This window comes from Coregonus lavaretus (assembly GCF_964263955.1).
Source record: "Coregonus lavaretus genome assembly, chromosome: 23".
NCBI classification, from domain to species: Eukaryota; Metazoa; Chordata; class Actinopteri; order Salmoniformes; family Salmonidae; genus Coregonus; species Coregonus lavaretus.
The window spans coordinates 37,054,297-37,126,385 of record NC_140010.1 but is presented as its reverse complement, the minus strand read 5'-3'; the positions used below and the strand labels follow the sequence as shown (position 1 = coordinate 37,126,385).

The following is a 72,089-nucleotide window of genomic DNA, read 5'->3' as shown; positions in this document are numbered from 1 at the left end:
CAGTCAAGTGTAATTGTGTAGCGGTGAAGGTAAAATGCTCTGTTATATAATTGGGATGTGAACTGGACCAACACATGACAAGTGAACTCATGGCTCTGAAGGTAATTGGGAAGGTTCACTCCGTGACAAAGTTCCTGGCAAGGGTAGCTGAGTTCCTGCATACAGAGAGGACCCTGGCAACATCTCAGATACAGTGCCTCTATGACTATGCTTGTATCTCATGGTTTAGTGGCATAACAAAAAATCTGAAGGACAAACAGCCCAAAACAAACTAATGAATAAGAATTATACTCAAGCTCAGCCCTAGGACACACATTGGTTCTAATCATTTCAGAGAACTGAACTGGCTTCCAGTTGATCTCCGGGTGGTGCAGATCAAACTGTTGATGATTTTTAAAGTTATACATGACATTGCCCCCAGTTACCTGTCTGGTTATTTTAATTTCATTAGAGACTCTCATAACCATCACACCAGAGCCAGTTCTGCCAATATCAGAATGGATTTTTTTAAAATCTCTTTCCTTAACACTGGTGCAGAGGAATTTAATGGTGTAAAATCCATCCCTAAGCTAGGGAGTTTTAAGATAAATCTTACGAAATGGTTTATGGGCAAAATGCTTTAAAACTGCACAGGCTTAAATAAAGTATAGTTGTTTCAATGAACGCTACTTGGTAATCTATGTTATTCCTTTGTCTGTTTCCTCCCTATTGATGAGATGTATTTGAGATGTATTTTGTTTTCATGTTATAATCTTGTGTATATTTGTTTTTATATCTTTTCATGAGGACTACAATGGAAATAGGTTTTAAAACTTTTTTGTGTCACCCTCGATGATTTTAATGGCATTGTACTGCATCCACATCTGTGGTTGTAATGTGTTTAAAATGGTCAAATAAATCAAATCAACCCCCCAAAAAATGCTATATTTCAAAATCACTTAGAAAAACCCCATGAGCTTAGTTAAACTGTCAACCTATCATAGCCCAAAATATAAGGTTGGTTTACTCCATTGTTGGTAAACAATGCCTTTGTCCAATTATGGAGTGTGCCTTTAAAAAAGCTATGGTTCAGGTCTGAGACATGTAATTCATTAACGCGCTGACTTACTCATCGGGACATGTCCCAGTAATGCACTCATACATAAGTGAGCCTTTCTTAAGGCACTTGACTCATACATACAGATACAGGAGAAGAAAAACCTGCTCACTCTGACCCCATTATGAAACATATAGAGAGCATTTGACCTGCAGAAATTGATCCCTGTTTTTCTGCCTCAAACTGTATTGATAAGGAGACAGAATCCCACTTCTGTGATGTGGGATCTGTCAACAACAGACAATCAGAAGCCAGAGACAACACTGGTGATTAAATAAGGCATGAGAAGTTGATGTTCAGAGTGATGTTATCTATTCAGGCCATCTGTCATTTCTTCATTTTCTGCTTGCGTCTTGCCCAGCGGGCATAATATGACATGGGATGTCATAAAGACACAATTTTCTGGTTGAACTGTACCTTCCTTGTCAGATAACCAAATTACAACCAGGTAAAGACGTTTTTTTCAGGACTACAAAAAGTCGTATAAACAATGTTTTCAATCACTTCAGTCTGATATCTTTTCAACCAATATTACCAATGTGACATGACCAAGAAAAACTCTAGTCGGAGCCGGAGCCACAAGTGAACGAGGCAAACGAGGCGAAACTCAGCAGAAAGTGCAAGGCTAAGTTTATCTAAATTCCCCTTCCTCCTGCTCCATAATGGAAAAACACTCTGAGATGTCATTTCAAATAGACCCCAATGTAATCCGCAGCCCTACGAGGCCCACTTAATCAATGCTATGGACATGTGCATAGAAGAGGAACAGTCTCCAAATGGAAAAGGAGTTCTGAGTCAGCTCACAGGAGATTAAAAAGAGGGGGATGAATAATGGAGGAGGGGAATGGTGGGAAAAATGCCCGAATGTGGTGAATCATCAATAACAGACAGAGGGTGGGAATACTTTGGAGTAAAAAAGACTACTGCTGAAAATGAAATATCACTACCCCGAGTTGTTTTTAATTAGTTTCACTGTAATTGTTTTCATCGTGTAGACTCATTATGCAAGTAGGCTGAGAGAGAGTTTGGCGTACTCAGAAACACTGGGCACAATGGTCGTGGTAAACCCACAAACAACAGCTGTCTCCCATGGCAACCAGTTGAATAGTAGTAGTCAGGTGTCATTGGATGGTTTGACATATTTGAGTAGCCTACTCATACAATCTTACCAGGTTGACACTGACAGGTTCATAAATAATCCCGGTTCAGGATCTATTTTCAAAGAGCCCAACACATTGAAGGTGCGTGAGCATTGATTCATATTTCATCAGGTTGTTGTGCACCACTCACATGGTGAAAAAAGTAACCCTCCACCTCCACAGTCTTGGAGCCCTTAGGCACCAACTAGTTCTTTCTCCACACAAATCCTTAGTGTCTTGCAGTGAATGAAGCTCCACTCCAAAATCCCACTGACTTCTCATTTCATTGGCACGAAAGTGGAGCGAATGACAGTCTTGTTGGGCCTTGTTAGCTGAGAAATTAATAGAAAAGTTTCATACAGTTTCACACTATTATACGCCAATAATGAAATACAGGACAAATGTCTTTTTTAGTAGTGTATGACAGCGTGTTTGACTTTTGGTATTACTTTTTCAAGTTTATTATTCATCAGTGTGTCTCCGGTTCCTATTCTATGGCCTTCATAGCTGTAAGTCTTACCTCAGTCTTGAAATATAGATATCATTTAGAACCAAGACACACAGACTTCCTATATTGTCCAGAGAGCTTTACTCACCTTTGTTTTATGCCCTGGCCTTCAATAATAAACTATAGCTGTCCTGGTAGCCCTATACCTCTACTCTAGTGTCCACACATACACGCACAGACGCATACACACACACACACACACACACACACACACACACTAACAACCCCCCACCCCCACCCCCACCCACACACACACACCCCGTCCACACATACGGTAGCAGAGTCAGACTGACTCCATAATTCGCAGGAGAGCTCAGGCTCTGAGATGATCTGTCATCCTCTCCTGTCAGCTTAGCGCCACTGTGCCTCCCCTTTCAGACGCTGTTTCGCAGCTGATACCTCTAGTGCAATTCTCTATTCCCAGGCTTATCCTTGCTTGCATCCCAAATGGCACTCTATTCCCTACATAGTGCACTACTTTTGACCAGAGCCCTATGGGGCCTGGTCAAAAGTAGTGCACTACATAGGGAATAGGGTGCCATTTGGAAAGTAGCCCTTGACTTGTGTCGTCTCGCTTCAACGTCTCTTCGGCATTCTCTGTGAAATATATTTTTCCCGCACCTCATCCCAAGGACTCATTTGTGGACTGCGGCGGGATCACAAAAGGTTCTCTCCACAATGATTCTTCATAACACACATGTCACCACCACAGTAAAACCCAGAAGTTTGTATTCTCAGTCCATGGTCAAAAGCTAAGGTATACAGTATGTGGTGGACTTGACTACCTGTGTTAGGATCTGAATGAATAGATAGATAGATAGATAGATAGATAGATAGATAGATAGATAGATAGATAGATAGATAGATAGATAGATAGATAGATAGATAGATAGATAGATAGATAGATAGATAGATAGATAGATAGATAGATAGATAGATAGATAGATAGATAGATAGATAGATAGATAGATAGATAGATAGATAGATAGATAGATAGATAGATAGATAGATAGATAGATAGATAGATAGATAGATAGATAGATAGATAGATAGATAGATAGATAGATAGATAGATAGATAGATAGATAGATAGATAGATAGATAGATAGATAGATAGATAGATAGATAGATAGATAGACATTTTTACAAAGTAATTTAAAAAATTGAAAGTTTAAATGTCTTCAGTCAATAATTATTCAACCACTTTTGTTATGGTCAGATAATAAGTTGCATTGACTTACTCTGTTTGCAATAATGGTGTTTAACATGATTTTTGAATGACTACCCCATCTCTGTATCCCACGCATACAATTACCTGTAAGATCCCTCAGTCGAGCAGTGAATTTCAAGAACAGATTGAACGACAAAGACCAGGGAGGTTTTCCAATGCCTTGCAAAGAAGGGAACCTATTGGTAGATGGGTAAAAAAAATAAACAAAAGCAGACATTGAATATCCATTTGAGCATGGGGAAGTTATTAATTACACTTTGGATGGTGTATCAATACACCCAGTCACTACAAAGATACAGGCGTCCTTCCTAACTCAGTTGCCGGAGAGGAAGAAAACTTCCTAACTCAGTTGCCGGAGAGGAAGAAAACCACTCATAGATTTCACCACGAAGCCAATGGGTATTTTAAAATAGTTACAGATTTAAATGGCTGAGGATGGATCGACAACATTGTAGTTACTCCACAATACTAACCTAAATGACAGAGTGAAAAGAAGGAAGCTTGTAGAGAATAAAAATATTCCAAAACACGCATCTGTTTGCAATAAGGCACTAAAGTTTGCAATAAGGCACCTTATTGGTGTCCTGTGTAGCTCAGTTGGTAGAGCATGGCACTTGTAATGTCAGGGTTGTGGGTTTCATTTCCACGGGGGACCAGTATGAACATTTATGCACTCAAAAATGTAAGTTGCTCTGGATAAGAGTGTCTGCTAACTGACTAAAATGTCAAGTAGTACTGTAAAAAATGTGGCTAAGAAATGAAGTTTTTGGCAAAATGTGTAGAAATGCAGGTAATTAGCTTTCTCTCTGCTGTCAGGAGGGGGGCGACTAAAGTGTTTTTTCCGTGAGGTAGGGGGCACCCATCCAAATCTCACTTAGGGCCTGTCATGCCAAATAGTGTCCCCCTGCCAGCTAGCTAGCCAAATAGTTTTATTTAGCTAAAGTTGGCTAGCTAGCTGGCTAGCTACTGTAACTGTTATTGTAGCGTTTGTCCTGAATACCAACATCACTGAGTACCACTCTTCATATTTTCAAGCATGGTGGTGGCTGCAACATGTTCTGGGTATGCTTGTCATCGGCAAGGACTAGGGAGTTTTTTGGATAAAAATAAACGGAAAAGAGCTAAGCACAGGCAAAGTCAAAGAGGAAAATCTGGTTCAGTCTGCTTTCCAACAGACACTGGGAGACAAATCCACTTTTCAGCAGGACAATAACCTAAAGGCCAATTATACAGTTCCTTACCAAGTTTTGACTGAAATCGTCTTGAAAATCTGTGGCAAGACTTGAAAATGGCTGTTTAGGAATGATCAACAGCCAACTTGACAGAGCTTGAAGAATGTTAAAAAGAATGATGGGCAAATGTTGTACAATCCAGGCTTGCAAAGCTCTTAGACTTACCCAGAAAGACCCACAGCTGTAATCACTGCCAAATGTGATTCTAACATGTATTGACTCAGAGGGTTGAATACTTATCTAATGAAAATGTATTTGTGAGTCCACTTTGACATTACAGAGAATTTTGTGTAGATCGTTGACAAAAAAAGACAAATGCATTTTTAATCCCGCTTTGTAACACAGCAAAATTTGGAAAAAGTCAAGGGGTGTGAATACTTTCTGACGGCACTGTAGATAGATAGATAGATGGATGTGCCCTTGAGCAAGGCACTTAACCCTAATAGCTCCTGTATGTCACTATGGATAAGAGCGTCTGCTAAATGACTAAAATGTAGATAGATAGATACAGTAGATAGTTGGGAGGATAAATGAATGAAGAGCGCTATAGATAGGTTTCTCTAAAAAGGCATAATTCTACACAAACTTGCGCAACAGTAAGAGACAAAACTCATCTTTATTGATGGGTGACTCAATATCAGTATTGAAACTTTACGAAGGCCTTCAAAACATATGTACTTATGGATCATCCAGTATGCGTACAAGTTACAGCTGTAATTTACCTGACCTCTAATTAATATACAAAAGACTATAGAGCATTCTCTCAGGCCTCAACCTTCTGGAAACAACAGACAGAATCATGGTGGTGTTGATGATAATGTGTTGATGGCAACGTGTTAATGATTGTGTGTAGATGATACTGTTGACTAACACGTTCCTAGGAAGAGGAAGTCACAGAATGAGTGAGAGGTTTAGATTTCACACCCGCATAGATGCTGGCAACACTCTTCAGAGTCCTTCCTCTCTTCAGAAGCCCCTCTGTTGTTGACTTCCTGCTATAAGTGGTGGTCTAAAATGCAGTGTTTGCCCTATAACCCACCTAACGCCTTTCATATTTCCCCCCTTCCATTTGGGAAACACTGGTCCTTTGTTAAATGACAGAAATCGATCCTCTGTCTCTCTCGCACTTTTTTCTCTCTCTCTCTTTCTCTCTCTTTCCAACACATAGGTATCCAATACACATAGGAAGGAGAGTGATAATGTTACCACCCCTACACACAAATTAAAGTATTTGACCCCCCCCCCCCCCCCTCCCCCACACACTTTACTATGATGTCACTGATTCTATGAAGAAGCCAGGCAGCAGCGTCATATTTTTGGTTCAGTGTCAATGTAGTGAGATGTGGTTTAAACAGCCCTCCTGTCCATCACTGTTTCAATGGAGGGGCAGACCCAAGCCTGCTGGGAACTGAACTGTAGATAATAAAACCACAAAGACGGGGTACAAAACAAAAAGAGTCGGGAGCTAGGGAGCTAGTTTGTGTGAGTGGGTGGGTTTGGGGGGGGGGGGGGGGGGAGTGGAGTTGATGGGGTGGGAGGTGTCACATGAGGGCTTGGGGGAGCTGGTCATGGGGGGATCAAGCTGGTGAGGGGGCAAAGGGGGGGGGGGTCTTGAGCAGGGGAGAGAGGAGAGAGACAGATTAATTAGCAGTGTTAAAGGGGAGCCTTGTTTGAACACAACATGGGATTAATGAGTGCCATGCCCAGCTGCCTACACACACCACTGGGGGGAGAGACAAATGAGAAGAGGTCTAGTGTAGTGGAGTTTTAATCCTTAAGAGTCTAAGTAACATAACAACAAAAATCCCATCAAAATCTGTCAATTTAAGCTAGAGATATCAAGTATTTTGCATGGGCAGCACTCCAATCCACTGCATCCGCTACAGCAGTATTTGTCAGACCATGAGACATCCTGAAAATCGGACTTTTCACAAAAACGTCTGTAGCGTCCACTCTGTGGAAAGGAGACACTCTCACGAACATGATGGTGTTCTCTGTTTTGCTCTATGACCCCCACAAGGTAACCCATACAAACGAATTGAAGTATGGAAGTACAGTGGCTTGCGAAAGTATTCACCCCCCTTGGCATTTTTCCTATTTTGTTGCCTTACAACCTGGAATTTAAATAGATTTTTTGAGGGTTTGTATCATTTGATTTACACAACATGCCTACCAATTTGAAGATGCAAAATATTGCTTTGGTGAAACAAACAAGAAATAAGAAAGAAAAACAGAAAACTTGAGCGTGCATAACTATTTACCCCCCCCAAAGTCAATACTTTGTAGAGCCACCTTTTGCAGCAATTACAGCTGCAAGTCTCTTGGGGTATGTCTCTATAAGCTTGGCACATCTAGCCACTGGGATTTTTGCCCATTCTTCAAGGCAAAACTGCTCCAGCTCCTTCAAGTTGGATGGGTTCCGCTGGTGTACAGCAATCTTTAAGTCATACCACAGATTCTCAATTGGATTGAGGTCTGGGCTTTGACTAGGCCAGGGGTGTCAAACTCATTTTAGCTCAGGGGCCACATGGAGGAAAATCTATTCCCAAGTGGGCCGGACCGGAAAAATCATGGTATATATAACTTAAAAACAACAACTTCAGATTGTTTTCTTTGTTTTAATACGATCAACATACAACATAAAGCTGGAGCCTGAGGACAGTGTGTCCAAAATTGTACAAGCACAACATCACTATTAATCATAAAACACGTCAAGTTTATTTGAAAATTCTAAAGAAAAAGAACACACAAACACACAATGCCTCAGTGATTAACAGAACTGTTTCACAGATCACAGAACTATATCAGGGTGTCATTTCTCAGGCAGAAATGTAGATAAAAATAATGAAATTCTGTTCCCCAAACAAGTGCAAGAACCACAGAGTCAAGAATAGGTTAAATATACAAAGAAAATATAATCAATTAAAAACAATAGCACATCAACATAAAAACATATAAACATAAAGCTGGAGCCTGAGGACAGTGTCCAAAAGCACAACATCACTATTAATCATAAAACACCTCAAGTTATTTGAATGTTCTGAGGACAAAGAACACACAAACACACAATGCCTCAGTGATTCACAGAAGTATATCACAGATCACAGAACTATATCAGGGTGTCATTTCTCAGGCAGAAATTTAGATAAAAATAATGAAATCCTGTTCCCCAAACAAGTGCAAGAACCACAGAGTCAAGAATAGGTTAAATATACAAATAAAATCAATTAAAAACAATAGCACATCAACATAAAAACATAAACATAAATCTGAAAGCGTTGCTCAAACTCCCGTAACAGTCCCGTTATTTTATCTTTGAACCGCTTCATGTCTGCCACATGTTGGGTCGCGCACACATTTTTCAGACAGGGGAAGTGAGCTGCATCACCACCGGCAAGTTGCGTCTCCCACAATGACAGCTTCAACTTGAAAGAATTTATGCTGTCATAATACTGCGTGACAACTTTGTTGCGCCCTTGCAGCTGTTTGTTCAAGTTATTCAGGTGCTCTGTAACATCCACCATAAATGCAAGGTCCTGCATCCATTCTGCGGAATGAAATTCTAACACTGGTTTGCCCTTTTCTTCCATGAACTGTTCAATTTCTTCTCGTAAATCAAAGAAACGCCTCAGCACAGCACCTCGGCTTAACCATCTTACCTCAGTGTGGTATGGCAGGCCATAGATGTGGTCTTTCTCTCTGAGAAGGCTGTCAAACTGACGGTGATTCAGGCTTCTGGATCGGAAGAAATTAACAGTTTGGATGACCACCTTCATGACGTTATCCATCTTTAATGACTTGCAACACAAAGCCTCCTGGTGCAAAATACAGTGAAAAGTCAAAAAATCACGTCCTCCATTTGCAGATTGCACTTTCTCTCTGAACTTTGTCACAACGCCTGCTTTTTTCCCGATCATTGAGGGCGCACCATCTGTAGCCAGGCTGACAGCGCGGGACCAGTCCACTCCGACCCTGTCCAGCGCGCCGACGAGTGCGGTAAAAATATCAGCTGCTGTCGTTGTATCTGTCATCGGCACCAACTCCACGAACTCCTCTGTGACGGTCAATGTGTCATCAACTCCGCGGATGAAAATGGCCAGTTGTGCAACATCTGTAATGTCCGTGCTTTCATCAATTGCAACCGAAAACGCAATAAATGACTTTACTTTTTGCTTCAACTGGCTGTCCAAATCCACTGAAAGATCGGAAATCCTGTCTGCAACTGTGTTTCTTGTCAGGCTGATATTTGCAAAAGCCTGCCGCTTTTCAGGGCACACAATCTCCGCTGCCTTCATCATGCATGTTTTTACAAATTCACCCTCACTAAATGGTTTTGAAGCCACTGCGATTTCATTAGCAATGAGGTAGCTAGCTTTCACTGCAGCGTCACTGATGTCTCGGCTGTGAGTAAACACAGACTGCTGTTTCTTCAGACCCGCCAACAGTTCATTCACCTTCTCTCATCTTCGCTGTCCTTGAAAGTTGTCAAATTTGTCGGCATGAAGACTCACATAGTGGCGACGAAGGTTATATTCTTTCAGCACTGCAACATGCTCTGAACACACCAAACATACAGCTTTCCCATTCAATTCCGTGAATAAATAGGATGACCATTTTTCTTGGAACACTCTGCACTCTGCGTCCACTTTTCTCTTTTTTGACAGAGACATATTGGGGCAATGAGGGTGCCAAAGCACATAATGTTAAAAGTAGAAGCCGTAATAAATATCGCGGGCAAAACAAAGTAGCTCATTGGCTGCACGTGCTTGACCTACTTGCTCTGCCCCGGTATAAACAGTTTGCTTGCTTAACACAATTGCGCCATCCAGTGGACGCAATTGGAACAGCAGTTTATTTTATTGAAAAATTGCAGCTCATTTTTATACTTTACAAAAAAAAAAATATATATGTTTTTAATTATTTTTTTTAATCATCTCGCGGGCCGGATTAAACCCGTTTGCGGGCCTGATCCGGCCCGCGGGCCGTACGTTTGACACCCCTGGACTAGGCCATTCCAAACCATTTCAATGTTTCCCCTTAAACCACTCGAGTGTTGCTTTAGCAGTATGCTTTGGGTCATTGTGCTGCTGGAAGGTGAACCTCCGTCCCAGTCTCAAATCTCTGGAAGACTGAAACAGGTTTCCCTGAAGAATTTTCCTGTATTTAGCGCCATCCATCATTCCTTCAATTCTGACCAGTTTCCCAGTCCCTGCCGATGAAAAACATCCCCACAGCATGATGCTGCCACCACCATGCTTCACTGTGGGGATGGTGTTCTCGGGGTGATGAGAGGTGTTGGGTTTGTGCCAGACATTTTCCTTGATGGCCAAAAAGCTCAATTTTAGTCTCATCTGACCAGAGTACCTTCTTCCATATATTTGGGGAGTCTCCCACATGCCTTTTGGTGAACACCAAACGTGTTTGCTTATTTTTTTCTTTAAGCAATGGCTTTTTTCTGGCCACTCTTCCGTAAAGCCCAGCTCTGTGGAGTGTACGGCTTAAAGTGGTCCTATGGACAGATACTCCAATCTCCGCTGTGGAGCTTTGCAGCTCCTTCAGGGTTATCTTTGGTCTCTTTGTTGCCTCTCTGATTAATGCCCTCCTTGCCTGGTCCGTGTGTTTTGGTGGGCGGCCCTCTCTTGGCAGGTTTGTTGTGGTGCCATATTCTTTCCATTTTTTAATAATGGATTTAATGGTGCTCTGTGGGATGTTCAAAGTCTCTGATATTTTTTTATAACCCAACCCTGTACTTCTCCACAACTTTGTCCCTGACCTGTTTGGAGAGCTCCTTGGTCTTCATGGTGCCGCTTGCTTGGTGGTGCCCCTTGCTTAATGGTGTTGCAGACTCTGGGGCCTTTCAGAACAGGTGTATATATACTGAGATCATGTGACACTTAGATTGCACACAGGTGGACTTTATTTAACTAATTATGTGACTTCTGAGGGTAATTGGTTGCACCAGATCTTATTTAGGGGCTTCATAGCAAAGGGGGTGAATACATATGCATGCACCACCTTTCCGTTATTTATTCTTTAGAATTTTGTAAAACAAGTTATTTTTTTCATTTCACTTCACCAATCCAAATAAAAATCAATTTAAATTACAGGTTGTAATGCAACAAAATAGGAAAAACGCCAAGTTTTGTGCCAACATAAATAAGGGGTTAAATGTGTCCAAAAAAACAAAAATATTTCCTGAGCTTTCTTACATCTCCTAGATATAGGACAGACATTTCAAAACCTTATTCCTTATGATTTTGACTGTCTTTTTTGCCGTTCAAGAATGTGTTATTCAATGTGTTTCTATGGGCTATGGTATTAAAGGCTATAGTAGCCATCAAGTTTGCTGACGGAACGACGGTGGTAGAACTGATCACCGATGACGATGAGGCGGCCTATAGGCAGTGTTGTGCCAGGACAACAACCTCTCCCTCAATGTCCGTAAGACAAAGGAGCTGATTGTGGACTACAGGAAATGGAGGGGTGAGCACGCTCCCATCCACATCGATGGGGTTGTAGTGGAGCGGGTCGAGAGCTTCAAGATCCTCAGTGTCCACATCACTAAGTAATTAACATGGTCCACACACACTCACACAGTCGTGAAGAGGGTACGACAGCGCCATTTCCCCTTAGGAGTCTGAAAAGATTTGGCATGGCCCCTCAGATCCTCAAAAAGTTATACAGCTGCACCACTGAGAGCATCTTGACTGACTGCATCACCACTTGGTACGGCAACTGCAAGGCACCCGACCACAAGACGGTACAGAGGGTGGTGAGTACGGGCCTTCCATCCAGGACCTCTATACCAGGCGGTGTCAGAGGAAGGCCCTAAAAATTGTCAAACACTCCAGCCACCCAAGCCATAGACTGTTCTTTCTGCTACTGCACGGCAAGCAGTACCACTGCACCAAGTCTGGAACCAACAGGACCCTGAACAGCTTCTACCCCCCCAAGCCATAAGACTGCTAAACAAGACCGCTAAATAGCTAATCAAATGGCTACCCGGACCTGCATTGACCCATTTTTGCACTAACTCTCTTGCCCTGACTCTATGTCCTCACACTGGACTCTACCCGCACACTCAAACATACTTACACTGACACCCCAACACACAAATACACACACTACATATGCCCACACATAATATGCCCACACATGCATACTGACGCCACACACACACTTTCACACTCACCATATACACGTCTGCTACTGTCTACTATGTTGTTGCCTGGTCACTTTACTCCTACCTTTATGTGCATATCTACCTCAATTACCTTGTACCCCTTCACACGGACTCTGTACTGGTAGTCCCTGTATATAGCCATGTTATTTTACTCATTATTATTATTCGTTATTCACTGTGTATTATTCATGTTGTCACTATTTCTATTTATTTTTCATTTTGATCTTTAACTCTGCATTGTTGGAAAAGGACCTGTAAGTAAGCATTTCACTGTTAGTCTACACCTGTTTGCAAAGCATGTGACAAATAAAATATGATTTGACACTCAATAACCCTCGGGAGGAGCTATCTATCCATTTCAAAACAAGGCGTAGATATTGACATTCGTCACCTATCCACAGTTCGTTTTGTATCGAAAATTGATTGATTCAGACAGGTTAGGATTTGAATTAACACAACCTCCACATAACCAAGGCTTTTCTCTTATCTCGGATGCTGGTCCCCAAAGTTCACGACATTCTCTCTGCGTCTCGGGAGGGGTGTGACTCGCAGAGCAAGGCAGCTGCTCCACAGCAGACAATTCCCCGCCTTCCACCCCTTCACCCATACGCCCCAGCCCCCCTCTGTCTCGGCAGTCCCAATTGCCATTCCAACGAACACTCCCTGAGGAGCAACAGCTACAACTGAGTCAGCGAAGTGGATTACTGAGTTTATCGAAATAAAAGATTTGCTGTATTTTTGGAGCAATGTGCAAGTGCATAGATGCGCTTTTGGACTACAATTTGGCATCGATAAATCGCGATAAAGGCAGAGAGAAAGCGCATTGTAATGCCCCATAGCTTTGCTCTTTCTCTCCGTGGATTTGCCCGATGATTTGAATGAATAACAAAAATTGCTTGATTACTACTTTCGGCGAATGGATGTAGGCTAGTGGAATAGGATGGTTTTATTTCTTGCATTAATTCAAGACATGAGAATAAAGATACTTGTAAAACGTTATACGACGGTGGTTTAGGTGCTGTGTATTGTGTGGCACCATATGAAGGGTCCAAGCAAAACCTTTATTAATGTTGCAAGATCCTAGTTTATGACAATGGATTACTTGCTGTGGATATGCAGCTTTGTGCTTCCCGTGGTATTAGCTGTTGAAGGTATGTATGTAAAATCATTTTAATATATAACATATAGCCTCATATTCTGATTAATCAGGTTGTAATACACAATTAATTGGTATATACAGACTGAAACTAATGCCTGCAAAATCGTGTAAATGTACCTTACAAGACAGAATGTTGAATATAATTACATTTGTACTCGGAATTTGAGACAAAATAGCCACAGGAAATATTGTTTACCCGACTTTTTAGAGAGCCGGTAGGTACAGTGCCTTGCAAAAGTATTCAGACCCCCTGGATTTCTTCACATTTTATTGTGTTACAAAGTGGGATTAAAATTAATGTAATTGACATTTTTTGTGAACAATCTACATAAAATACTTTCATGTCAAATTTGACCTTTTTAAAAATATATATAGGCTATAAATAAAAATGATCATATAAAAAATATAGTCGTTGCATAATTATTCAGCCACTTTCTTTAGGCAAGCCTAAATTAGTTCAAAAGTAACATTTGGCTTAACAAATCACATAATAAAGTTACATGGACTCATTCTGTGAAATAATAGGGGTTGAAATGATTTTTGAATGACTAACCCGTCCTCTGTCCCCCATACATATCTCTGTAAATTCCCTCTGTCAAGTATTGAATGTCAAGCACAGATTCAACAACAAAGACCAGGGAGATTTTCGAAAGCCTCATAAAGCAGGGCAGTGATTAGTAGATGGGTAACAATAACAAATCAGACATTGAATATATCTTTAGGCATGGTCAAGTTAATAATTATGCTGTGGATGATGTATTAAACCACCCAGACACATCAAAGATACAGTCATCCTGCTGAACTGGGCTGCAGGACAGGAAGGAAACTGCTTAGGGATGTCACCATGAGACCATTGGTGATTTTTAAAACAGCTACAAACTTTAAAAACTGTGATCAGAGAAAACTGAGGATCGATCAACAACATTGTACTGACTACACAATAATGACCTAAATGACAGAGTGAAAAGAAGAATACAAGTAAACTGAATCAAAAATATTCCAAAACATGCATCTTTAGGCACTAAAGTATTACTGCAAAAAAAAAAAACAGAGCAAAGGAATACACTTTTTGGCCTGAATGCAAAGTCTTATATTTGGGGCAAATCCAACACAACACATCACTGAGTAACTGCCTCTTTATTTTCAAGCATCGGCAAATACTGGGGATTTTTTCAGGATAAAAAGAAATGGGATGGAGCTAAGCACAGGCAAAATCCTAGAGGAAACCCTGCTTCAGTCTGCTTTACACCAGAGACTAGGAGAGGAATTCACCTTTCAGCAGGACAATAACCTAAAACAAAAGGCCAAATCTACACTGGAATTGCTTACCAAGAAGACAGTCAATGTTTCTGAGTGGCCAAGTTATAGTTTTGACTTCAATCTGCTTGACAATTTATGGCATGACTTGAAAATAGCATTTTGTGTAGATTGCTGACAAAAAAATGTCAATTAAATAAATTTTTATCCCACTTTGTAACACAATAAAATGTGAAGAAATCTGAATACTTTTGTAAGGCACCTAGGTAAAATTAATGTTATATTGGATATTCGGTTTTCTCTCGTCAATGGCTATTGAACCAAGCCTGCCATGACAATGAAATTGGTATATTCTGGATCAGGGGAGGATGGCGAACAATCAACAAATTTTTTGTTTGGGGATTTAAAAAAATATTTTTTATGTAAATCAGAATAAAATAATAATAACGAAAAATTCACACAAAAAAGCTGTCAGAATGTTCAGTGTCATGGCATGCTTGGTTCAATAGCTATTGACAAGAGAAAACCGAATATCCAATATAAAACTATTTTACCTTGATGCTTAGCTGAACCATATACCCACAGGCTCTATAAAAAGTCAGGTAAACAATACTTTCCTGTGGATATTTTGTCTCAAATTTTGAACAGCTGAAGGATAAACTGCCCAGACAACCGGTAAAGTAAGTTTAAATGTAATTGTATTCAACATTCTGGCTTGTAAGGATCATTTACACGATTTTGCAGGCATTAGTTTCAGGCTGTATTCACCAATTACAGTGGCTGGCGAAAGTATTTACCCTCCTTGACATTTTTCCTATTTTGTTGCCTTACAACCTAGAATTAAAATGGATTTGTTGGGGGTTTGTATCATTTGATTTACACAACATGCCTACCACTTTGAAGATGCAAAATATTTTTTTTTTATTTACACAACATGCTGCCACCACCATGCTTCACTGTGGGGATGGTGTTCTCGGGGTGATGAGAGGTGTTGGGTTTGCGCCAGACATAGCGTTTTCCTTGATGGCCAAAAAGCTAAATTTTAGTCTCATCTGACCGGAGTACCTTCTTCCATATTTTTGGGGAGTCTCCCACATGCCTTTTGGCGAACACCAAACGTGTTTGCTTGTTTTTTTCTTTAAGCAATGGCTTTTTTCTGGCCACTCTTCCATGAAGCCCAGCTCTGTGGAGTGTACGGCTTAAAGTGGTCCTATGGACAGATACTCCAATCTCCGCTGTGGAGCTTTGCAGCTCCTCCAGGGTTATCTTTGGTCTCTTTGTTGCCTCTCTGATTAATGCCCTCCTTGCCTGTTCTGTGAGTTTTGGTGGGCGGCCCTCTCTTGGCAGGTTTGTTGTGGTGCCATATTCTTTCCATTTTTTAATAATGGATTTAATGGTGCTCCGTGGGATGTTAAAAGTTTCTGATATTTTTTTATAACCCAACCCTGATCTTTACTTCTCCACAACTTTGTCCCTGACCTGTTTGGAGAGCTCCTTGGTCTTCATGGTGCCGCTTGCTTGGTGGTGCCCCTTGCTTAGTGGTGTTGCAGACTCTGGGGCCTTTCAGGACAGCTGTATATATACTGAGATCATGTGACACTTAGATTGCACACAGGTGGACTTTATTTAACTAATTGAAACAAGTTATTTATTTCATTTCACTTCACAAATTTTGACTATTTTGTGTATGTCCATTACATGAAATCCAAATAAAAATCCATTTAAATTACAGGTTGTAATGCAACAAAATAGGGGAAAAGCCAAGGGGGATGAATACTTTTGCGAGGCACTGTAATTGTGTATTACAGCCTGATTAATGAATGTGGGTGTTTGCAAGCCTTGATGAACTGCCAAAAAGTTGATTATGTTTGAATAATATGAATATTACATTTTATAATAAGATGAGCGCAGCTTTATTTCGCCAATTGCATGGCACATACAAACATTGGTTATTTTGATTGCAGGTTGTAACTGGAATAGGCTTTTTTTTTATGTTGCTAAAACGCCTCTTATGTTGCCATAATTGAAAATGGATAGCGTAGATCGAGTTACCATTTATGTTCATACTATTCAATACTGCCTGTTTTCTATCACGCCACTATATTGTGTTGTGGTTGAGTCACACATTGGATTTATTCTATGAAAACTGACCAATGAGAACACACACACACACACACCAGTTCCTTGGTGTAGCTTTCCCCACAAAGGAAAGCAGGGATGTCACACGGCATTTTCGGTCCTCCATGTGTCACATGTCATTGCATCTGCATCCCTGTCGCTATAGTCAAGTACCTTCTGCTGTGTTATTACACCCACTAGTTGAGGATTTCCTTATGTACCTATGTTGGGTTACTTGAGCAAGCCCATGATACAGCTCAATTTGACATAAAGGATTAATCCTACATAAAACACCCATATACTGTATGTTGGTTCTCACAAAGTACACAAGGTATTACCACAGATAGAAGGAGCTAGTTACCAGTGTCTTTGATATTACACTGATGGGGAGGTTATATACTGACTGTTCATATATGTTCAATTGACACAACTCCAAAATAGGTGCCACACATTACAACATGCTTAGTGTAAAAAGCTTTAGCGACTGTCTATACATTTCCTTTCTGTAGGGAAAAGCCAATATCTCTAGCAATTTAAAGAGGAAGGAAGAAACAAATCCTCTAATATCCTGAAGCTTTCTCTCGTTTCAAAATACTTCACTGATATGTAGTCGTTTCAGAAACACAAACAAATCTAAGACTATTGTTATTACCAGAGGATTATACTCTCCCAGTTGCTAGCCAATCAATACCAATTAATGGTGTGTCATTGGACACATACAAAATGACAGGCCAAAGATACATGTGGGCAAGTTGCCTTTAGCTTTGATTAATCAAACTGGAATACACAATGTAATTGGTATATACAGCCTGAAACATTTGAGTGCATAATCATGTAAATGTTCCTTACAAGCCAGAATGTTGAATAAAATTACATTTTAACTACCTCTACCTGTTGTCTGGGCAGTTTGTCCTTCAGCTGCTTGAAATTTGAGACAAAATATCAACAGGAAAGTATTGTTTACCCTACTTTTTAGAGCCGGTAGGTATATGGTTCTGTCGGCTTGTATTTCCGTTGTGTATTTTCGAACTACTGACGCACGCAACATAAACACTTGCACAATATGTAAACAATAGCTGAGCTTAACCGAACCACAGACCGATTGTTGTCGACCGAATTACGTTCCCTTGTATTCAGCTGGCAGTGGCAAATTTCACAATAAAAGTCCATTCCCTCACCTTCTTCTTCTTCGAAGAGGTTTAATGGCGGTTGGCGTCCAATATGTTGCATAACCGCCACCTACTAGACTGGAGTACAACTCCCTTATATTTTGCTTGAAAAATACAATAAAAATAAAATAAAGAAATACCCTACCATCTAACACTACACTCACAAATTCAAAAAATTAATAAAATAAAATTAATACCACCCTACTCCACTATTTAAATCTATTTATTCCTACCTCATGCCCTCAACCTGAAAGGACGGGCAATCACCACTTAACATACCCTGTAACTCTTCTGATGTCAAGTCTCGGACACCCAAATACCTCTCTGCAGCTGCCACCACAACCCAAAAAAAAATTTGACTTACGTTCCATCCCTGCAGTACAATTAATAACCATTGCTATAAATGCTAAAAATCCAATCTTACTGAAACATATATCACTTGTTGGCCTATCCCTCTGTACTGGGACAGATCTACTACTCTCACCACTCCTTGGTTCTCACACCTTGGAACCTCCCTCCTACACACTGCTGCCACATGCCCATAAGTTTGACACCTGTAACACCGTAAGGTATTCGGCACATAAGCTCGTACAGGATAACTTATATATCCTAACTTCACTTTGTCGGGCAAAGACTCAACTTCAAAACTCAAAAGAACAGACAATGACTCTGTTTCCCCACTCTCGCCACCCTGTTTGCGTCTCACCAAACGACTAGCATCACAAACACCGGGAATCTTCCTCTTCAGTTGGTCAACTTTTACATTTACTGCTACCCAAGTAATCACTCCTTTCAATGGCGCCCTTTTCTTGAGTGCGAAACAATTCACATTTCTTGGCCCCATTTGTTTAACTCCGAGTGCCTTCTCCCCATTCCCTCACAACACCCCATAGAGCTATTAAATAAGCTGTCACAGCTCACAGAACAGGTGATGTGCAGGACGTTTAATTTGCACTTCCAGCTGATTGCGAGGGAACGCGCTTCGGTCGGCAACTTTCGGTTACGTTCGGCTATTGTTTACGTAGTGTGCATCACGTGCGGAATGCGTCAAGAGATTCAAAATACAAGCTGACAGAACCATATACCTACTGGCTCTCTAAAAAGTTTCCTGTGGATATTTTGTCTAAACTTTTGAGCACCTGAAGGACAAACCGTCCAGACAACTGGTAGATTAAGTTAAAATGTATTCAACATATTGGCTTTTAAGGAACATTTACACAATTTTGCACTCCAATGTTTCAGGCTGAATATACCAATTAAATTGTGTATTACAGTCTGATTAATCAGAAAACGTTTTGCTATGTTTCCCAGTGGAGCTAGTTCTACAGTAGCCTGATCCTAGATCTGTTTGTGCTGTCTTGACAGACAACTCCTATGGTCATTGTCACAGAGTTTGTGTCAATCTGTGCCTGTATTTTGACTTTACATATTAATTAACCAGACATTGAAACGGTTAATGAGAATGCACATTCATTTATTGAATAGTATGTGTGTGATGCCATTTCCTTCGGTGCTGCTGATGTAGCCTGTAAAGAGAGAAAGACATGTTAAAAGTTTGGTCAGATGTCGGCAATTCAATTGGGTTTGGCGCGCGCAAATCCTTTGTTTATCATGCTGGCAATTTTACTCTTTCAATCATATCTTTTTGTGTATTAAATTTGCCTTCCAAAGTGCACATTGGAATGGTATTGAGATCACTATTTCTACAGAAATATATGTTACAAACTTAATCCTCGTTGATTGAAGAAGTGAGCTGTTTATTCCTGCTACATCAGGAGGGTTGGCAAACCAGTTCCGCAGTTTGTGCTGTGTTCACGTGCTAGTCGGAACTAGGAAACTCCGAAATGTCCGACTTGCTAACTGGTTGTATTTATACACGTGCCTTGTCCAACTACTGTGGAAATTTCAGAGTTTCCTGGTTCCGACTAGCACATGAACACGGCATTATCCTGTGTGTTGGGTTATGCCAAGCTGGCCAAATCCCATGGAGAGATACATGTCCCTGGGTTTATTTCTGCTTCATGCAGGGTCCTACACTTTTAATTGAAGTAAGTGTATTTATGAATTATCAATCCGATTTCCTGAATATGGTTTTTATGCCAATACTTTGTGATAGGTTGTAATGGTATGGTCCATGTGGAAGTATCCCATGTACCATACTTAAAGGAAAAATCCACTCAAGATATTGGACTTTCAAGAAGCAAAGTGCCCAGCTAACCTAAACCAAGGCAACTTCATTTAGGCTATACCAGCTCCTTTATATATTTATCTCCAAATTCAGCCTCCTTCCCTGCCTGCCTTTCCTTCTCTGAGTAAAATGTGCTTCTCTTGGACCCCAGCCAGTGTTTTCCCTCATCAATTATGGTGTCAGCATCTAAATCAATGCAGCGGCAGCCTCCCTAGCTGGTCTCACAGAGCTTGATGATCAGCCAGTTTTCCCCCGACCAACAACTTCAGTTACTCAACACTGGGTTGTTAACTAATGTCTGTCCTCTGAGGATGGGTGGAGGTTAGAGTAGTTAAAGTGTATTATGGGTTTTAGGGTTGTTGGGGTCGATGCCTTGTTGTCAGTATGGTGGATTCCAAGAGATGAATTGGAATTTGGTTCTTGAATTGGCAGTTGCCTATTGGTTTCCATTACTTTTCTTTTGTCTAGTTTTTTTGTCCGTAGAATTAATCCAATTAAATTTGAGTGAAGTTTAGTGCCGTTTAGTTAATTCCAATAGTCTTGAATTAGCAGTTTCGCATTGGTTTCCATTAGGATATTTATTTTGTAATACCAGTATGTCAGTTGAATTTTGATTTGTTTTGTGGATTTGACTGCAATGTCCAACTGTATCCATGGGTCTGTCCATGAGTATAGCTGGTGACATAAGCTCTGGCCTCCTAGTCACCCATACAATGGAAATGTGACTCACTGACCCTGTCATCTTCTTTATAACTAACCCCTTTAACAGTAATGTTGTGTACTTGTGCTATTTTCAGAGTCACATTTACATTTGAGTCATTTAGCAGACGCTCTTATCCAGAGCGACTTATAGTTAGTGAATGCATACATTATTGTACTGGTATTGGAACGTAATTGCAATTACAATTACATAATTGCGCAGAAAACCTTAACATCCTATAGAAATAGCTCACTAGGTATGCATGGCTGCAGAAGAACACTAATATCCAATAATCTCCGCACCTATGACTACGGAAGAACATCTCCATATTCGCGCACGCTTTATTTATCACTAGAGCATACAGTAAATACACATAATTCTGAATTGAACCATATGCGCAGATGCAAATAGCCTGAAGGAGAAAGTTGAATTAGGTCAGCTTGAGTTGATTAAAGAGGTTCATCAAGCGTCAAACATAACATCGCAGAATCTTGTAATTGTGTATGGAGACTCACACGCAAACTAGTTAACGAAATAGTCATACAGCAGGCATAAGCACTCTGAATTTGCCACTACGAATTTGCTGTTTACAGTCAAAATACCCATTTGTTGTATGTATCTGATCATGCACAAAATCAGTGGAGAGATGTTACGCCTTTAAATATTTCATCTGCTTGTGGATGTGAGTGTGAAATTAAACATTAGCATGTGTGCTCCCATAGCAGCATTGAGCATGTTTGCTCCAGTGATCAAAAACAGAATACACCATGGGCGGTGAATGAGATGCTGTAAGGACAACAAGTTCCCGTTTGAGCACAGTTTTTTTGCTCTGGGGGAGGCATCACCACTGCTAGTTTTATGGGGGGGGGGGGGGGGGGTGGGGGGGACTTTTAAATGAAGGGCAAACGAGTAGGTAGAGAGCTGTACATTTGGGACGCTATTCAATCAAAAGCTGTGTCCGGCTTTCAGGTTTCTGTCAAAAACAACATACTTAAATTGCTTCTAAATCATGTTTGAATTAGTATTGGACCTACAGTAAATTCTTCTCAATCTGAATTGAACTCATGTGTTAAACCTGTGGATACAGGACCTCTAATCTACACTAATGTTATGTGTGTTAGTGCGTGGAACTGTTAAGTAATAGTGAGCCTTACTAAGGTCTATGGAGAGTTCAGTTGGAGTAGAGTTTACGTTGCCTCAAGGCACACAGAGCATTGGATCTAACATCCAAGAAACAACCTGGATCCTTAGATGTTGAATGTGAAGACAGCTTGTCAGTGTTCTCACTGTCTCATGAATGATGAATTGTTAATGGCATTTATTTCAAATCTTCTTTTATTCAAGCTCTTGCAGCTGGCATCTCTGGTTATTTAATAACGTGTAGTGCAGTATCCATAGCTGTACGACTGTAGCATTACTACATTATCCTCGTTGTCAACCAGGAGAAATCAAACACACATACAGTGCATTCGGAAAGTATTCAGACCCCTTGACTTTTTCCACATTTTGTTACATTAGAACCGTAGTCTAAAATGAATTTAAATATTTTTTCCCCTCATCAATCTTAACACAATACCCCATAATGACAAAGCGAAAACAGGTTTTTAGACATTTTGGCAAATTTAGACAAAATAAAAACCAGAAATAACTTACTTACATACAGTTGAAGTCGGAAGTTTACATACACTTAGGTTGGAGTCATTAAAACTTGTTTTTCAACCACTCCACACATTTCTTGTTAACAAACTATAGTTTTGGCAAGTCGGTTAAGACATCTACTTTGTGCATGACACAAGTAATTTTTCCAACACTTGTTAACAGACAGATTATTTCACTTATAATTCACTGTATCACAATTCCAGTGGGTCAGAAGTTTACATACACCAAGTTGACTGTGCCTTTAAACAGCTTGGAAAATTCCAGAGTCAATTGGAGGTGTACCTGTGGATGTATTTCAAGGCTTACCTTCAAACTCAATACCTCTTTGCTTGACATCATGGGAAAATCAAAAGAAATCAGCCAAGACCTCAGAAACATTTTTGTAGACCTCCACAAGTCTGGTTCATCCTTGGGAGCAATTTCCAAACACCTGAAGGTACCACGTTCATCTGTACAAACAATAGTACACAAGTATAAACACCATGGGACCACGCAGCCGTCATACCGCTCAGGAAGGAGATGCGTTCTGTCTCCTAGAGATTAATGTACTTTGGTGCGAAATGTGCAAATCAATCCCAGAACAACAGCAAAGGACCTTGTGAAGATACTGGAGGAAACAGGTACAAAAGTATCTATATCCACAGTAAAACGAGTCCCATATCGACATAACTTGAAAGGCCGCTCAGCAAGGAAGAAGCCACTGCTCCAAAACTGCCACTACGGTTTGCAACTGCACATGGGGAGAAAGATCGTACTTTTTGGAGAAATGTCCTCTGGTCTGATGAAACAAAAACAGAACTGTTTGGCCATAATGACCATCGTTATGTTTGGAAGAAAAAGGGGGTGGCTTGCAAGCCGAAGAACACCATCCCAACCGTGAAGCACGGGGGTGGCAGCATCATGCTGTGGGGGTGCTTTGCTGCAGGAGGGACTGGTGCACTTCACAAAATAGATCGCATCATGAGGAAGGAAAATTATGTGCATATATTGAAGCAACATCTCTAGACATCAGTCAGGAAGTTAAAGCTTGGTCGCAAATGGGTCTTCCAAATGGACAATGACCCCAAGCATACTTCCAAAGTTGTGGCAAAATGGCTTAAGGACAACAAAGTCAAGGTATTGGAGTGGCCATCACAAAGCCCTGACATCAATCCTATAGAAAATTTGTCGGCAGAACTGAAAAAGTGTGTGCGAGCAAGGAGGCCTACAAACCTGACTCAGTTACACCAGCTCTGTCAGGAGGAATGGGCCAGAATTCACCCAACTTATTGTGGGAAGCTTGTGGAAGGCTACCCGAAACGTTTGACCCAAGTTAAACAATTTAAAGGCAATGCTACCAAATACTAATTGAGTGTATGTAAACTTCTGACCCACTGGGAATATGATGAAAGAAATAAAAGCTGAAATAAATCATTCTCTCTACTATTATTCTGACATTTCACATTCTTAAAACAAAGTGGTGATCCTAACTGACCTAAGACAGGGAATTTTTACCAGGATTAAATGTCAGGAATTGTGAAAAACTGAGTTTAAATGTATTTGGCTAAGGTGTATGTAAACTTCCGACTTCAACTGTAAGTTTTCAGACCCTTTGCTATGAGACTCGAAATTGAGCTCAGGTGCATCCTGTTTCCATTGAACATCCTTGAGATGTTTCTACAACTTGATTGGAGTCCACCTGTGGTAAATTCAATCGATTGGACATGATTTGGAAAGGCACACACCTGTCTATTTAAGGTCCCACAGTTGACAGTGCATGTCAGAGCAAAAACCAAGCCATGAGGTCGAATGAATTGTCCGTAGAGCTCCGAGACAGGATTGTGTCGAGGCACAGATCTGGGGAAGGGTACCAAAACATTTCTGCAGCATTGAAGGTACCCACGAACACAGTGGCCTCCATCATTCTTAAATGGAAGAAGTTTTGAACCACCAAGACTAGAGCTGGCCGCCCGTCCAAACTGAGCAATCGGGGGAGAAGCGCCTTGGTCAGGGAGGTGACCAAGAACCCGATGGTCACTCTGTAGCTTAGCAAGTGGATTATTTTGCTCTTTAGTCGCCTGTGACTTGTCTTAATCAATCAATATGATTTTGTTTCACTGAATCACCATCTGTATACAGTGAGGGAAAAAAGTATTTGATCCCCTGCTGATTTTGTACGTTTGCCCACTGACAAAGAAATGATCAGTCTATAATTTTAATAGTAGGTTTATTTGAACAGTGAGAGACAGAATAACAACAACAAAATCCAGAAAAACGCATGTCAAAAATGTTATAAATTGATTTGCATTTTAATGAGGGAAATAAGTATTTGACCCCCTCTCAATCAGAAAGATTTCTGGCTCCCAGGTGTCTTTTATACAGGTAACGAGCTGAGATTAGGAGCACACTCTTAAAGGGAGTGCTCCTAATCTCAGCTTGTTACCTGTATAAAAGACACCTGTCCACAGAAGCAATCAATCAGATTCCAAACTCTCCACCATGGCCAAGACCAAAGAGCTCTCCAAGGATGTCAGGGACAAGATTGTAGACCTACACAAGGCTGGAATGGGCTACAAGACCATCACCAAGCAGCTTGGCGAGAAGGTGACAACAGTTGGTGCGATTATTTGCAAATGGAAGAAACACAAAATAACTGTCAATCTCCCTCGGCCTGTAGCTCCATGCAAGATCTCACCTCGTGGAGTTGCAATGATCATGAGAACGGCGAGGAATCAGCCCAGAACTACACGGGAGGATCTTGTCAATGATCTCAAGGCAGCTGGGACCATAGTCACCAAGAAAACAAAACAATTGGTAACACACTACGCCGCGAAGGACTGAAATCCTGCAGCGCCCGCAAGGTCCCCCTGCTCAAGAAAGCACATATACATGCCCGTCTGAAGTTTGCCAATGAACATCTGAATGATTCAGAGGAGAACTGGGTGAAAGTGTTGTGGTCAGATGAGACCAAAATCGAGCTGTTTGGCATCAACTCAACTCGCCGTGTTTGGAGGAGGAGGAATGCTGCCTATGACCCCAAGACCACCATCCCCACCGTCAAACATGGAGGTGGATACATTATGCTTTGGGGGTGTTTTTCTGCTAAGGGGACAGGACAACTTCACCGCATCAAAGGGACGATGGACGGGGCCATGTACCGTCAAATCTTGGGTGAGAACCTCCTTCCCTCAGCCAGGGCATTGAAAATGGGTCGTGGATGGGTAATCCAGCATGACAATGACCCAAAACACACGGCCAAGGAAACAAAGGAGTGGCTCAAGAAGAAGCACATTAAGGTCCTGGAGTGGCCTAGCCAGTTTCCAGACCTTAATCCCATAGAAAATCTGTGGAAGGAGCTGAAGGTTCGAGTTGCCAAACATCAGCCTCGAAACCTTAATGACTTGGAGAAGATCTGCAAAGACGAGTGGGACAAAATCCCTCCTGAGATGTGTGCAAACCTGGTGGCCAACTACAAGAAACGTCTGACCTCTGTGATTGCCAACAAGGGTTTTGCCACCAAGTACTAAGTCATGTTTTGCAGAGGGGTCAAATACTTATTTCCCTCATTAAAATGCAAATCAATTTCTAACATTTCTGACATGTGTTTTTCTGGATTCTTTTGTTGTTATTCTGTCTCTCACTGTTCAAATAAACCTACCATTAAAATTATAGACTGATTATTTCTTTGTCAGTGGGCAAACGTACAAAATCAGCAGGGGATCAAATAGTTTTTTCCCTCACTGTATTTGGTTAATTCTCTGTCTGGGTAGAGGTGGTAGCTCATCTGTCACTGATTAGAAACATTTAGCATGCAATAATTTAGCCTAAATCAAGTGTAGGCCTATTATTTTTGCTCGATCGCGTATAGGCAACTCCTAAAGCCCACGGAGGTTGTGAAATATGCTTTTGAAAATATAGATTTGCTATTATTTTCTCTCAGTATCATGATGAAGATACTCTCAATGTAAGACCCTACGCCTGCTCCCTAACAAAGCGGAGTGAGGGTAGGAAAGAGATGAAACGTGGATCAAAAAAGCATGGGCTTGCCTTGTATTTTATTCTGTTATATTTAATTATATTCTTACTTAGCCTACTATACAATATGTGTGTTGACTGAGATCAGCCTAAATGTGTTGTTTAATGAACAAAATAACTATTGATTTCATGTGCATGGCACAGCCATGTACCATATAGGCTGCACAGACCAGTAACATAATTAATCTCAATATGCCATTCTATTCTTTTGAAATTACATTATATTAGTCTTATACTGTTTCTTAGGACCTGCCTAAAACTAATTAATCATGTTTTTCTTTGTGATGGTGTATATTCAATGGATTTATCGGCCCACGTCTACTCCCACTCCTAAACTTGCCGGCATGTGCACTGGAGATATAAAAGGCTTATCCCGGCAAGAATGTGGTAAAAACGTGACTGTATGAATTGGGTTCCAAAAAACATTGGCAGATTTTATTAGCAGGCAACATACCGTAAAGTCTGTCTGTAAAGGGTATGAGAAACAAGATAACCTTTAGCTAGTCTACAGTGAGGGAAAAAAGTATTTGATCCCCTGCTGATTTTGTACGTTTGCCCACTGACAAATAAATGATCAGCCTATAACTGTCACGCCCTGACTCAGGGGACGTTTATTTGTTGAGTCAGGGTGTGGTTTTCCTTGTTGTGTATATTCATTGTGGTTATGTTCTATGTTGGATTTTCTATGTTTTAGATTTAGAATGTGTAGATCTATGTTGGCCGGGGTGGTTCCCAATCAGAGGCAGCTGTAGCTCGTTGTCTCTGATTGGGGACCATACTTAGGCAGCCTTTTGGCATTAGTTAGTTGTGGGATCTTGTTCCGTGTAAGGTATGTTTGTGTGTTACCTTGGACTTCACGTTTCGTTTGTTGTTTTGTCGCGTGTTCATTCGTTTAAATAAACATGTATGCTTATCACACTGCGCCTTGGTCCGTCCCGTTCATAAACGATCGTGACAATAACTTTAATGGTAGGTTTATTTGAACAGTGAGAGACAGAATAACAACAACAAAAATCCAGAAAAACGCATGTCAGAAATGTTATAAATTGATTTGCATTTTAATGAGGGAAATAAGTATTTGACCCCCTCTCAATCAGAAAGATTTCTGGCTCCCAGGTGTCTTTAATACAGGTAACGAGCTGAGATTAGGAGCACACTCTTAAAGGGAGTGCTCCTAATCTCAGCTTGTTACCTGTATAAAAGACACCTGTCCACAGAAGCAATCAATCAATCAGATTCCAAACTCTCCACCATGGCCAAGACCAAAGAGCTCTCCAAGGATGTCAGGGACAAGATTGTAGACCTACACAAGGCTGGAATGGGCTATAAGACCATCGCCAAGCAGTTTGGTGAGAAGGTGACAACAGTAGGTGCGATTGTTCGCAAATGGAAGAAACACAAAAGAACTGTCAATCTCCCTCGGCCTGGGGCTCCATGCAAGATCTCACCTCGTGGAGTTGCAATGATCATGAGAACGGTGAGGAATCAGCCCAGAACTACACGGGAGGATCTTGTCAATGATCTCAAGGCAGCTGGGACCATAGTCACCAAGAAAACAATTGTTAACACAGTACATGTTATCCTGCAGCACCCGCAATGTCCCCCTGCTCAAGAAAGCACATATACAGGGCCGTCTGAAGTTTACCAATGAACATCTGAATGATTCAGAGGAGAACTGGGTGAAAGTGTTGTGGTCAGATGAGATCAAAATCGAGCTCTTTGGCATCAACTCAACTCGCCGTGTTTGGAGAAGGAGGAATGCTGCCTATGACCCGAAGAACACCATCCCCACCGTCAAACATGGAGGTGGAAACATTATGCTTTGGGGGTGTTTTTCTTCTAAGGGGACAGGACAACTTCACCGCATCAAAGGGATGATGGACGGGGCCATGTACCGTCAAATCTTGGGTGAGAACCTCCTTCCCTCAGCCAGGGCATTGAAAATGGGTCGTGGATGGGTATTCCAGCATGACAATGACCCAAAACACACAGCCAAGGCAACAAAGGAGTGACTCAAGAAGAAGCACATTAAGGTCCTGGAGTGGCCTAGCCAGTCTCCAGACCTTAATCCCATAGAAAATCTGTGGAGGGAGCTGAAGGTTTGAGTTGCCAAACGTCAGCCTCAAAACCTTAATGACTTGGAGAAGATCTGCAAAGAGGAGTGGAACAAAATCACTCCTGAGATGTGTGCAAACCTGGTGGCCAACTACAAGAAACGTCTGACCTCTGTGATTGCCAACAAGGGTTTTGCCACCAAGTACTAAGTCATGTTTTGCAGAGGGGTCAAATACTTATTTCCCTCATTAAAATGCAAATCAATTTATAAATATTTTGACATGCGTTTTTCTGGATTTTGTTGTTGTTATTCTGTCTCCCACTGTTGAAATAAACCTACCATTAAAATTATAGACTGATCATGTCTTTGTCAGTGGGCAAATGTACAAAATCAGCAGGGGATCAAATACTTTTTTCCCTCACTGTAGATCCAAACTATGATAATAAGGAAGCTAGTCCTCAGGGTTGGGGAGTAACTCATTACAAAAAAAACTAACTGTAATCAATTATGTTACCAGCAAAAATATTCTAATCAGATTACAGATACTTTTGAAAACTAGATGATGGATTACTTTTAAATTCAAAAAATAAATTGACACCTTTCTGTTTTCTCAATGACATTCAATTCAGCATTGAAAAAAGGTGCAAGTTTAAATTTGTCAGAGACCACTATGATACAGATTACGTTACTGAGTTTGGGTAATCCAAAAGTGACATTACTGATTACAATTTTGGACAGGTAACCAGTAACTGTAATGGATTGCATTTAGAAAGTAACCTACCCAACCCTGATAGTCCTTATGCTTGAGCTTCTATTTAAAGTAATCGACACAACTGTAAATTGGAGGTGCATTTGAGTAAACAACAAGAAGATAACCTTGTTCAAGCCTTTAGTGTGTTTTGATGACCTCAGTCAACCATCATACAAACTGACAGGTGACAACGATGTCTATTGATCCTCTTCTTTACTCTCTTTCGTTCCTTTATTTGTTTAACCTCCTCATCCTTCGATTTGTTTTCTCCTGACTCTCTCACTATTAGCTCCATAATACGAGGTCAGTACTCTGGGGAATCCACTATGGCTGGGCCCAGTAGTGCTTTGTGATTGATTGTGATATCACTTAGTAATAAAGCTTTGAAATTCGATCGAGATGATTTCTCCTTCCTAGAGGATAGGACATTTTCTCAAATTTCAAAATGTTCAGTGATATCAAAGGCATATTTTTATTTCATAGAGCTTTATGAGGATTTAACGGTTTTCTCATGACAGACTTTCTGTCTACCCAGTTTTGTATGTATCTGTGTGGAATTGATGCCGATAGACTTACTGTCATCTTATGAGAAGAATAGACAAAAAAATATAAATTAGGTAAATAATAGACTTCTGCTTTTTGGACTATAATTTTATTTCCAACCACCACTTAATAGTTATTGCAGCGTTTCCAAAACTCAGTCCTCGGGACCCCAAGGGGTGCACGTTTTGGTTTTTGCCCTAACAGTACACAGCTGATTCAAATGATAAAAACTTGATGATTAGTTGATTATTTGAATCAGCTGTGTAGTGCTAGGGCTAAAACCAAAACGTCACCCCTTGGGGCCCCGAGGACCGAGTTTGGGAAACCCTGAGTTATTGTTTGTTACAATAGCTTCTTGGTTTAACTAACTCTTCTATTCTTGATTTACAGAAACACTAATGGACAGCAAGTGGGCGACCACAGAACTGGCCTGGACCACATTTCCAGAGAGTGGAGTGAGTGTGTGTTGTGTTGTTCCACAGCATATGTTCCATTTGCTACTTAATAGAGCTCCCCTTGACTTAAACGACACACCTCCCACTGTTTTATACCTCGCTTTGTGAAGTTTCTTCTATTTTCTTTATTGCTAAAGACAAATGAGAAACATACACCTTTAAGTTTGACATTTAAGCAAAGTTTCTCTTAACTGAGTATCCCCAAACCTCCATAATAGTCCAAAACACAAATCTCCCAAAAAGCCCCAAAACATACACTACCGTTCAAAAGTTTGGGGTCACATAGACATTTTTTGTCCATTAAAATAACATCAAATTGATCAGAAATACAGTGTAGACATTGTTAATGTTGTAAATGGCTATTGTAGCTGGAAACGGCTGTTTTTTTTATGGATCTCGTACAACGCTGTGTACTACTCCCTTCACAGAACAGCGCAAACTGGCTCTAACCAGAATAGAAAGAGGAGTGGGAGCCATATCTCAGACAATAAAAAAGAAAATATTATAATAATAATAATAATAATAATATGCCATTTAGCAGACGCTTTTATCCAAAGCGACTTACAGTCATGCGTGCATACATTTTTTTTTGTGCATGGGTGGTTCCGGGGATTGAACCCACTACCTTGGCGTTACAAGCGCCGTGCTCTACCAGCTGAGCTACAGAGGACCACATATTAAGATGGGCAGTCTGAGATATGGCTTTTTCTTTGCAACTCTGCCTAGAAGGTCAGCATCCCGGAGTCGCCTCTTCACTGTTGATGTTGAGACTGGTGTTTTGCGGGTACTATTTAATGAAGCTGCCAGTCGAGGACCTGTGCAGCGCCTGTTTCTCAAACTAGACACTTTAATGTATTTGTCCTCTTGCTCAGTTGTGCACCGGGGCCTCCCACTCCTCTTTCTATTTTGGTTAGATCCAGTTTGCGCTGTTCTGTGAAGGGAGTAGTACACAGCGTTGTACAAGATCTTCAGTTTCTTGGCAATTTCTCGCATGGAATAGCCTTCATTTCTCAGAACAAGAATAGACTGACGAGTTTCAGAAAAAAGTTATTTGTTTCTGGCCATTTTGAGCCTGTAATCGAACCCACAATTGCTGATGCTACAGATACTCAACTAGTCTCAAGAAGGCCAGTTTTATTGCTTCTTTAATCAGCACAACAGTTTTCAGCTGTGCTAACATAATTGTAAAAGGGTTTTCTAATGATCAATTAGCCTTTTAAAATTATAAACTTGGATTAGTAAACACAACGTGCCATTGGAACACAGGACTGATGGTTGCTGATAATGGGCCTCTGTACGCCTACGTAGATATTCCATAAAAATCAGACGTTTCCAGCTACAATGGCCATTTACAACATTAACAATGTCTACACTGTATTTCTGATCAATTTGATGTTTTTTAATGGACAAAAAAATTGCTTTTCTTTCGAAAACAAGGACATTTCTAAGTGACCCCTAACATTTGAACGGTAGTGTACATCTCCAAAATAGTCAAAAAATACTCAACTCTGCCGCATACTCATATTGGGTACACAGACCCAAAACGGCAACAAACACGGCTGCAAGAAACACTAGCTGAAGAATTCGGAAATATGTCTCTTAAAGTGGAAGAAGCCAATAGGCAAATTACAGCTGGGAATACATGTTTCAGCTGATCATATCCCCCATAGGAATAGTGAGAAAGTAAAACAACATAAATTTGACCCCCAGGCTAACAGCTTGACAGACCTTCCCAACTCCCGGGCAGTGTAATTTGTCTTTGGGACGTGAGCGCAATGTCAGTCAATGAAAACGATGGGTTACCATGGCAACACTCTTCGGCAGTCCAGCCTTTTCAAGCCTTTCTGCAGCCTCACACCGAATGTCTTTGCATCCCAAGAAAGTCATATGTCATTAGGGCAAGGCGTCCCTCTCAAAATGTGTGACAAGCCCATACGTTCTGTCCGGGTGCAATTATCATATTTGTGAGGTATTGCAGCAATATGTTGCACTTGATTTATGGTGTAGGATGTTGACTCCTGGACTCATCTTTTTGGAATAAATTGCATGTGTGCGTGCTCTGCCATATTGAATTATGCATTTTGTTCCTCTTGTTGAGTTGATCAGTGTTTGGAGCCCTCATTAAGAATGGAAATTAATTATTCAGGTTGAGTTGTTAGAATCAAAAGATTCACTTCTTGGAAAATATGATTTATTCCTTAGGCAAAAATATGTTAATAACCCAGTTAATAATGGATCATGGTTAATCATGGATTTAATCCTGTAATAAATAGCTCTTTGAATATTTCCTAAAGGTAGTCATGCCTATATTGTAATAATGTAGAATATACAGTGGGGGAAAAAAGTATTTAGTCAGCCACCAATTGTGCAAGTTCTCCCACTTAAAAAGATGAGAGAGGCCTGTAATTTTCATCATAGGTACACGTCAACTATGACAGACAAATTGAGAAAAGAAAATCCAGAAAATCACATTGTAGGATTTTTTATGAATTTATTTGCAAATTATGGTGGAAAATAAGTATTTGGTCACCTACAAACAAGCAAGATTTCTGGCTCTCACAGACCTGTAATTTCTTCTTTAAGAGGCTCCTCTGTCCTCCACTCGTTACCTGTATTAATGGCACCTGTTTGAACTTGTTATCAGTATAAAAGACACCTGTCCACAACCTCAAACAGTCACACTCCAAACTCCACTATGGCCAAGACCAAAGAGCTGTCAAAGGACACCAGAAACAAAATTGTAGACCTGCACCAGGCTGGGAAGACTGAATCTGCAATAGGTAAGCAGCTTGGTTTGAAGAAATCAACTGTGGGAGCAATTATTAGGAAATGGAAGACATACAAGACCACTGATAATCTCCCTCGATCTGGGGCTCCACGCAAGATCTCACCCCGTGGGGTCAAAATGATCACAAGAACGGTGAGCAAAAATCCCAGAACCACACGGGGGGACCTAGTGAATGAACGGCAGAGAGCTGGGACCAAAGTAACAAAGCCTACCATCAGTAACACACTACGCCGCCAGGGACTCAAATCCTGCAGTGCTAGACGTGTCCCCCTGCTTAAGCCAGTACATGTCCAGGCCCGTCTGAAGTTTGCTAGAGTGCATCCAGAAGAGGATTGGGAGAATGTCATATGGTCAGATGAAACCAAAATATAACTTTTTGGTAAAAACTCAACTCGTCGTGTTTGGAGGACAAAGAATGCTGAGTTGCATCCAAAGAACACCATACCTACTGTGAAGCATGGGAGTGAAAACATCATACTTTGGGGCTGTTTTTCTGCAAAGGGACCAGGACGACTGATCCGTGTAAAGGAAAGAATGAATGGGGCCATGTATCGTGAGATTTTGAGTGAAAACCTCCTTCCATCAGCAAGGGCATTGAAGATGAAACGTGGCTGGGTCTTTCAGCATGACAATGATCCCAAACACACCGCCCGGGCAATGAAGGAGTGGCTTCGTAAGAAGCATTTCAAGGTCCTGGAGTCTCCAGATCTCAACCCCATAGAAAATCTTTGGAGGGAGTTGAAAGTCTGTGTTGCCCAGCGACAGCCCCAAAACATCACTGCTCTAGAGGAGATCTGCATGGAGGAATGGGCCAAAATACCAGCAACGGTGTGTGAAAACCTTGTGAAAACTTACAGAAAACATTTGACCTGTGTCATTGCCAACAAAGGGTATATAACAAAGTATTGAGAAACTTTTGTTATTGACCAAATACTTATTTTCCACCATAATTTGCAAATAAATTCATAAAAAATCCTACAATGTGATTTTCTGGATTTTTTTTTTCTCATTTTGTCTGTCATAGTTGACGTGTACCTATGATGAAAATTACAGGCCTCTCTCATCTTTTTAAGTGGGAGAACTTGCACAATTGGTGGCTGACTAAATACTTTTTTTCCCCACTGTATTTGGTGTAGAATATCTGTGATATGAACTGGTGTAAATGGTTTATTTGCTGACTGTAGAGAACCATATCATCGTTAGACCGTTGTTGAAGCTAAGTGCTGTGAAATGATTCATTCACTGCTCAACTCAATGAGGTATACTGACCAGTTTTCATTGCATGCAAAAATACTCCTTGCGGCTTGAAGAGTAGGCTTGGAAATATTCCACTTGAAATATACCACTTGAATCTTAAAGTACCGTAAACTTCAATTAAACGCTAAGTCTCAAATAGCCGCCTGTCTCTTTTAATAGCCGAACAACGGCACACATTTCAGCAAATAAACGGCTGTTTGAATTACCATGAATTGTTTATGAGGTTTAATGTTTGATTTGTTACATTAAATAATTCAGTAACGATTCAGTATGGCAATCATCAGTTTTTATCGGCAGAAAGAAACTGCTAGCCGTTGGTTGCTAACAGCTGAGAACTGCTAGCTAACTGGCAAGCACAAAAACAGTCAACAACTTCGGGGAGTACACCCCCTCAGAAATCGTATGATCGCCCTCTAGTGGCATAAGTAAGAACTGACGTAAATGCATAGTCAAAGACGAGAACAATTATTCTGTGAAGGAAAAACATTTTGTGGGTTGAAATAGAGGCATACTAAGACAAAATAAATGTGACACAGTGTTTAAATGATAACACATTAGTGAAGGAAATGAAGAAATTGATTAAAATGCTGGAAGTGAATGCTAGAATTAAATAATTAACTATTCAAATTAGCAAAAGCTGTGTGCATTAAGGAAATAGACGCTTGGCTCAAATAGAAGCCTGTCTCTAATAAGCGCCTGTTGTGTTCAGTGATTTAAGCAAATAAACGTCCAGGCTATTAATTGAGGTTTTACAGTATACACCATAACACCTCCGTGATGCAACCAGCAAGATGACATTGCATTTGAATTGTCACTTTAATAAATAATGCACTGTTTGCATTATACACGATTTGAGATCAGATATGGCAGAACTCATTAAAAATAGGCCCCATAATCTCTTTCAATATCAGCACTTACTAAATTACTGTTGCATTTGGAGAACCAACATTTCCTAGGAATGACATTCTGATTGCTACCTTTTCTGTGCAATGATAATATGATTATATGAAGACCTAGGTTCAAATAGTATTTGTTTTCTTTCAAAGACGTTGCGTGTTAGATAGAGCCTGCCTGGAGTGCCAGATGGGTGGGGTTTGCACTATTGCATGGGTTCCATTGCCCCAAGCAAGCTCAACCAAGCGCAGCTAAACTATTTGAAATAAAATAAATACTATTTGAACCCAGGTCTGATGATATCTACAGTTCTCTTCACTAGTAACATTGTTTGTCTGTTTTCCTGCAGTGGGAGGAGGTGAGTGGCTACGACGACTCCATGAGTCCCATCAGGACGTACCAGGTGTGCAATGTGCGTGAGCCCAACCAGAACAACTGGCTGAGGACGGACTTCATCCCCCGTAAGGGCGTGCTGCGCGTCTACGTGGAACTCAAGTTCTCCGTCCGTGACTGTGCCAGTATTCCCAACATCCCCGGCTCCTGCAAGGAGACCTTTAACCTCTTCTACTACGAGTCCGATGGCGATACCGCTACGGAAAGTAGTCCCTTGTGGAGGGAGAACCCTTATGTCAAAGTTGACACTATCGCCCCTGACGAGAGTTTTTCTTTGCTCGAGGCAGGCAGGATCAACACCAAAGTGCGAAGCTTCAGCCCTAGTTCCAGGGCCGGCTTCTACCTAGCCTTCCAGGACCTGGGGGCTTGTATGTCGTTGATATCCGTGCGGGTTTTCTTCAAGAAGTGCTCGACGACCATCGCAAACTTCGCCGTCTTCCCCGAGACGGCCACAGGGGCCGAGGCCACCTCCTTGGTCATTGCCCCAGGGGCGTGCGTGTCTAACGCGCAGGAGTTGTCCGTCCCTCTTAAGCTGTACTGCAACGGGGACGGGGAGTGGATGGTTCCCGTGGGGTCTTGTACCTGCATGCCGGGGTTCGAGCCGGCCATGGCCGACACACAGTGCCAGGGTGAGTTTATAGTCGCATGTTTTGACTTTTAACCAAAGCCTGTTTATAATGCTTAACTGAAGCCTGGTTATAATGCTTAACTAAAGCCTGTTTATAATGCTTAACTAAAGCCTGTTTATAATGCTTAACTAAAGCCTGGTTTATAATGCTTAACTGAAGCCTGGTTTATAATGCTTAACTGAAGCCTGGTTTATAATGCTTAACTGAAGCCTGTTTATAATGCTTAACTAAAGCCTGTTTATAATGCTTAACTAAAGCCTGTTTATAATGCTTAACTAAAGCCTGTTTATAATGCTTAACTAAAGCCTGTTTATAATGCTTAACTGAAGCCTGTTTATAATGCTTAACTAAAGCCTGTTTATAATGCTTAACTAAAGCCTGGTTTATAATGCTTAACTAAAGCCTGTTTATAATGCTTAACTAAAGCCTGTTTATAATGCTTAACTAAAGCCTGTTTATAATGCTTAACTGAAGCCTGTTTTTAATGCTTAACTAAAGCCTGGTTTATAATGCTTAACTGAAGCCTGTTTTTAATGCTTAACTAAAGCCTGGTTTATAATGCTTAACTAAAGCCTTGTTTATAATGCTTAACTAAAGCCTGGTTCATAATGCTTAACTAAAGCCTGGTTTATAATGCTTAACTAAAGCCTGGTTTATAATGCTTAACTAAAGCCTGGTTTATAATGCTTAACTAAAGCCTGTTTATAATGCTTAACTAAAGCCTGTTTATAATGCTTCACTAAAGCCTGGTTATAATGCTTAACTAAAGCCTGGTTATAATGCTTAACTAAAGCCTGTTTATAATGCTTAACTAAAGCCTGTTTATAATGCTTAACTAAAGCCTGTTTATAATGCTTAACTAAAGCCTGTTTATAATGCTTAACTAAAGCCTGTTTATATGCTCAATGCAAGTCACACAGTCTACTCCACCCTCTGTATGTATTGTGTGGCGCATGAATGAAGGGTGAAGGAGGGTGGAGAGTTTGCATTAATGAGCTGTTGTAGAGAGCAGCAGCATACAAATATTGAGAGAGGGGGGAATCGGATGGAGAGGGAGAATGAGATAGTGAAAGGGATAAAGATAGTGGGAGAGAGAGAGCGAGAGAGAGAGAGGGAGATTGTGAGAGAGAATATTGTGTGAGGGAGAGACAAAGAGATTGTAAAGGAAAAAGAGATTGTGAGGGGGAGAGAGAGATATTGTGAGAGGGGGAAGGAGAGATAAAGCGAGAGACAGACATAGGGAGAGAGAGAAGGATAATGAGATAGAGCCGTGAATTGCCCAATGCCCAAGCCAAAATGAGGAGCGGTCAGAGAAAGAAAGAGAAACTTCCTCGTCTCTTTCTTCACCTGGGCGTGAGAAATGGCGAAGAACGGTGAATAACACGCGCCAGAGAGCTCATTTATGGCCATTTGGCGGCTCAAGGTTAAAAGCCTGTTGTCGACGCCTGATAAAAGGCTTTCCAGAGGCTTCAGGCGTGGCAGAGGCTGGCGGTGGCGAGGAGGAGGAAGTGTAATTTCCTCTATGGTCTCCCCACCGTTAGTTAATCTACAGGCGGTTGCACTCATTAACACCGCTCAGACCACCGTGAGCCAACACTGCATCGCTCACTATTAACACAGAGACGTTACCTCAGTCTAGAGATAGAGTGGGAGAAAGGTGGAAGGAAGAGAGGGTGGGTGGGGGGGGGGGGGGTGAGAGTTGTAGAGAGGGAGGGAAGGAGAGAGAGAAAGAGGGATAAAGATAGAGGGGGGGAAGGTGGGGAGAGAAAGAGAGGGTGGGGACAGAGAGAGTGGGGTGGATAGAGAGAGAGGGTGGGGGGAGAGGGAGAGGCCAGTGAGGGCCACAGAACCTTCCGGTATCAGAGAGGGAAAGACAAATGGGCATGCCCTCCAAGGTTAATGGATTAAAGCGGAGGATTCAGGTGACTGTCCTCGAGAAACAAACAAACAAAAGAAAACAATGGTACAGTGTATAATAAGACAAACAGAAATCAGATGATTGTTTCAAGAGTGTATCTGGGCCTGAGGTCTTAGTTGAGTTACGAGAGCCAAAAAACAATTTTCATGTTATCTTAACTCTATCTTAAAGCTATTTATTGCATGTTTTTTGAGCTAGAATGCGGACCATTAAAGTTCACTAATTTCACTCAAAGCGGCATTCCGGAGAATTAGGACTTAGCTTAAGTTCAAACTGGAAAACCACTTTGCCCAACTAGTTAATCACACCCTCTCGCCAGCAAGGTTTTTATGAGCCCTAATGCTGATAAGACAGATGTTAGCCAGAGCCACGGTTTTACACCACACTTAAAGAATGTGAGAAAGGTAAAAGGAATGTCTAGTTTCTAAGTGGTATTTACAACCTCTTAGTGTAAATCTCCTTAACCCTACTTTTAGTACAAATCTTAACCCCATTTCATGTTGAGACCTTTGTTGGTTTATCTGGTTTATCTTGACACTTTTCTCAATGAAGTTGGAGATTGAATTGATAGAGGTTAGGCCCCCAAAAAGAGAAGGGCTACCCAAAATGGTGCCAGTCTAAAACTAAAATAGTATCTCTATAGTTGCAATTGATTGATGATCAACATGCTTTGTAGGCGTCCGGACCCACCTTTTGAATTAAGTGTCGAAGCAGTGAGTTCTTCTAAGCCACAAATGGACACTGAGTGATGGATTCAGATGTATGCTTACTTTCAATAGTATCCTCCATCCTTGTTAGCCAGACCGGAGCAATCTACTGTAATCCGTCCATCTTCATCTTTCGCGCTCAATATACCTGTCATCCATAGTCCTCTCTGGGATAGATTGAAATCCCTCATATGTTATGATGGAAATGAGAGGGTATGAAGGATTTGCAGAGACTAGCTAGAAGTACCCCTTATAAAGACTTCCTCACATATTTCAACCACCACACGGACTGAGATAGTCTAGTGTGACGGTATGGTATGAAGGTATTCAACAGACTAGCTAGGGGGATGTGACAAATGAGAAGAAAAAAAATCGTTATGTTTAAACAGCCTATTTCTTTATTGGTTTTCCATTAAACAATAAGAAATGTTAATAAATTCCATGTGAATTCAAAATGCAGAATATGGTCTTATTGCTATTGCATATGACCGCAACGGTTTGGGTCTCACGGTGCGTCCATTTCAGATGGTTAAGCATTGCACCTGTACTACCATTACTGTATCTCAATTCCACCTTGCAAATGTTGCATTTTACCACCTTCTCATTTAACTTCTCAAAGTATTGCCATATAGGACTTCGCTGCTGTCGCTTATCTTTCTCTGCCATTTTTCCAACTGTTAACAGCAATGATGTAGTGGTGGAGAGTCGACTCCAAAAGAATCGACTCCTTGCACGTCGACTCCTGGTGTCGACTCCCATTTCTGAGTGTCAAGATTCGAATCCGCTAGAAATCGACTCCTAAGATTTGGTATTTTTGGAACGGAGGAGACTGATTAGTTGCAGTACCTCTGAGAACACAAACATTCACATCTTTCATAGCGAGGGAGAAAGAGGGGAGGGGCACAGTATAGGCAGGTCGGCCACCAGGCAGACAGTCAGAGCCGTGCACTAGGCCTATCTATTGGCAATCAAAAGCTGTATCTCGCAAATGGAATGCTTTATCTCGCAATTTCTTGGCTTGCAATGTCTCACAACTTCAGTAAAGCAGGGCCTATCATCAAGGAATAGGCAGAGTTAGGAATATATCAATAGTTAGGCCTTTCTAACATACTTGACCCCAGCCGGAATGAGATTGTAGTATGTGGCCGGCCTTGGTTTGGTGTTGTGCTTAATTGACATTGACGGTGTTCTGACTGTCCCTTTCGCTTTTGTCTTTCCAATATAGCGTGCACCCCCGGGTCATTCAAGTACAAGCAGGGGGAGGGCTCGTGTTACCCCTGCCCCCCCAACAGTCGCACAAGCTCCAGGGGGGCCAACATCTGCCCATGCCAAAATGGCTTCTACCGTGCTGACAGTGACCCTCTGGACTCAGCCTGCACCAGTAAGTCAAGCTCACAGTTTTTCATTAGCAGTTGTCATTGGCCGTAGAAATTCATTGGGACGGTTTCCTGGACACCTAGTCGTGGACTAAAGTGCATGCTCAATGATGATTCTCCATTGAGCATGCTATTTAGTCTAGAACTAGGCTTAATCTTTGTCTGAGGGACTGGCCCCTATGGTGTAAGTGTCTGTGAAGGTAGTTTAGTTTTAACTTGAGCATCTACAGTTGTTTCCACAGACACCTTTCTCAAAGAAATCACAGTGTTTCTCAGAGATATCAAAATTGATGTGTGATAGACATGCACTGCTTTGACATTGTGACATAGCCTAACACCAAAGGCCTTTTTTTCTCCCACATAACATACATAAACTGTGACTGAGCCGCTATGACTCTTGCCGACTCCCCTTGTCGAGACAATTCGGACTGTGTCACTATCCTCGTAGACCATTCGGACACCATACTTCCCCTATAGTCTGTCAGAGCTTGTGCCAGGCCTGGCAAGACAATGTTTTGCAAGGGGTTGAGTGTATTGTACTAGAAAGCTCAGCCCGGGCTCGCGTGGGAGCCCAGCATTTCAGACTGTGTGCCCAATTAGATGAGGCCACACTCCAAACTGTGTCAGTCTAATTGGATAGGACAGAGCATGGGGGGGAAACACACTCCACTTAGGGCGAACAGGCAGAGGAGCTGAACTGAGTTGGTTGAGTTGCGTGAACTGAGACACCCTGAAAGCATTACCTTGCCTCGACTTTCCCTCGCCATGTGCTGCTGCTGCAGTAGGTGTTGTCTGAATCTGTTTTGAGAGGGCTTGGGGTTAGGTTCCCCATCAGCCTCTGTAACTGGATGAAAGAAACCTTCTGCTTGCTGCTCCAGTTGTCCCCTGTAGCAGTTATCACACTTTATCCCGATTTCATACCATTCTTATTTAAAGAACTTGTCTCTATTGATTAACACTGGCCCATAGGTATACAGTATCATGCACCACCACTGCGCAATAGATCATTTAAATTCAGATCATCGCTATTTTATGGGTAATGAATCAAGTTTCATGAATACTAATGTTTAAGTCATGCATGGGTTGGATATGGTTTATATTCGCTATATGGATCCTGCTATTTATTTCCTCATGTATAGCAGAACATATTTCTACTTTATGGAATGAACTCCCATTGCTGTTTAATGGGTAATGATTTAAGTTCCATGAATTATAATGTTGAAGTCATGCATGGAATGAACATGGTATATATAAAATGAATAAAGACTTCTATTCAATTCATTATGTGCTGGAGATCATATTTCTCCACCAGAAACCAAACAATTGTATGAACTGTATGGATCCAGGAAGATAAGCCCTAATTGGGATCTTAGTAAGCAAATCATCAACTAAATAATTTACCCCTTCAATAGTGAGGTTCTAAGAGCAGGGTTCTACAGTGGGATTCTTAGAGTATGGTTCGAAGAGTGGGGTTCTAAAAGTGGGGTTCTAAAAGTGAATTTCTAAGAGTATGGTTTCATACCATTCTAACAGTAAGGTTCTATAAGTGAGGTTCTACTAAATTAGCTTCTATAAAAAGTGTTCAGAGGACATCACTAACCCGTATGCGGTGTTTCTGTCCAGCCGTGCCCTCGCCACCTCAGAACGTCATCTCCACGGTGAACGAGACCTCCATCGCCCTGGAGTGGGAAGAGCCGCTGGACGCCGGCGGGCGCGACGACGTAATCTACAACGTGGTGTGTAAGAAGTGTCTGCGCGACCAGAGCCCGTGCTCACGCTGCGACGACAACATGGACATATTGCCGCGCCGACTCGGCCTGACCCAGAAGAAGGTGGTGGTGAGGAACCTGCTGGCGCACACCCGCTACAGCTTTGAGGTCCAGGCGGTCAATGGCGTCTCTGGGAAGAGCCCCAGCGCACCACGATACGCCACAGTGAACATCACCACCAACCAAGCCGGTTAGTATCGCCACAACGCTTTGTCAGCGCTTAACGTTAGCAGCACTCAACATGAATACTTGATATCGGCACTCACAATCACCTCACCACACACCACTTAAGGTCACCACTGTAAGTAATGTAGCTACCTACCACTTAACATCACCACTCTCACCACACGACGACACACCACTCAAGGTCACCAACTTTACCACTCAACTCAGGTTAGCAGCAACAACGTTATCTACTTTTTACCGTCTCATCTGGTTCTCAGTACTGATGCTTTGTGTGAGTTTATAGACTCAGTATGTGTCATTTCAGTTTAGTACCAAATCAATAAACTGAAATGTCATGGAGAATGGTCAAATAAATGTAATGGTAAGAAGTCAGATAATCGTAAACAGTGCTAGATGAAGATTTTGTACACTTTACTAATTTATTTTATGCAGTGGAACAGAAATACTCTTAACATATTCAACATGAAAGCTTGTATTTATTTTACTTATTAACATCACCTTTTTGTTGTTGTCCAATCACAGCACCGTCAGCAATACCCACAGTGCACCTGATGAAGTCCACCTCAGACACCCTCAGCCTGTCCTGGCTTCCCCCAGAGAAACCCAACGGGGTCATCCTGGATTATGAGATTAAGTACTACGAAAGGGTAAGGCACTGTTTTATAGCCTGGTCCCTATGGTTGTAGGTGTTGACTATACAGCACAAACAGATCTGGGACCAGGCTAACTGTTCTCTGATTCAATCATGATTTACTTAAGTAAACATTTACTCTGTACCTTCAGTTTGAAGAGTCACTGGAAAGAAAACAATTGTACAAAATATGTTTGAAAAATAAATATTGCGTATGCGTTTTGTCTGAAGCTGGGTTGTTTTTGGCATTTCACAGGTTAGCGCTCACTTGATGCAGCTGTGTATTGTGTTCTTCAGCAGCATCAGCATCGTGTGCAAATAGACATCAACATGGACATAGACATGCTGCTCGTATAGAATAGAATATGAACCAAATACACTCAACTACATCAAGTGAACGCTGTCCCTTTTTTTTTTTTAAAGAAGAAGAAATTTGCATTTTTTCTATTCTAATCGATGTTTTGTCGGGTTCCTCAAGGTTTTCTTGCTTCTAGGGAGTTTTCCTAGTCAATCTGCCTCTGATTTCAGTCTAAGCTGTGTTACTGTAAAATCATGTGACAACTGCTGATGTAAAAAGGGTTTCATAAATACATTTGTTTGATTGGTTGATTGATTGATGTGTTCCATAGGGCCAGGCCATGTCTCACACTGTGACAGCCCAGCACAGCTCAACCCATGTGGAGGGACTGAGGGCCTCCACTTCCTACATTGTCCAGGTCCGGGCTCGCACTGTGGCTGGCTACGGACACTACAGCATCCCTAAGGACTTCAGCACCTCCATACACAGTACGCATTTCTCTCTCTCTCCTCCTGCCTCTCGCTTTCCCTCTTTCTCTCCTCCTTTTCCACCTTCACTACTTAATTGCCTCTTTCTCATCCTCCCCTCGCTCTCTTCCTTCACTGTTTATCATTGTCCTCCACCATTGTTAATGCCTTAAATTTTTTTCTTCACCAGTGTTTCAAAGCTTTTCTATGTTCACTTTAATAAGTACAATCCATCCAAGTAGTGAAAGAACACTGAAGAAGCGATTTCAAGAAGCTGTCTGTTTTTGAAATTGCTCTTAATGGCTGTGTGAAATCTTTACAGTCTACTGTTTATTATGCAAGCAGATTAATACAAATAAAATTACTTGTTTTTCAATATCTGTTTTTTTTTTACCAGAGTGCATTGTTTTTTGGAATAAGTAAGTAGCCTTGCACAAGCCTTGGCTTCTAGGAGCAGCAGCCAGCCTCCTGTTTCTGTAGCATGAGGACTTACCTCCAATCTATCTCAATGCTGAGTGCCATGCAGAGACGCACTGGTCGGGGATCGAACTCCCAACCTTACAATCGCAGGGCGGATAATCTAACCACAAGGCCACTAACTTGGCTTTTCGTGATAAAGCACTTTTATTGTGTCTAAATGAAAAACAAAACACAGATTGGAATACAATTTACATCCCATTATTTGTTTTGGCATGAATCCGCTTCCATATTTCACTAGCTGTTTCTTTAAGAATTCCTCAGTGACATTTCAGATGTTAATTGTTGTTTTATTTTTCTGGTGACCTTCAGGTGACCCTCAGAAGTCGGTGCAGGACCTTCTGCCGCTCATCGTGGGCTCGGCGTCGGCCGGTCTAGTGGTCATTGTTGCCCTTGTGGTCATTGCCATAGTCTGCTCTAAGTAAGTGTTTGATATGTAACTATTTATCTAATACAGGCCTTTTTGGTCATTATTTGGCAATTCTTTGGTATCTTGGGTCTCTTGGCTTCTTGAATCCTGAAAAGGCCCTTAGAAAGGCTTAAGCCACCCTGAGCATTGTTCCATTCTTCCAGTCCTGACTGTCTGCATACAATCTATTATCTTCTGCTTGTTATTTGAAAGCAGCCTACTGTGGAGTGCCAGCCAAGAATGAAGATTGATCATGCGAATGAGATTGTGTGTGTGTGGTCCTTTTTTTGCAGGAAGCAACACAGTGGTTCGGAGCTGGAGTACACAGAGAAACTGCAGCAGCACGGTGAGCACAGGGGGATGGTGTGTGTGTTGGGGGAGGGGCTTGTATGTGTGTGTGTGTTGGGGGGAAGGGGTTGTGTATTTGTGTGTTGGGGGAGGGGCTTGTATGTGTGTGTGTGTGTTGGGGGGAAGGGGGTTGTGTATTTGTGTGTGTGTGTTGGGGGAGGGGTTTGTGTGTGTGTTTGGGGAGGGGGTTGTGTGAGTGTACGTGTGCGTGTGTATACTATACAACTCTAGTCCTGAAGCTGCAGTTTCTGTGGTCCTTTGTTCAAACCAAGACAGTAAACACCCTGATTGAATGAATTATCCAATCACCTGACCAAGGCAGGAAACTGCATTTGCTCAATGAAAACCATGATTATCTAGATCAGGTTTATCAAACCCCCCTTGCTCTTCAAGACTCACAGAGCTGTGTGATAGATATGCCAATGCACTGTTCATGCTTATAATTTCATTCCAGTCATAACTGTATTAGTTAGTAACTCCACATTGGAACACATGAATTCAAAACTGCCAGTGTCATGCATATCTGATGAATGTGTGTATTCAAGACCTGGCGAAAAACATATAATGCAATCCTCCCTTCATTTCGGCTCCTTCTCCTTCGGTCTATCTCTCTAGTTTCCCCGGGGGTGAAAGTGTATATTGACCCGTTCACTTACGAGGACCCCAACGAGGCCATCCACGAGTTTGCCAAGGAGATAGACATCTCATGTGTGAAGATCGAGGAGGTCATTGGTGCAGGTAACCAATATACTTAGGTGTTGAAGTGCGGTCTTTAAAAATATATATTTACAGTACCAGTCAAACGTTTGGACACACCTACTCATTCAAGTGTTTTTCTTAATTTTTTACTATTTTCTATATTGTAGAATAATAGTGAAGACATCAAAACTATGAAATAACACATGGAATCATGTAGTAACCAAAATAGTGTTAAACAAATTGTATACCGTATTGGTCCGAATATAAGACGGCCTTTTTTCCCCTCGAAATAGGTCCAAAAAAGTCGGGTCGTCTTATATTCGGGGTCTAGTATTCAGAGCGCAGTTTCTCTTCTTCGGCGCTCCCTTTAAATGTCAATACACATTCGCGGGCACAGATGGCGCCAAAAATTCGTTCCGGACGGAGGGAAGAGGCGTCCTTAACAACCAGCCCGTTACCGGTGTTTAAAGATGGAAAGACAGGCTGACCATTTAGAGACAAGTGGCTCAAAAGTGGGCCAGGTCAATAAACAACAGCGGAGGAGCTATGATGCCAATTTCAAAATAATGGTTGTCAATAAGGCAGAGTCATCTAACAACTGCCAAGCTGCCAAGACATTCGGGGTCACTGAGTGTAATGTAAGAAGATGGCGAGCAGAAAAACAACGTCTAAAAGATGCTAACAGTCAGCGAAAATCCTTCCGTGGTCCTCAAAGTGGTCGTTTCATTGAGGTTGACCGGAGGGTTTTTGAATATGTCAGGGAAAAAAGAAGTGAGGGAATGCCCATTACCAGAGCTGTCATCCAGGTTAAGGCCCTGGAAATCGCCAGAGAGCTCAACATCACTGGATTTAAAGCCAGCCTCGGCTGGTGTCGTAGGATGATGCGGCGTAATGGACTGTCACTTAGACGGAGAACGAGTTTGGCCCAACGCCTGCCGTCAGACTTCGGAGAGAAGCTGCTTTCGTTTCAGCGCTTTGTTATCAACCTGAGGAAGAAGCACTCCTACCCGCTGGATCAGATCGGCAATGCTGATCAGACACCCGTTTATTTCGACATGCCAACATCGGTGACTGTCAATAGAAAGGGAGAAAAGTCTGTGTTGGTGAAATCAACGGGCAACGAGAAGAGCCGCGTCACTGTCATGTTGACATGTCTCGCTGGTGGCAGCAAACTCCCCCCGTATGTCATTCTTAAGCGTAAGACTGTGCCAAAGGACCCAATGCCAGCTGGCATTATTGTGCGCGCCCAGGAGAAGGGCTGGATGGAGTCGGGGCTTGTAGTGGACTGGCTAAAGGTTGTGTGGGGCGCACGCTACGGGGGACTGAGGAAGAGGAGGAACATGCTCGTTCTGGATGCGTTCCGCGGACATCTGACTGAGCCCGTGAAAAGTCAGGTGCGAGCAATGAACGGGGATCTTGTGATCATACCAGGGGGAATGACAAGCCAGCTACAGGTGTTGGACGTAGTTGTGAACAAGCCTTTCAAGGATAACCTGCGAAAAAAATACACAGAGTGGCTCCTGTCTGGCAACCACGCACTCACACCGACCGGGAAAATACAGAAGCCGTCAGTCCGTCTACTGTGTGAATGGATCCTGCATGCATGGGATGCTATTCCCTCACAGAGCATCATCGATGGCTTTAAAAAATGTTGCATCTCAAATGCATTGGACGGCAGCGAGGACGACGTGCTTTGGGAGGAGCCGGTGGAAGCGGAGCAGCTGGGGAGCGATGACAGCGAGAGCGAACACAGCGGGGCAGAGGACGTGTGTGAGGGATAGAGAGACATCGGAGGAGAAGTTTGGCGAATTTTTGTTAAGTTTAGTTAAATGTGTGGCCTGTATTTTCTCTGTTATTTAAAAATGTTGCTTTATTATTGCTTGATATTAATTTTGAATCATACTGTACATAGTTTGCCTTTGTGTTTAATTCACTGTGTTTTTAATATTGTTATTTTAAAATAAAATGAAGTTCTTTGTTCGGCAAATCTAGTCTGCAAATCTGTTTTTCTAAATGTTTGTGTTGAAAAACGGGGGGTCGTCTTATAATCAGGGTCGTCTTATATTCGGACCAATACGGTATTTGAGATTCTTCAAATAGCCACCCTTTGCCTTGATGACAGCTTTGTACACTCTTGGCATTCCCTCAACCAGCTTAACCTGGAATGCTTTTCCAACAGTCTTGAAGGAGTTCCCACATATGCTGAGCACTTGTTGGCTGCTTTTCCTTCACTCTGCCGTCCGACTCATCCCAAACCATCTCAATTTGGTTGAGGTCGGGGGATTGTGGAGGCCAGGTCATCTGATGCAGCACTCCATCACTCTCCTTATTGGTAAGATAGCCCTTACACAGCCTGGAGGTATGTTGGGTCATTGTCCTGTTGAAAAACAAATGATAGTCCCACTAATCCCAAACCAGATGGGATGGTGTATCGCTGCAGAATGCTGTGGTAGCCATGCTGGTTAAGTGTGCCTTGAATTCTAAATAAATCACAGACAGTGTCACCAGCAAAGCACCCCCACACCATAACACCTCCATGCTTTACGGTGGGAACCACACATGCGGATATCATCCGTTCACCCACACCGCATCTCACAAAGACACGGCGGTTGGAACCAAAAATCTCAAATTTTGACTCATCAGACCAGAGGACAGATTTCCACCGGTCTAATGTCCATTGCTCGTGTTTCTTGGCCCAAGCAAGTCTCTTCTTCTTATTGGTGACCTTTAGTAGTGGTTTCTTTGCAGCAATTCGACCATGAAGGCCTGATTCACAGTCTCCTCTGAACAGTTGATGTTGAGATGTGTCTGTTACTTGAACTCTGTGGCGGTCCTCTTGAGAGCCAGTTTCATCATAGCGCTTGATGGTTTTTGCAACTGCACTTGAAAAAACCATCAAAGTTCTTGAAATGTTCCGTATTGACTGACCTTCATGTCTTCAAGTAATGACGGACTGTCGTTTCTCTTTGCTTATTTGAGCTGTTCTTGCCATAATATGGACTTGGTCTTTTACCAAATAGGGATATCTTCTGTATACCCCCCTACCTTTTCACAACACAACTGATTGGCTCAAATGCATTAAGAAGGAAAGAAATTCCACAAATTAACTTTTAAGAAGGCACACCTGTTAATTGAAATGCATTCCAGGTGACTACCTCATGAAGCTGGTTGAGAGAATGGCAAGAGTGTGCAAAGCTGTCATCAAGGCAAAGGGTGGCTATTTGAAGAATCTCAAATATAAAATATATTTTGATTTGTTTAACACTTTTTTGTTACTACATGATTCCATATGTGTTATATCATAGTTTTGATGTCTTCACTATTATTCTACAATGTGGAAAATAGTAAAAATAAAGAAAAACCCTTGAATGAGTAGGTGTTCTAAAACTTTTGACCGGTAGTGTATATAAATTATATATTTTTAAATATATTTTCCTTTATTATTTTCCCCTAACCCTATCATCCCTCCCCTAATTGGAGTGAACTAATGGACAACAACACTTAGGTTTCTACTTCCAGTTTATTTTTTTATTTTTATTTTTTTATTTCACCTTTATTTAACCAGGTAAACCAGTTGAGAACAAGTTCTCATTTACAACTGCGACCTGGCCAAGATAAAGCAAAGCAGTGCGATAAAAAGAACAACACAGTTACATATGGGGTAAAACAAAACAAAGTCAAAAAATACAACAGAAATACATATATTTATCCATACTATATAAATTTTTCGGACACAGAATATTTTACAATAGTTAACTTTTGTTAGTTTTTTGTCCTATCCTTCAGCTCCACTCAACCCCTCCCATCTCTCTCTGAAAACCATCCAGTTTTTATTTGTATTTGCCATATTTTTCAATTGTGCAGTGATGTTTCACAAAAGTTCTGAACCTTTCCATTCTCATAGATTCTACATATTGTAAATTAAAGATAAACATTTTTGCTAAGAGTGTTATTATATTATTGATCGATTGACTATGACTTTTTAAATCACCCAGCAGTGCTATTTGACGAGTTAGCTCTAGGTAAATGTTGCAATTCTTCAGCCATTCCTAAACCTGTGACCAAAACAAGCTACATATGGACAGTACCAAAACAAATGATCTAATGGTTGTATCCCCCATAAACAGTACCAGTCAAAATTTTTGACACACCAACTCATTCCAGGGTTTTTCTTTATTTGTACTATTTTCTACATTGTAGAATAATAGTGAAGACATCAAAACTATGAAATAACACATATGGAATCATGTAGTAACCAAAAAAGCGATAAACAAATCAAAATATATTTTATATTTGAGATTCTTCAAAGTAGCCACCCTTTGCCTTGATGACAGTTTTGCACACTCTTGGCATTCTCTCAACCAGCTTCATGAGGTAGTCACCTGGAATGCATTTCAATTAACAGGTGTGCCTTGTTAAAGTTAATTTGTGGAATTTCTTTCCTTCTTAACTCTTCGGAGTCTGGAGCTTTTTTGGCCGTTTTTGGGTACCTTCAATTTTGCCCTGATATACTACATAAAGAAATGTTTACCAGACCAATGTTGGGTATCTTTTTTTTCAGCACAACCTCACCTATATGATCTGTTAGTAAGTTTTTCACTTTGACATACTATTTCAACACACTGGACCCAAACACACACAGAAAACACAAAGTCCGTTTAGAAAAAAGATGGTTTTTTTATTGTAAAACCCTCAAACATGGTGAACCAAGCATTTAAAAAGCTTCAAATTGAACCACAAGGTGCAAATATGAACATATAAAAGTATTTTGGTGATATATACAAGCAATAAATAACTATTTACAATAAAAAGTAGGTATAACCACTGGCGTTTTTCTTCTATTCTAACCCTAAACCTTTTTGTGCCACTCCTCAAAACAGTTTCTGTCCAAAATGAAAAAAAAAGCTTCAAATTGAACCACAAAGTGCAAATATGAACATATAAAAGTATTCTTGAGATATATACAAGCAATACACAACTATTTACAAAAAAAGTAGGTATAGCCACTGGCCTTTACCCTATTTGTGCCACTCTTCAAAACAGTTCCTGTCCACAATGACACAGAGAGCCACATCACAGGCCTTGCACTTCCATGGTGTGACAAACCTCTTCTTGTCAACTTGTTTACAGCGTTGACAAACCCTGCGGCCTGCTGTGGCTTTGTCTTTGGCCTCTGCAACATTGGCAATGGCCACAGGAACATGGCTGGTGCTTTTTTGAAGTGGAACCCCTGTCTGGGTCACTCCGCACAGCTGGGCCACAAGTTCTGCCACAAAGTTCTTGTGCGTCATGGGTGTGACCTGTTGGGTCGCACTGATGTCACAGTGCAGGATGTATGCATTTGTTGTTCCCATGTCCAAAAAATGCAGGAAGAGGGTACGGTACCAGCGAGCAGTTCTGCGATGGGTTGAGTAATACTGGAGAAGCTGGTCTGACAGGTCAACCCCTCCCATGTACTTATTGTAGGCCATGATGGGGGTAGGGCAGGGAATGTCTTTTGCTACCCAGCGTCCAGGTCCTTCCTTCACCTTCCTCTTGATTGTCTCGCCCGAAAACGCTGGGTGGATTGTGGAGCACACCGACACCTCCCGCGTATCCATCCACTTCACAAAGACCAGGCGATCCTCTCTGATCCATCTCACAGACCCCCTCTTCGATTTGCTGGTGAGGGCATTTTCTCTGCCACTAGGACACCCTTTTCTGTTGCTTCTGTAGGTCCCACAGGCTCCAAACTTCATATACGATACTGCTGACAATAAAACTCTTGAAATACTAACAATTGAAATACTAACTCGTGAAAAACTCTCCAAAACTACTCATGAACTGAACTAATTCCTCTCGTTCGTTCTTTCGCAATGGCTAGTTGTCATGGGAATGAATGTTTATATACTCGTGTGCATCCTGAAGAACCGGGTTAGCACAAGCACACGTTTTTTTCCGTTCCTTTTTATCACAAAAGACGACAAAGTTATTATAATAAATGCAAAGCGCTCATAAAAGAGCGCATATTTTGACGCACTTTTTTCATGGAATTGAAATTATCATAACTTTGGTTTTAGTTGGTGTATTTACATGAAACAAACACTCAAAACGTAGCTTCGGGTCTCCATTTCTGCATGAAATCGACGGCAGCTCTCTGCTTCACTTGGTTTGGATGCTGCGCGGTCCTAAAGCCGGCCCGCGATTTGAACGCGCCGAAGCGTTCGCCGACTCGGAAGAGTTAATGTGTTTGAGCCAATTAGTTGTGTTGTGACAAGGTAAGGGTGGTATACAGAATATAGTCCTATTTGGTAAAAGACCAAGTCCATATTATGGAAAGAACTGCTCAAATAAGCAAAGGGAAATGACAGTCCATCATTACTTTAAGACATGAAGGTCAATCCGGAAAATTTTAAGAATTGCAGTTGCAAACACCATCAAGCGCTATGATGAAACTGGCTCTCATGAGGACCGCCACAGGAAAGGAAGACCCAGAGTTACCTCTGCTGCAGAGGATACGTTCATTAGAGTTAACTGCACCTCAGATTGCAGCCCAAATAAATACTTCACAGAGTTCAAGTAACAGACACATCTCAACATCAACTGTTCAGAGGAGACTGCTGAATCAGACCTTCATGGTCGAATTGCTGTAAAGAAACCACTACTAAAGGACACCAATAAGAAGAAGAGACTTGCTTGGGCCAAGAAACACGAGCAATGGACATTAGACCGGTGGAAATCTGTCCTTTGGTCTGATGAGTCCAAATTTGAGATTTTTGGTTCCAACCGCCGTGTCTTTGTGAAATGCAGAGTAGGTGAACGGATGATCTCCGCATGTGTGGTTCCCACCGTAAAGCATGGAGGAGGAGGTGTGATGGTGAGGGGGTGCTTTGCTGGTGACACTGTCAGTGATTTATTTAGAATTCAAAGCACACTTAACCAGCATGGCTACCACAGCATTCTGCAGCGATTCTCCATCCCATCTGGTTTGTGCTATCACCTGTTTTTCAACAGGACAATGACCCAACACACCTCCAGGCTGTGTAAGGGCTATTTGACCAAGAAGGAGAGTGATCGAGTGCTGCATCAGATGAATCCAGGGTTGTTTTGTGTATCAGTTCATAAACCATGTGCCATGGAATTGGTACATCGAAAATCTCTTCCCAACTTTTTTGCAATCTATATGGCGCAGCTGTCAATCTTTTGGTCCTTAAATGAAACGGGTATACTTTTTTTATTTGTCACAATTTTCTTTAGCCAATTTTGGTCTTTAATGCAGGGCCGACAGACAAGTTACTTACTTTCTCCCCCTTCCACTTGCCTCTTCCATTTTTGCGGTAATGCTGCAATTAGTTGGTTGTAATTTTGAGTAGAGCAGACATTTCCATATCATTTTGTTAGCTGCATGTGTGACAACTCCACCAGTCCTATTTCTCATATCATTTATAAAGATTATACCTTTTTTAGTGCAGTCTTTTTGAAGTGTGGTCTTTGAGGGTTAGGCTTTTTTGGAGTGGATTGTGTTTTGGGGGAGGGGTTAGGGGAGTGGTTGATGTTGGGGGAGTGGTTAGGGGAGTGGTTGATGTTGGGGGTGGGGGTTTGGGGTTGGTTGGTTGGTTGGTTGAACAGGATGTGTGCTGGGTGGGCGGAGTGTGTGTTCAGAGGAGGGGCAGGGGTTGTTGAGGGGGTATGTGTGCATTGGAGGAGAACGGGAGTTTGGAGTGTCCGCTTCTGTCATCCACCAAGTCTGCTGTTTCTTCTCCAAGAGCATGTCGTCTTTCTCCTAACTTCACCTTGAATGACTACTTTGCTTTCCTCCCTTTCCTTTCTTTCTTTCTCTTTTTCCTTTTTAAACCCAACTTTTTACCAAGGCACCAAAACCCCCAAGCTCCTCATCCGTCCCCTCTCTCCCTACACCGGTCCCAGGCACCACTCCCGGTCGCAGGTTGATCTTTCTGTCCCTCAATCCCTCCCCAACGTCTCAGACTCCTGAGCTCTCATTTCCTCCCCTCCTCACTAACTCTATCTCCTACACAGCCAAACCCCCATCCCTTGCTCTTTTCCAATCTCCTCCTTTCGCTCCTATATTTTCTGAGTTCTCCACCTGAGTTCTTCCTCCTCCACCTCATTTCAAACCAGTAATGCTCCCTCCTCTCCCTCACTCCTCCACTCCTTCCACCCACCCCCTTCCCCACCCAGGTGAGTTCGGGGAGGTGTGCCGCGGGCGCCTGAAGCAGGCCTGCCGCCGTGAGGGGATGGTGGCCATCAAGACACTGAAGGCGGGTTACACAGAGCGCCAGAGGCGGGACTTCCTGGGGGAAGCGTCAATCATGGGCCAGTTCGACCATCCCAACGTGATCCGGCTGGAGGGCGTGCTGACCCACAGCTGCCCCGTGCTCATCATCACCGAGTTCATGGAGAACGGAGCGTTGGACTCCTTCCTCAGGGTGAGTGAGGCTGACACCAGTTGTGGCGATGTGAGGAATTGTACATGACACCTCTGGTTGATATTGATAGCCTAGGGGTTGTATACTGTTTAAAATCACAAGGTTCATGGAGAATGGCGCACAGGACTCCATTCTCAGGGTGACACTGACTGAGTTGTGATGATGCACGGAATCATACAGGACACCTTTTAATTGATATGGAGTCTACTGTACCAAGTCAAATCCTGGAGTCACGCATAATCACACATACTGTACAACCAGTGGAGGCTTTGAGTCGTACTGAACACACACCAGTTATGACGATACGTGGAACCGTTCATGACACCTCTGATGAATATTGCTAGGGGTTGTGCTGTTGAAAATCCTGAGACATGCGTAGTTATACACAATACAGCTGACGGATAGGGATTCTACTGCACAAAACCGTTTATGGAGCTACTCTTTTACTGTGCTACATAAAAGCCTGGGGACAAGCACAATTACACATAGCACCTCCTACACACCAGTGGATGCTGAACAAATCCATGGGGGAAGTACAGAACTTCTGCAACTTTGAGAGTTCTATTATATGACACCTACTGTAATGATAGTGGGCGGTGGGGACACAGTAATGCTCTCTGACTCAGTAAGAGCTCTTTTTGATTTTGTTTTTATTTAACCCTTATTTTACCAGGTAAGTTGACTGAGAACATATTCTCATTTACATCAACGACCTGGGGATTAGTTAAAGGGGAGAGGAATGAGCCAATTGGAATCTGGGGATGGTTGTGGCCATGATGGTATGAGGGCCAGATTGGGAATTTATCCAGGTCACCGGGGTTAACACCCCTACTCTTACGATAAGTGCCATGGGATCTTTTAGTGACCACAGAGAGTCAGGACACCCATTTAACGTCCCATCCGAAAGACGGCACCCTACACAGGGCAATGTCCCCAATCACTGCCCTGGGGCATTGGGATCTTTTTTAAGACCAGAAGAAATAGTGCCTCCTACTGGCCCTCCAACACCACTTCCATGCAGGACCAACGCTGCTTAGCTTCAGAGGCAAGCCAGCAGTGGGATGCAGGCTGGTATGCTGCTGGCTCTTATTAGCCTTTAACCTTGAGCTCTTAGGAATGGTGCACTGTCCATTCTTAGGTCATCGTACTACAGCTTACATAAAGTGTAGCTTCTTTCCTTTAACAGTAAACCCAGATCCTACCGCCAAATATATTTTTATTATTCAACCTTTAACCAGGAAAGACACTAGAGGTTAGAAACAAGGTCAACCTAGTCATTCACAAATAATCTCTCTCAGAGGATAATGTGGAAACCATGCACTACAGTGCAATCTCCATAACCCTCCTTGTCTTATCTCGTCTCATCTCATGACTCAAGAGCAGCTTCTCACCCACTCCTCTCCGTCAGATGTCCATCCAACTGTATGTGTGTGTGTGACTCAAGGATACACACTGCCGTGATCTAATGATGTCACGTCAAACTATTGTGCCTGACAGAACAACACACACCCATAACAAGAACAAACACATTTGCATGTAAGGACAAACACACACACACACACACACACACACACACACACACACACACACATACACACACACAGCATATGTTTTACTATCCTTGTGGGGACCTAAAATGTATTTCCATTCAAAATCCTATTTTCCCTAACCTTAACCCCTAACCTTAAACCTAACCCCTAATTAGGTTTAAGCCTAAAATAGCCTTTGTCCTCGTAGGGACCTGGAAAATGTCTCCACGAGGGAGAATTGTCCTTGTTTTATTATCCTTGTGGGGACTTTGGGGGATTTCCAGTACCCACAAGGATAGTGACACAAGCTCCATAAAAGGCCTAACCATCCATGCCTGTTATGAAGCATTTTGTTTACATATCCATCAACTTGTCTTCCTGTCAATCTCAATTTGAGTGTAGAGTACAAAACAGTATGTTTACATATTTGGCATGTTTGGAATGTTTCTGTCCTGGTTGATGAGAAATTAACCTCGATTTCCAGGCTCCCTCGTGAGACTTGGAAGTATGGCATCGCAATACTAATAAGAAATGGGACTGATTATGTATTGGAGCTGGTAATAGAAAAATAATTAGCCCATTGAAGTCATGGAGTCATGATTTTCCATTCTAATTATTCTAATTCTATGGAGCTGTTGTGAGGGTAAGCATGGTTAGCATAGTTAGCATGGTTCCATCAACGGAACGCTCATTTCCTTTCAGTCAAGACTGGATCACACAGAAAGAGGTTGAACCTCTTGTCGTTCTGTGAAAGGAAAATTGAATTCTAACTGTAGCTAGTTGTCAGCGGACTTTCCTATTCACTTTCACGCTGTAGCATCTGTAGTTACGCACAGACACACACAGCACAGCACATGGAATTTAGTTATTAAAGATTGATTTAAATTATTAATCTTATTAGATGGCGTCAGACAGCTTGAAAAGTTCATCTGTTGCAGACTGACAGAACCAGTCATGGATGGTGTTGACATATGTCATGTTTATGTAGGCTGTAGGACTGACTGACTGACTGACTGACTTACTTTATCTACCTTCCCCCCCCCCCCCTCTCTCTCTCTCTCTCTCTCTCTCTCTCTCTCTCTCTATCTCTCTCTCACCTCTTACTTTTTCCTCACCCATCTCCCCCCTCTGTCTCTCTTTCCTTCTCCTTCCTTCTGTCTTTCTCTCCCTCTCCCATTCCCCTCTATCTACCCTCCTCCCTGTCTGCCTTACTCCTCTTTCTCTACCTCACTCACCCCCATTCCCCATTCCACACCCATCCCTCACAGCTGAATGATGGGCGCTTCACGGTGACCCAGCTGGTCGGCATGCTGCGTGGCATCGCGTCGGGCATGAAGTACCTCTCGGACATGAACTACGTCCACAGGGACCTGGCGGCCCGCAACATCCTGGTCAACAGCAACCTGGTGTGTAAGGTGTCCGACTTTGGCCTGTCCCGTTTCCTGGATGACTCATCAGCCGATCCCACTTACACCAGCTGTCTGGTGAGTGACGTGGGATGGAGAGTTGGTGTTGCCTGTGTGTGCGTGTGTGTCTCTGCCTGCCTGTGTGTGTGTGTGTGTGTGTGTGTGTGTGTGTGTGTCTCTCTGCCTGTGTGTGCGTGTGTGTGTGTCTCTGCCTGTGTGTGTGTGTGTCTCTCTGCCTGTGTGTGTCTCTTCCTCCCTTCTCTCTCACTTTGTGTATATTTATAATGACTCCATCGCCCAGCATGTTCCACTGTATCAACCCCGCCTCCCCCTGTGTCACTGCAGGGAGGTAAGATTCCCATCCGCTGGACCGCCCCTGAGGCCATCGCCTTCAGGAAGTTCACCTCGGCCAGTGACGTGTGGAGCTACGGAATCGTCATGTGGGAGGTGGTGTCCTACGGAGAAAGGCCCTACTGGGACATGAGCAACCAGGATGTGAGTTAGTTATGTACACTGAACAAAAATATAAACGCAACATGTAAAATATTGGTCCCATGTTTCATGAGCTGAAATAAAAGATCCCAGAAATGTTCCATACGCACAAAAAGCTTATTTCTCTAAAATGTTGGGTACACATTTGTTTAAATCCCTGTTAGTGAGCGTTTCTCCTTTGCCAAGATAATCCATCCACCTGACAGGTGTGGCATATCAAGAAGCTGATTAAACAGCATTATCATTACACAGGTGCACCTTGTGCTGGGAACTACACATGCAGAGATCATCTGTTCACCCAAACCGCATCTCATTAAGACACGGCGGTTGAACCAAAAATCTCAAATTTGGACTCCAGACCAAAGGACAGATTTCCACCGGTCTAATGTCCATTGCTTGTGTTTCTTGGCCCAAGCAGGTCTCTTCTTCTTATTGGTGTCCTTTAGCAGTGGTTTCTTTGCAGCAATTCGACCATGAAGGTCTAATTCACACAGTCCCCACTGAACAGTTGATGTTTTAGATGTGTCTGTTACTTGAACTCTGTGAGCATTTATTTGGCTGGTAACTCTAATGAACTTATCCTCTGCAACAGAGGTAACTCTGGGTCTTCCACTCCTGTGGCGGTCCTCATGAGAGCCAGTTTCATCATAGTACTTGATGATTTTTGCGACTGCACTTGAAGAAACTTTCAAAGTTCTTGAAATGTTCCGTATTGACTGACCTTCATGTCTTAAAGTAATGATGGACTGTTGTTTCTCTTTGCTTATTTGAGCTGTTCTTGCCATAATATGGACTTGGTCTTTTACCAAATAGGGCTATCTTCTGTATACCCCCCCTGCCTTGTCACAACACAACTGATTGGCTCAAATGCATTAAGACGGAAATAAATTCCACAAATTAACTTTTAAGAAGGCACACCTGTTAATTGAAATGCATTCCAGGTGACTACCTCTTGAAGCTGGTTGAGAGAATGCCAAGCGTGTGCAAAGCTGTCATCAAGGCAAAGGGTGGCTATTTGAAGAATCTCAAACACTTTTTTGGTTACTACATGATTCCATATGTGTTATTTCATATTGTTGATGTCTTCAATATTATTCTACAATGTAGAAAATAGTAAAAATAAAGAAAAACCCTTGAATGAGTAGGTGTGTCCAAATGTTTGACTGGTAGTATATATCTACTGTGGCAGACTAGAGTGAACACTAGCATGCGACCTGGATGTCAGTTAGTTGGTTCCTAGCTCCTGTTGCGTCCTGATAGAGCGACACAGAGTGTGGAAGGTGGTTCTGTCCACAACACTAGCTTACTACTTATTTATGTGTTCATGGAATTTATTTGATAGGTACAGTGCACATTAATCAACATTTTCAGGTTTAAAATCAATGTAAAAGAACCGGAGTTAGCAACAAAGCTTATTTTTGTCCCTGAATGAAGTACCTAGAGTGAAGTATTGGTAGTCTATTGGGCAGGATTTGTATAATACATCAGCGATTGTGATGTAACCACTGTTTAATTTCAGGAGGGCTAGTTTACACTGAGTTACATTGCAGCCTCTACTTTTAGTTTGAGCTTGACAGTGTTTTTATCTGCACTGTGCAGGTGGTCAGTGCAGCTGTGTGCCTGGGTTGGCGTTTTTTTTACTTTATTGCCTCCTGTCACCCCTATCTACACCTGTATCTTCACTCCACAGATATTTACTACGGCAGAGTAGTAAACACACACACACACACACACTCTTTCTCTATTCCCACAACACGTCTTACCATCTCACTGGGCTTCTACCTTATTAATGAATAGAGAACAATTATGCTCATCCAAACGTGGAATCCAACATGTTGTATTACTACAGTAGCTAGTTTCAATAGAATAATTACATTTGGGAGCAGCAAAAAAGTGGGGATAGTATAGGAGAGATTTTGTATGATCCCCAAAGGCAATTTGCATTGCAGACAGTCGTAATCAAAATACAGACAGACAGCATATGGATATAAATAGCTTTTCTGTACAGAGAATACAAACATGTCAGTGAGCAAACAAGGAAAGCTGTAGAGAGATGAATGATCATCCCCAAAAGGCCCATTTGCTTTGTAGAAAGCAGTTAAACATCCATACATAAAATGAAGGTATGAAAATAAGTAAAGAGAATAGAAACGTGCCATACCTATTCAATGAGTGGACATCTACAGAACCGTATTTTATTTTATTCCACCATGAATTGTAATGTAACGTTCCCTTTTTGAATTGCCAGAAATGTTTAGTGGAATTGAACCTGAACCTATTGTATCGTATCACAACATTTTATCGCATTGTAGAGTATAATATGGTACCATATTGTATCGTATTGTATTGTAACATATCGTATCGTATCATATTGCATTGTATCACAAAATATATTGTGTTGCATTGTACTGTATATCATATTAACCCTTTACTTCCTGTAGGTGATGACTGCTGTGGAGCAGGACTACCGGTTGCCCCCTCCCATGGACTGCCCCATGGTGCTGCACCAGCTCATGCTGGAGTGCTGGGTGAAGGAGAGGAACCTGAGGCCCAAGTTCTGCCAGATCGTCAGCACCCTGGACAAGCTGCTCCGCAATGCCGCCACCCTCAAGGTGGTCACCAGCACATACTCAGGGTGAGTGGAGGGGACTGGAAAGTATTATTTTTGAGTTGCACAACAAGACCGGTGTTACGACAAAGTAACAAGGCAACAGTTTTAAAAAAAAAGTATATATGCGTGTGCAGGAGAGATCAGAAACCTAAGGGATTATACAATATTTTTTGTTGGTTTGATTTGTTGTTTTGGCGTGCGCTCAACAATATCGACAGTGGTTAGTTGGGCCTAAAATGTACACTGAGTGTACAAAACATTAGGAACACCTACTCTTTCCATGACATAGAGTGAACAGGTGAAAGTTATGATCCCTTATTGTTGTCACCTATTAAATCCTTTTCAATCAGTGTAGATGAAGGGGAGGAGACAAGTTAAAGAAGGATTTTTCAGCTTTGAGACAATTGAGACATGGATTGTGTATGTGTTCCATTCAGAGGGTGAATGGGCAAGGCAAAAGATTTAAGTGCCTTTGAACGGGGTATGGTAGTAGGTGCCAGGTGCACTGGTTTGAGTGTGTCAAGAACTGCAACTCTGCTGGGTTTTTCACGCTCAACAGTTTCCCGTGTGAATCAAGAATGGTCCACCACCCAAAGGACATCCAGCCAACTTGACACAACTGTGAGAAACATTGGAGTCAACATGGGCCAGCATCCCTGTGGAACACTTTCGACACCATGTTGAGTCCATGCCCCGAAGAATTGAGGCTGTTCTGAAGGCAAAAGGGGATGTAAGTCAATATTAGGAAGGTGTTCCTAATGTTTTGTACAGTCAGTGTATGTTTAATGCCTCAAGTGCTTGTGGCAAAGCTCTGGATCAGCTCTGTTTACCCTACCAAACAAAAAACGCAAAATTATCATACCCTCACTTAACAGCTCCTCTCTTGAGCCTCAATAGAGAGCAATAATAATGATGTCTTTTTGTAGGCACTAACTCCACCATGACTCATTGGCCAAAGCCTGTGGGGAAATGAATGGGGTTTTTGGATAAACGCCGGCTATATATAAGGTCATGTTAACTGACTGATATTATCTAAAAACGTATAAGATCTCCTAAGCCTTTTCCCAAAACCCCATTCTTTCCCCATTCATTTCCTCCATAGGAACGGCTGAACGAACCAGAGGTAACTAATTTCCGGTTTTTAGGACTAAAAGCTGGCGAGCGCTATCTCTCCTAGTTTCCCAGTTTCACTGTTGCAGCATTACCCCAAGGACGATTCCTATTGCAAGGAGCGGGCCTAATTGCATGTGGAAACATAATGACTGACCTAGGTTTAATTCCCCGTGCTCTTGGCTGTCTTTTAAATGTAGGTGATAGGACAGAGACAGAGCCAGGGCTGCTGATGTGGAAACAGACTAACGGAGGGCTGAGGTGATGGAGTGTGTGTAACAAGGCATATTCAGGAGAAGCTAAAAGAGAGGAATGTGTTTAATTAGGTTGCTAATTAGCTTTTTTATGCGCTGAGGGAGGCCATGCCATTGCTGTGATGGGTCGAATGGGGAGGTGTGTGTGTGTGTGTGTGTGTGTGTGTGTATGTCAGTGTGTCTTGCATGTATTATGCTACGTGTCACTGTATGCGGATGATTAATTTATGGCCTCATCTGTATGCGACAGCCACAGAAAGGTAGATGGGGAGGGAGAGAGAGGGAGGGAGAGAGAGATCCCTATCAAAAGTAGTGCACTATATAGGGAATAGGGTGCTATTTGGGATGCAACAAGGCAGATACTGTAGCATCCTCAGAAGGTAGATGAAGGAGATACTAGTTTTATTACAACCCCAAAATGATGAATTGTTTCTGCTCAGAGGTTAAATTGGATTTTGTAAGTGGTGGAACTGGCTTCTAAAATTGGTTGTCTTTTCCATGATCGGTATCAACACATATTTGATGGATTCTCATTGTGTGCTGCTACATGTGCTGTGTGCTGCTACGTGTGCTGTCTACCATCCTCAATGTTGTTGACAGCGTAATACTATACCTAACACAGAAGCATTCTTCAATCCTGGTCCTGGAGAGCCTACAGGGTGTACAGGCTCTTGCCAGACCATTATTGTAAATACAAATTTGTTCTTAACTGACTTGCCTGCTTAAATAAAGTTATTTTATTTTTTATTTTATTAACCTTTATTTAACCACGGTTAAAATATATATTTTTTAAATACTAATTGTTCCAGCCCAACACTAACAAACCTAATTCAACAAATCAAGGGCTCGATGATTAGTTGATAAGTTGAATGCATTGCGCTAGCACTGGGTTGGAACAAAACCCTGCACACCCTATGGGTCTCCACTCCAGGACCAGGAATTTAATAAAACTGGTCTAACAATTTGTACTCTTGAAAGAACCACCTGTGACTGATCTTTGCCTCTCTTGTTGACAGGGATCTTTTGCAGATCGGGGGGACACTGCCTGGCCACCACGGGAAGAGTCTAGACAGCAGTCAGAATGATATCGTTCGACAACAGATGAGCGCGACTCTCCCCATCAGGGTCTAAGGTTTGGGTCTGGACCAACAAACCAAAAAACAACCAAACAGAGACAGCATGGGAAACTGGACCCACTAGATACTACCTAGGAACTCTACTTGTTGAGCCCAATGTAAGAATGAATGACACATACCTAAACAAAACAAACATTGTCTACTGTAACTAGACAAAACATTGTCCACAGAAGACAAAGCATCTACTCTACCTAGACAAAACTAACATGGAAAAGGAAATCTCGACTTTGGACAGCTTCAGCAGAGCACCATAGAGAATAGACTCTTGAGAAGCTTGTGGATAACCCACCATTGATGTTGAATTGAATTTGTGAACCGTCCATTGACAGAAAGCCAAACTCTCCCTCAGGTTGTGTTTGCATGTCTGCATGTGCTTTCTGCTAACTGGGATGAGTCCTTTCTTCCCAGAGTGATTTCCATGTCTTCCCTGCCATTATCATTGACTTTGACCATGGATGGGAATGGACATGGATACTGTGGACTTCCATGTCTGGAATGAAACGAGCGCATTGATGATGCAAAAAGGTTTGTTCACATGTGGGACTTTACGGATGGGTTCTATGGATTCTAAAGGAACGTGGGCAACTGAAAAGATTGTATCCCAATGCCCATGGCCAAAACCTGATTCCAGACTTCTATAACAATTGCTGTTTTATTAATCTGGTTTCGTCCACTTTCTTTAAATGTGGTCTTCCATGTTACTGGGAGGTTTTGGTTTCATGATACTGTATGTGTTGTTGTGTGTCCTCTTCACCTACTCTGGATAAAGGGGGTGACTGAGAAGGACTTATTTGACTGTACAGGACACACCATCATGTGCATGCCAAAGTGGAACTGTTGTGGATGAATGTCATGTGAACAAGAGAAGATGGTTCCGCAGAACTGTTGCTCTACAGACATTTGCCATATTTTCTTACTCTGATTTTATTCAACTATGCCTTGTTTTGGATGCTAAGTTATTACTTATTGTTAAAAATAGTTTTTTTTTCACACATTAACTCAATACACTAGACAGTGAATTTTAATGATTAAACCAGAATCAAACATTTTACAGAGGCTGTTGGTCATAGGAAAGGGTTAATGATGAACCATAGCTATTTCTAGTCACCAGTGCTGGCCCACATTTTCAACTTGTCAGTACAGTTGTCAATTCCATTATTCTGGACTAGCTACTGATATCTTAGCCTGGGGCTCCAGTCCCTTTGTGCCTCAACCAACTCCTCTCTGTGTTCGTCCATTGTCATGTCTAACATGTTTGGCCTGACAATGGTAGTCAGGGGAGTTGGCTAAAGCACATACATTATGGAACCAGACTAACACATGTTGATGTGTCAGATGTATTCTTTAGTAAAATATGTCAAGGATCAGTGCAAATGAAAAAGGTCACCATTGAGATATTAACTATGTGACCTTAATACCAACCTGACCCACAAAATGTTAATGTAGTTTGAATTATTCAGTTAATTACTCTTGACATGTTTTTTTTCTCAGTACGCCAGCTGTCAGCATCAATCTCTCACATTAACACTGCCGCTGTGCTACAGTATTAAATGATCCCCCTCCCTATCCGTACTACACCAATCCACTCAGAGTTCATCTTCATTTGACCCTCTGGCCTCCTTGTGAACCCTTGTTTGGATGTTTGTTGCTGGTGAGAGGCAACATCAAAAGGAAAATGACAGTTTAAAGGGGCCATGTACCAGGAAAATATAATCTATGTGAAAGGAGAAAAATAAGGAAATGTATGTCCGTCAGTGCAGACTTCTTTCTGTAAGAGTAAGGTGTATGGAATTGTAAAAAACTAGAACAAAATACGCATTCCTCTGAGTATTTTTACGATAATCATATGCAAATAAATTATTAAAGTGATCTATGGTATTCTCTTTGATTTCTCTGCTGGTCCAGCGGAAAGTAATTCCAGGTCTTCTCTTCTTCCAGTTGTAGGACGAACAGAGGAAATAGCAAGTATGTTTCGCTTTTAGGAATATCATATTAGTTATGGAACTCATTAACTTTTAAGCTTAATCAAAGACCAGTCTACGCATTCCATTAATTCGTGAAGCAGGACTATAGATTTGTCCTCCGTCATTGGAGAAGTTTCAAAGAAGAAAGATACCCTGGCATAATTCTAATGCTGGTACTGTATCTTTGTGCATTCTTGGCAACCTGTACACAATCGCATCATGTCACATTGGTTTTGTCTTGTCAATATTGATGACCGGAGCTGTCACCTGGCAACACGCTAGCGGTGGAGACTGATGTTATGTTTTTATTGACTGTGTTGAAACTGATCCTCACGAATCTGATCCTATGCAGATTTCTTTAGTTTTCTGGACTCAATGCTGAGCCAGCAGGCGTATGATAATCTCCCTGAGGAGAGATCAATGGTGATATGTCCGTCCTCCTCCGATGTGTCCTTGAGAGGGTAGACATACTGTATTTTTACTGGGCCCAACAAGAGAGACATACCATATAGAAATGTTAAAGATAAATTGCTACTGTGTCCCAGTTCATAAACAACATGGGGATAGGTCATTGAGATATATGGGTCAGATCTGGCATGAATTCCATCTTGTATATAATATTCATGAGTATATCTGGGCTATAGTGTGCCTAGTGGGAAGATATTATTATTCTAGTATAGCCCACAGTATGTTGCATGTTAACATACAGCACTATACATTGATGGGAGACAGCCTATTCATATACAAGTATTGTTGCAGAAAAAGAATCCTGCAGCAACAGGATTTGAACGTTTAGTCCACAATGTTGCTTGATTGGTGGTTAGACTATTAGCTGGCCAGAATTGGGCTACATGAAAAGCAGGGGTTGGAACTGAAATTGTTTAGTTCTGAACAGAACTGTAATTTGTTTTTTTCATTACACTGTTCCGACCTGCAAAATAACTTCTGATCCTTTCTGTTCCTTTTTAAACCTCTAAACATTTTTTTTTTTTTTTTTTACATTAGCTCGACATTAAATTACTTCGCCAATCAGTGCGGATAGAGCAGCTTGCTATGGAGCAGACAAGCTATAGTTGTTTTAGCCTGGGCAGCCGATAGTACATGGGCGCTATCAGCTGCCTAGGCTATAGTTGTTTACATACGCGATGGACAGCCAGTGTAGGGCGCTAGATGCGACTGAAATTTTACAGGTGGTGAGAGAGCGAGAGAGTGGAGGAGGAGGCATGGCTTGATGCGCTGGGCATCTTGTTATGACATGCATTATTTGAGTTAGGTCCACAGAATTATACCTACTGAGGAGCGGCTTCTATGGAGGATCATTGAACGTCTTTGAACCCTCCCGAGAGTTGGCATAACGTTGGACCAGAGCTAGCTAACTAACAAGCTTGTGGTGCAAAGCGGCACCAGAATTAAAAACACGCCTTACCTTTTTGTAGTTAATAAATCCAATGTGAAATGTGATAACTATAGTATCCGTAAGTAGCATTTAAATAGTTAATCCATTATTCTCTACAGTGCTTGACTTGGGATGGAATAAGTGCAGGAGCTGTCTTTTTCCAAGTCGGTCCATTTAGACTATGTTCACCGAAATTCACAAATTACATTATGCTATATACAGTGAGGGAAAAAAGTATTTGATCCCCTGCTGATTTTGTACGTTTGCCCATTGACAAAGACATGATCAGTCTATAATTTTAATGGTAGGTTTATTTGAACAGTGAGAGACAGAATAACAACAACAAAATCCAGAGAAACGCATGTCAAAAATGTTATACATTTATTTGCATTTTAATGAGGGAAATAAGTATTTGACCCCTCTGCAAAACATGACTTAGTACTTGGTGGCAAAACCCTTGTTGGCAATCACAGAGGTCAGACGTTTCTTGTAGTTGGCCACCAGGTTTGCACACATCTCAGGAGGGATTTTGTCCCACTCCTCTTTGCAGATCTTCTCCAAGTCATTAAGGTTTCGAGCTTGACGTTTGGCAACTTGAACCTTCAGCTCCCTCCACATATTTTTTTATGGGATTAAGGTCTGGAGACTGGCTAAGCCACTCCAGGACCTTAATGTGCTTCTTCTTGAGCCACTCCTTTGTTGCCTTGGCCGTGTGTTTTGGGTCATTGTCATGCTGGAATACCCATCCACGACCCATTTTCAATGCCCTGGCTGAGGGAAGGAGGTTCTCACCCAAGATTTGACGGTACATGGCCCCGTCCATCGTCCCTTTGATGCGGTGAAGTTGTCCTGTCCCCTTAGCAGAAAAACACCCCCAAAGCATAATGTTTCCACCTCCATGTTTGACGGTGGGGATGGTGTTCTTCGGGTCATAGGCAGCATTCCTCCTCCTCCAAACACGGCGAGTTGAGTTGATGCCAAAGAGCTCGATTTTGGTCTCATCTGACCACAACACTTTCACCCAGTTCTCCTCTGAATCATTCAGATGTTCATTGGCAAACTTCAGACGGGCCTGTATATGTGCTTTCTTGAGCAGGGGGACCTTGCGGGCGCTGCAGGATTTCAGTCCTTCACGGCGTAGTGTGTTACCTATTGTTTTCTTGGTGACTATGGTCCCAGCTGCCTTGAGATCATTGACAAGATCCTCCCGTGTAGTTCTGGGCTGATTCCTCACCGTTCTCATGATCATTGCAACTCCACGAGGTGAGATCTTGCATGGAGCCCCAGGCCGAGGGAGATTGACAGTTCTTTTGTGTTTCTTCCATTTGCGAATAATCGCACCAACTGTTGTCACCTTCTCACCAAGCTGCTTGGCGATGGTCTTGTAGCCCATTCCAGCCTTGTGTAAGTCTACAATCTTGTCTCTGACATCCTTGGAGAGCTCTTTGGTCTTGGCCATGGTGGAGAGTTTGGAATCTGATTGATTGATTGCTTCTGTGGACAGGTGTCTTTTATACAGGTAACAAGCTGAGATCTCAGCTCGTTACCTGTATAAAAGACAACTGGGAGCCAGAAATCTTTCTGATTGAGAGGGTGTCAAATTCTTATTTCCCTCATTAAAATGCAAATACATTTATAACATTTTTGACATGCGTTTTCTGGATTTTTTTGTTGTTATTCTGTCTCTCACTGTTCAAATAAACCTACCATTAAAATTATAGACTGATCATTTCTTTGTCAGTGGGCAAACGTACAAAATCAGCAGGGGATCAAATACTTTTTTCCCTCACTGTAGACCTCTGATTATTCACTGTTAATGGTTTATACACATTTTCCATGACTTCTCCATGAGTTTTAACCACATTATCATAACTATTACTATTATAGCCTACATGGAAAAAGTAAGCATTATTGACATTGGAAAGCTGCTGTGTCTGATCCCATGTAGACCTACCACCTCCTGCCGTTGTGCCCTTGATCAAGGCACTTAGCCCACCACATAGAACTACACTGTTAGTCACATGTTGTCAACCCTCCATCTGGAGATCGTCTGGGTGTGCAGGCTTGGCTTTTGATCCAGCACTGAAACACCCAAGTCTGCTTATCAAGGTCCTGTTGAGCAGCTGATGTTTAGGCTACAATGTGGTTAGACCAGGACTTAAACAAAAGCCTGCACACCCAGTAGCTATCCTGGAGGATGGTTGCCACCCTTAATATAAAATATTGTAACATTACAACCAAATCCTTTTGTCTTTATAAAATTATTCCCTCATTCAATAAATCAGGGATCAAATAGATAAAATAAATTCTAAGGCTGCATGATGCGACTCTTATGATGATTTGAAAAAAGTTGCATGAAAGGCATGAGCTCTGCTTTGTTATTTGTGCAGGCTGTACACACTTCATCAGTCTCTCATTCACAATTTGACAAGCTCTTGATAATGCCTCGAATTTCCCGTCGGCATCTCCTTTGTGTGGCCATAATTCCCCCTAAAAAAATCCATGCCTTTTGCGGCCAGTGGCCGTTGTGCCCTTGGGCTAAATATAATAATAATTATAATTCCCTTCACATGGCTCTCTCAGATAGCCCGTCATGTGATTGGGTCTTTCTCACAGGTAACAAGTGAAGACAGACACATTGGGGACGCAACTGCGTGCGTCCTTATCCAATTCCGAGGCGCTTATTGAAGATATTGGAAGAACTGTCCACATTTACTTTTCGTCATCCAACAAGATGAGTAGGCCTGATGAACAGCAAAAGCACTAGCCTTTGTACAAAAGTTGACCTATTTTGTGCGAGAAATAAATATTCCAAACAGTCTTTATTTTTATTTTATTTTACCTTTATTTAACTAGGCAAGTCAGTTACGAACACATTTTTATTTACAATGATGGCCAACCAAAAGGCAAAAGGCCTCCTGCGGGGACGGGGGCTGGGATTAAACATTTAAAATGTAAAAGAAATATAGGACAAAACACACATAATGATGAGAGACACCACAACACTACATAAAGAGAGACCTAAGACGACAACATAACATGGCAGCAACACATGACAACACAGCATGGCAGCAACACATGACAACAACATGGTAGCAACACAACATGGCAGCAGCACAACATGGTACAAACATGATTGGGCACAGACAACAGCACAAAGGGCAAGAAGGTAGAGACAACAATACATAACGCGAAGCAGCCACAACTGTCAGTAAGAGTGTCTGGGACAGTTGTGGGATGTGATAGATCCCAAATTAATACAACCACTAACATCAAAAAAACGTTTTTAAGCAATGAAGCTGATGCAACAGATCAGAACCTTTATCTTAAAATGTTGATAAACTATTAGGCTATTTCTTCACATTATAAGCATAGCAATGCGCACACGGCAGTAGGCTATAAGCGCGAATGTTACAAAATGCAATCAATTAGTGGGAAAACACCATTATCAGTGACCGCAAATGCGATTATGCATGTAATGCTTATATTATAAAGGTGCATTGTTATGGGGAAAATTATCTTCCCCAAACTTGAAACTCACGCACTGCCAGTTAGGCTCTACACACGTTGTAAAGCGGATTAGTGTGCTTAATTTTAAGAAGATATTTGGCCACTTTAGTTGTGATACTAACCTTATCAAAACATAGAGGCCTATGGGCTAGGCTACATGAGGTGTGCGACTATGATTAGAAAAAGTCAACAAAAAAAGGCATGCGTTGTTTCTTGCCTTACTTCACACATATCATTCACAAGTGATAGGCTAATATTGTCACCCATCAGACTGTTCTTGATTTAATCTTGTCTTTACATATACTAAATAATGTTTGAAATTTGTTAGAGTGGACTATTATCATGCACCTGTCTCGAAACAGTGCCAGGCGGAAAAAAAATATGCACTTAAATAGCGAATGGAGGACGCTTTTCCCGTGGTTCATTTTCATGCCAGCCAGGTAGGATATACTCCTGTTGTAAAGAGAAGCAATGAGCTTAATATTAGGAAAGTTGATAAATAAATTTAGTAGGCCTAGCCTATAGAAAGCTGATGGGATCCTCCTCTTTTTAATAGAGGCCATCACTTTATTTTATAATAATAAGCCATTTAGCAGACGCTTTTATCCAAAGCGACTTACAGTCATGCGTGCATACATTTTTGTGTATGGGTGGTCCCGGGGATCGAACCCACTACCTTGGCGTTACAAGCACCGTGCTCTACCAGCTGAGCTACAGAGGACCACACCGTTTTCTCACGCGATTGCATAGCCTATAGAAATGTTGTGCAACATGAGCTCAAGTGTTTGATTCGATTTTTGATAACATTTGCATTGATGTTAGAGTGATTAGAGGGACAATAGAGTGCTGAGTACCAGTTTGGTAGGCTACTAATGACCATCAGAGCTTGGAGAAGCCTAATTACCGTGACTAAACGGTCACGTGGAATTTGACTGCCTTCATGACTCGTGACCGCCGGTGTGACGGTAATACGGTCACTGTGCCCTAAGCATCATACCATTCAGTTTAGCGCATTTTCAATCGGCGCAATCTCGAACAGCCTACTGTCACGCACAGATTCACAGACTAGCGGTAAATACACTGGAACAAAGCGGAATCAGGAAATGAATGCCCACTCTCCATTGCTATTCAATGAAGATCCCGCCTTCATTCCGCTTTGATCAACCTTTTTTGCCTTGTGTGAGAAACTGGGCCAGCGATAGGCTACTTTGTTTTTGTAGAGGAGCCGGTACACAGTTTCCCAAAAATTAGAAGTGCCGGTACGGCGTTCCGGACAGCTACTGCCCAAGTCAATGCTTCTCTAATTAAAAATATCTCCCTACTTTCTGAATCAAGCTTGTAACGTCAGTAGGCTACAGTAGTCTAAGCTTCGGCGGGGGAGGGGCAGGTTGCCTACATACAGTGCATTCGGAAAGTATTCAGACCCCTTGACTTGTTCCACATTTTGTTACGTTACAGCCTTATTCTAAAATTGATTAAATTGGGATTTTTTCTCATCAATCTACACACAATACCCCATAATGATAAAGCAAAAACAGGTTTAAATTTATTATTACATTTACAAAACTGAAATATCACATTTACATAAGTATTCAGACCCTTTGCTATGAGACTCGTAGAGAAGAAGAAGACTACTAGTATTGTAGTTGTTGCTTTATAGAGGCTATTCAGTGCACTATGCCTTGAAAGGAGAGGGCATTGACTTGCTATTGGCTTCAGACATTGTGTATGCTTAATATTGACCAGAACTGTTGACACATGGTGCCAGTAGTGGGATTTCGCATTGTATTTTTCTACAATCTCTCAGGGCCACCATGGACTAGAAATGAGAAATCTTCAATCTTCCATCGCTCACTTAATCTCAATAGGAGTGTCTCGGAACAAATGTTTTATTCTCCAATTTAATGCAAGATGACAGCAAGCTCACAGGAAAAGACACCATCCCCATATTACAGACTATTAGGTAATGAGAAATCAACTGAGACAGTTCATCCATAGATTTTAATGAGTGTGCTTGATGGAGTAAAAATGAAGGACGTGGCACATAGATGACAGTCAATTTCAGGGCAATTTATTTCCTGCTTGCTTGTCGCATGCTCATCGATGGCCAGACACTGGTGCAGTAGAACGTCAAATCCCCACATCACCACTGTGATCCCTATGATTAATATGAGATTAACAACAGACAAGCTCTTGTACTGTGTGTACATGAGACTGCGTGTGGGGGAAGGATAATCATCCTGCATGTGCACACACTCAAACATGTATCCACACACAGACAAATACATGCATGTACACATGCACACTTGCTTGCACATGCACACACAACACACACACACACTCCCTTCCCCCAACACACAGCCACACACACACATAAAACACACATACCATCCCTCCAACACACACCCACCCTATTCCACTCCCCACACACAGAGATACATCCCCCAACCCAGGCCCCCACATACATCCAGTGGATTGGCAGTGACTAATCGACTTCCCCCTCTTTCACGTACCACCTTCTGATTTCACCGGTACAGTTTCTGCCTAAGCT

The 72,089-nt window shown here is 41.9% G+C and overlaps 1 protein-coding gene across 1 annotated transcript; it reads left to right on the top strand.

Moving 5' to 3' along the window:
• Positions 1-13,476: 13,476 nt before the first annotated feature.
• On the top strand, positions 13,477-62,663 carry LOC311099084 (ephrin type-B receptor 3-like; the record flags this gene model as incomplete). Its single annotated transcript, XM_084139707.1, has 15 exons — positions 13,477-13,540; positions 30,394-30,458; positions 35,747-36,419; positions 40,270-40,425; positions 42,044-42,379; positions 42,898-43,022; positions 43,636-43,792; positions 44,561-44,669; positions 44,951-45,003; positions 45,621-45,743; positions 53,883-54,130; positions 56,928-57,143; positions 57,411-57,560; positions 59,999-60,192; positions 62,549-62,663. 15 exons carry the CDS (start codon positions 13,477-13,479, stop codon positions 62,661-62,663), a joined length of 2,784 nt encoding a protein of 927 aa, XP_083995833.1.
• Between the last annotated feature and the right edge of the window lie 9,426 nt (positions 62,664-72,089).